General features: G+C 39.0%; 7 protein-coding genes across 11 annotated transcripts; 4 read left to right on the top strand and 3 right to left on the bottom strand.

Annotated features, from left to right (window-relative positions):
* The first annotated feature begins 14,421 nt into the window (after positions 1-14,421).
* On the top strand, positions 14,422-26,246 carry gtf2e2 (general transcription factor IIE, polypeptide 2, beta). The gene is made up of 8 exons (XM_085356005.1): positions 14,422-14,584; positions 15,195-15,355; positions 22,710-22,789; positions 23,262-23,369; positions 23,776-23,958; positions 24,079-24,172; positions 25,245-25,360; positions 25,547-26,246. The coding sequence occupies exons 2-8, from the start codon at positions 15,196-15,198 to the stop codon at positions 25,664-25,666; spliced, it is 861 nt and encodes a 286-aa protein (XP_085212131.1). The 5' UTR covers positions 14,422-14,584; position 15,195; the 3' UTR covers positions 25,667-26,246.
* On the bottom strand, positions 19,119-19,442 carry smim18 (small integral membrane protein 18). The gene has a single exon (XM_085356004.1). It carries the CDS (start codon positions 19,440-19,442, stop codon positions 19,119-19,121), a length of 324 nt encoding a protein of 107 aa, XP_085212130.1.
* Positions 26,247-26,484: 238 nt separating the features above from the next.
* Positions 26,485-30,076, bottom strand: LOC146630646 (dynactin subunit 6-like). Of its 2 annotated transcripts, none has more exons than XM_085357020.1 (8): positions 30,029-30,076; positions 28,468-28,556; positions 28,204-28,268; positions 27,970-28,075; positions 27,774-27,859; positions 27,618-27,665; positions 27,372-27,514; positions 26,485-26,780 (listed from the first exon to the last, which is right to left on the bottom strand). In XM_085357020.1, the coding sequence occupies exons 2-8, from the start codon at positions 28,542-28,544 to the stop codon at positions 26,688-26,690; spliced, it is 618 nt and encodes a 205-aa protein (XP_085213146.1). In that variant the 5' UTR covers positions 28,545-28,556; positions 30,029-30,076; the 3' UTR covers positions 26,485-26,687. The 2 variants fall into 2 exon arrangements, with proteins under 2 accessions (XP_085213146.1, XP_085213147.1); XM_085357021.1 differs by lacking the exon at positions 30,029-30,076 and adding an exon at positions 28,924-28,962.
* hgsnat (heparan-alpha-glucosaminide N-acetyltransferase) lies at positions 29,453-38,440 on the top strand. 3 transcript variants are annotated; one of them, XM_085357018.1, is made up of 18 exons: positions 29,453-29,654; positions 30,476-30,591; positions 30,695-30,831; positions 30,965-31,083; positions 31,162-31,231; positions 32,102-32,171; positions 32,378-32,478; positions 32,767-32,843; positions 32,984-33,014; positions 33,396-33,556; positions 33,705-33,820; positions 33,963-34,084; positions 34,245-34,371; positions 34,562-34,648; positions 34,784-34,861; positions 35,042-35,112; positions 36,167-36,279; positions 36,513-38,440. In XM_085357018.1, the coding sequence occupies exons 1-18, from the start codon at positions 29,477-29,479 to the stop codon at positions 36,692-36,694; spliced, it is 1,956 nt and encodes a 651-aa protein (XP_085213144.1). In that variant the 5' UTR covers positions 29,453-29,476; the 3' UTR covers positions 36,695-38,440. The 3 variants fall into 3 exon arrangements, with proteins under 3 accessions (XP_085213144.1, XP_085213142.1, XP_085213145.1); XM_085357019.1 differs by lacking the exon at positions 29,453-29,654 and adding an exon at positions 29,903-30,080; XM_085357016.1 differs by having other exon boundaries at positions 34,562-34,861.
* Positions 38,441-41,662: 3,222 nt separating this feature from the next.
* LOC146630644 (recombining binding protein suppressor of hairless-like) lies at positions 41,663-49,341 on the top strand. The gene is made up of 11 exons (XM_085357015.1): positions 41,663-41,700; positions 42,311-42,349; positions 42,473-42,568; positions 42,643-42,808; positions 43,471-43,645; positions 43,771-43,908; positions 43,998-44,110; positions 45,736-45,876; positions 48,073-48,228; positions 48,381-48,484; positions 48,573-49,341. The coding sequence occupies exons 1-11, from the start codon at positions 41,681-41,683 to the stop codon at positions 48,913-48,915; spliced, it is 1,491 nt and encodes a 496-aa protein (XP_085213141.1). The 5' UTR covers positions 41,663-41,680; the 3' UTR covers positions 48,916-49,341.
* Positions 49,342-52,259: 2,918 nt separating this feature from the next.
* Positions 52,260-64,743, top strand: LOC146630643 (stromal interaction molecule 2-like). 2 transcript variants are annotated; one of them, XM_085357014.1, is made up of 12 exons: positions 52,260-52,904; positions 55,634-55,764; positions 56,603-56,714; positions 56,797-56,908; positions 57,222-57,337; positions 58,196-58,373; positions 58,484-58,661; positions 58,796-58,957; positions 59,047-59,147; positions 59,241-59,494; positions 60,279-60,468; positions 60,625-64,743. In XM_085357014.1, the coding sequence occupies exons 1-12, from the start codon at positions 52,811-52,813 to the stop codon at positions 62,087-62,089; spliced, it is 3,093 nt and encodes a 1,030-aa protein (XP_085213140.1). In that variant the 5' UTR covers positions 52,260-52,810; the 3' UTR covers positions 62,090-64,743. The 2 variants fall into 2 exon arrangements, with proteins under 2 accessions (XP_085213140.1, XP_085213139.1); XM_085357013.1 differs by having other exon boundaries at positions 52,260-52,931.
* A 3,090-nt stretch (positions 64,744-67,833) lies between these two features.
* LOC146630642 (uncharacterized) lies at positions 67,834-69,253 on the bottom strand. Its single transcript, XM_085356591.1, has 5 exons — positions 69,217-69,253; positions 68,750-69,121; positions 68,310-68,450; positions 68,077-68,138; positions 67,834-67,923 (listed from the first exon to the last, which is right to left on the bottom strand). Exons 1-5 carry the CDS (start codon positions 69,251-69,253, stop codon positions 67,834-67,836), a joined length of 702 nt encoding a protein of 233 aa, XP_085212717.1.
* Positions 69,254-69,799: the final 546 nt, after the last annotated feature.

The following is a 69,799-nucleotide window of genomic DNA, read 5'->3' as shown; positions in this document are numbered from 1 at the left end:
CAGTGTTTCACCTGCTCCTTTCACTGCTTCTTTTTTTAGCCTCCTTAAGCTAATTGTTTAGCCCACCAATGCTTATCAACCTTGTTTCAAGCAGCAGCAAGCACTTGTCTTCGCACACACACAAAAACACACACAGGCACACGCAAAGGTTTGATAAAGCCATGGATACTACTTGCAAGGAGACAAGATGTTAGCAACCACTTAGGAGAGCATCGAGGGTAATGACACGTATAGTATTTATTTTTTCTCACTTGTGGGTGGAAACAGATAAAAGGAGAATGACTGTTGGACCCACATTTACCAGGTGGATGGAAAATATCTCCAAATGACTTTAAATTGTACATTCAGTATATGTTATAGTCATTTTATGCTCTTAGCAAAAATTATTAACGAGCACACAGAAAGCTATTTTTGTCTGCTTTCTTATTCACAAGGGGTCACCACAGCCTCATGTTTTGATATGGCAGTTTTTACACTGACACAACCCCAAAGGGACTGTGTCAGGAAGGGATCTAATGCTTGTAAAGCGAATGTGCAAACCACTAAACTAAGGAGCCACTCTTAAGCATAAAGCAAATAGCAAGGTATTGTTTAGAAAATGAATGTGCCTATTCTACTGTTTTTATACTGTTTTCTTTAACCTTAATATCACAACTAAACAGTGTGTTAAGATGCTCTGTTTGCCTCATTTGCAAAGGGAAAATATGTGATGTATTGTATGAGATTATACTTCATTATTCAATTGGTTTTCCATTTTGGTCTGGGAAACACTTATAAAAAGGGAAGAGGATTATGAGAGAGGCTGGGAAAGTAATGTGTGCCAGCTGATATCCAGGGAATTCCTGAATAAATTAAGCACACAATCTCTCTTTCTCTCACAGACATACGGGCACAGAAACACATGCGAGCACGCACACAATCACAAATACACAAATGACTGACCCTTAGTGTTGCCACGACATCTGTTACAACAGAGTTCAGCTAGTTGTTGTAGAAAAGCCAAAGTGACCCACCCCAGAACATAAGAGGACTTCACAAAAATATTGTAGTGGTTTGGCACACAACAGAAATAGATGAGTGGATATGAGAGGCTTTAGTGGGACTGGGCCATTTTTGTCGTTTTATTAGCAAGTGATTAGCAGTACTTTTAGTATATTTATACCATGGATGACTCAGGCACTCTTAGCTTATAAAATACCAATTTCTCTCATTTAAAATATAAAAACAGGGTGGGTCTTCTCTATTCGCATGAGTTCATCATAACATTAAAACAGCCTTTCCAATATTGTGGAGGTCACCTTCCACTAATACCTCTGGCCTGTCAGGGCATGAACATTGGACCTCTGACACAGGGAAATTGGCAACAGATCTTTGAGGTCTTGTGGATGTTTGACCTGTGATCTGGGGTGTTTTGGAGGCTGGGTCACCTTAATCTCATTGTCATGTTCTTCAAGCTGTTCCCGAGATGCACGTGGTTCTAATGGGGGAAGCCCTGATGTCTGAGCGTGCTGTTGCCACGGGAAGCATAAATGTGTACGTGTGTGGTCTCTAGCAATGTTTACATGGATGGTCCGTGTCAAAGTAACATCCAGATGAGTGCCAGGTCTCGATCTTTCCCAGCAGAGCATTGCGGTGTAACACGACGATCAATGTCATTCACTTTAACTGTCGGTGGTTTTAATATTGCAGCTGCTTCGTGTCCTTTACTCTATAATCAATAAATCCAATAAAAACCAAAAGCCAACTTCACTACCCAGTTTTTGGCACTCAGCACCAAGCACATTAGTTGTTGTAATGAAGATGTACAGTACATCTTTAAAACTGCACATCACAGATAGCAGCCAGCTTTTGTCAGGAAGCTTTTTGGGGGGGGGGGGTATTTTTTACTTTTTTTTTTTTTTGCGTAAGTTGAATATTAGGTGAACAAGCACATTTTAGGTGCAGGTGAGGTTAAAAGTGACAACTGAATGACAACGTCTGGACCGAGCCAGACACGCAGACACAAGTTGTCAATTAGGAAACGTTTTTATTGTAATTACACTCAAGCTAGATCAGAGGAAGATTAGATGGCTCTTTGGAGCGTGAATAAGCACAGCAGTAGGCTCAGCTGGCAGAGCTTGCAGGTGGACTGATTTGGTAGCTGATGGCAAGCAGGTAAATAGAGCTGTACACAAATGAAGAAGTTAAGACTAGGAAGCAGGCAGACAGATGAAGAGAAGTTGCAGCTTGGCTGGACTGGGAGTCGAGGAGGTGGAGTAGTCCAAGTACAAGAAAATAAAATTACTTCTAAGCAGAAAACACAAAACAGACACACCTGAATAAGAGTGACTGGAGGCCTAGCAATAGATATGCTGCTGGTTTGATTGGCAACAGTTGTGCATGTTAATTGGAGCAGAGCTGTGGGAAGACGAAGGGTTTGCTACACCTATGACATTCAAACAGACAAGTAAAGAAAACAAGAGTCACAATGAAAAGGGAAAGCAAATGGTGAGAGGAGAAGGTATGCAACCACGGCTGTGACACATGAATGGACCACCTATCCAGTGTATCTGTGTAATGTTATCTCATAAAATGTGACACACCACCCAACCATAAACAAACCCCAATGATCATCATTGCTAACGGGTTATATATATCATCGTGATAATTACTGTTCTATTTATCACTTGTAAAATGTAGTCCAACTTACGTTTGACAAGCTTTAGTTGCTATAATAAAAGCACATGTCAAACTGGATCATCTCGTCAGCGGGAAGAGAAAATAGAGAAACTATGCTTGTCCACTTTGTATAAATTACACAAAACGACACAGTAAGAACACGCAGGGCAAACCGCTAAGATGTGATTTTTTGTAGTCCATCTTTGAAACATTATTTTTCCACAGCAGCCCCACGTAAACAACATCTGCTGTTGCATAATTAAGTAGTCTAGTGCAAGTGCAGTTGGATTTCTCTGTGCACCACAGGCTTTTTTTTTTCATCAGTCCATCTGAATTCTCCTTCACATCTTTCTGTGACCTTATGGTGTTTTCCATGGAGGTTAAGAAAAAGTTTTTAGGAAAAGGTAGAAAGGTACTTTTAACTATTTGACCACAACCTCTCATTTCTGTTAGTGCCACAGTGTTGTCTCCCACAACTCTGTGACATTGAAGCAGCCTACAGAGTCTAACAGCTCTGAAACTGAAGCAGCTCAATACAATTAAGAAAGTCTTAGTGGGTGGCTCAGTGGTGCTGTGGTTAGCACTAAGACCACAAAGAAAAAGGTTGTGGGTTTGAGCGACAAATAGTATAACGGTGAACATAACTTCCAGATCAGTAAAATCACACCAACCCAGAAGCTGTTAAACATGAAATAAATCATCATTTTGAACATGTAACAATAAGAGTAATAATGTAGAATCAGGTCAATAAGGTCACACTCCCACAGGCCTAGAGAGCAGTCTGCAACCATCTGGTAGCTGTTGGTTATGAGGGAAAAATGCATATTCCCAAACCAGATGTGAGTAGTTGTTGGAGTCCCAGTCCCACAGGCCAACCACTGGTGGCTAGGAAGAAGCATGCATTTCTCAACTGGTTGGCAAAAACCTCCTTGGGATCACTTTGATCGGTAGCATATTGCTAAAAATGTGTGACAAAGTTGATTGGTGTGTGATTTTGGACCAACTTGCTTATTAGGATGATGGTCAAGCTTAAAAACTGTCTGGAATGTTCCCTGATGGTTTACATTCACTGACTGAATGCCAAAAAGTGAGGCAGAAGCAGTGGGAAAACACCAGGAAAAAGGGGAATCTATCAAAAAAACAAACTAAACACATCAACATTTCTCCTCAGCCTGCATCTGAGATCCAAATGAGCGCTCCTCAAAACATGGATCACGTATAAGTCAATTCATTCAAAAGGGTAGATTCTACTGAGAGACGTTTGCATACAGAAACTACATCGCAGTTTGAATGGAAGTGAAGACCTTGTCAGAGAAAATGTCCAGCTATTCTCTGTAGAGTAGAGAAACAGTGAAAAGTCTAGTGCAGACAGGAAATGGAGACCGTTTGCCTTCAAAGTAAAGTTGCGCCTTGTGAAACTTGCTGGCTGCAGCTCTGAGGCACAACTTTTACTCGGAAGGCTAAACTTCTCTGTTTGCAAATTGTGACATGCCTCTCTGAAGTTGTTCAACTGCTTAGCTAGTATTTGCAGAAAGACAACATGCAAGTGTGGCAATCTGCTACCAACCAAAGTAATCAGGAAGTTTTTTGGTGCTGCATGAGCCAGCAAATTCCAGGAACCTCTGCCAGCCAGTCAGAGAATACACATATTTCCCTAGCAACCAGTGATGGTATCATTTCAAGCAAACACTCTCTAAACATGCAGGGTTTTTTTTAAGCAAGATGGCAGTGACCCCACAACTCAGAATTAGATAAGTGGAAGATGATGGATGGATAGGTTTTTTTTAAACAAAGCTGGCGATGGCCCTACGACCCTGAATTGGATAAGTGGAAGAGGATGGATGGTTGGCTGTGGTGAAAACCAATGGATGATGTCGCAGTAGCAATGGCCATCTTTTACACCATCTATTTTCTGAACCTGCTGGTTGGGTGGAGTCTTTCTGTGTTTTCAGCTTAATCTGACTTCCTCTGACAGTCAAGCATCATGCATGTTAGGTTAATTGGTGATTCTTAACTGGTGATTCCAAACTAGCCATAGATCTGACTGTCTCTCTGTGTTACCCCTGTGATTGAATGACAACCTCTCTAGGGTGTACCCTGCCACTTACATAAAGTCAGCTGGGATAGGTTCAGTCGATAGCTCAGCAACTCTGAACAGGATAAACAGTTAAGAAAATGGATGGAAGAGGGTTTTCTTTAATCACTTACATCTATTTACAGCTTTTTTGACTGTGACATGTAAAAATGTCTCTGGTACAAAGGAAGAAGATATGGCACAAAAAAAGGTTTCAACTTTATATGTTTGCAAATGTTGCCGGGATCAGTTTGTTATAGTTTATTTTAAATGTGTTAATTTACTACAAATATAGAACATCACCAGCCTTATCCTTTAACAGTTCCACCATTGGAATATTTCAAGTGAAACATAGTCCATTTTCTTTCCACCTGCACTTATAAACCATTAGTACCACATTAGGTTATGTAACATTATAACTCTGAAGGCATTTTACTCCCTTGGTAAAGCCTAAAAGTTTTAGCCTCTTTTATACTAATGTAGCAATTGCCTGAGGTGGAACTTTTGTTGCTGTAATAATTACAGTATTGTGTCATTGTGGGAATTCAAAGGGTAAGGCAGCCCGCCGTGTTGTGATTGTCATGGAAACAGTTTTATAAACTGCACTTTGGCTTTATTTGTGCAGCCCCCTACCATCAATGCCACTGCCAGTCACAGTCTCACACAGAGTTTGGCTCTAAAAGCTGTAAATATGAACCTTTTATCAGGATGTCCCATACACGGCATGTGCCGTAGAAGCATTAGAGACATTTAAATTGTTTTCTTTTTTATCTAATGTTTTCCAAATTGTACAAATTGTTTTGTTTTGCAAAAACCCACCTCAGGTCCTGCTCAGTTTGAGACGCTGACAATTTTGTGAAAGCTGTATTTTAGTGTGGTAGCTAATGGAAAAATCAATCTTGTATTATACCTGTAATTCTGGACAGCTTAATGATTGTAACGACTCTTACTCTTTCTCTCTCTCGCACAGGCAAAAATAAAGGGAAGGAACAAAAATGAGAAAAAGCAACGAAGAGCAAAGAAGGAATGTGTCAACCAGTGTTTGCTTGCAGTTTTTCATTGTTTGTGTCTCAACACTCCCAGATGGCGAAATTGGTATGCTGCTGAGAAGTCCAAGCCAAACGTTAGTATTGTAAAGCAAAGTTTGACACATACATTTTCTGTTTCTTATTGGCAGTGATGGTCAGCAATTCTCAAGAAAGCTCTGCAGCTCTGTTAATTATTATTTTTTTCTTTCTTTGCTTTTTTTTAATGCAGCAAGAAATAAATGAGGACCAACTGGTGACAGACTGTAGGCGGACAATGCTAGCCCGGATCCACCAACATGAAGCGTTCATTTTTGTTTTTCACCCACATTAGTCACATGGGGAAGGCATACATCTTAATCAAAACATTAATGGGAATTCATGATCCTTTGCCAGGCTTGTGGATTTCTGAGTACCTGACGGTGTTTAATACTCCACATGTATAAACTGAATTTTTCATAACAGCCTCACTTCTGCATCATAAAACACTGAAAAAAAAATCAGTTAGGGTTACACAGCACTGTAAGAAAAAGTCAATTCACTTGATAAAGTAAGTACTTGAAAGCCAGACAGAATATATTTTGACTTTTTTTTTTTCTAACTTTAGGAGTGGCTCATGAATATAAATCAATGGTTAACTCTAAACCACTGGGGAAAGATATATGAAAATCTATTTGAAATGTTGTGGTAAGCAGATGTTGTTTTGAAGACTTTGTTTGTGAATTGCACTGTGCTGTGGACGATGGGTATTAAAGATGCAATAAGAGAATAGAGAATGGGCTGCAGAAGAAAGAGTTACACACAAGCGGAAAGCAAACATGTTCGCGGGCCTTTTTAGTCTGCAGATATACGCAAACTTCAGTGGCAGTGATACGTTTGAAGGGCTTAATAGTGGAGATTATCATGACACACACACAAACCCATAAGGTGTGGGTACACATTATGGGTCCGCTCCTCAGGAGTTGGCCCTTCTGTGACATTTGGAAAGGGCAGGAGGAGCATTACTCACGCACACACACACACACACACACACTGCTTTGACCTCCACGCCATCAGGTGTCAGCATGGCCCCCCCGTACAGAAGCTCAATACTCAGATTAACATCAGGAATCAGGATTAGCTTGCCCCTGCAGGGTTTGGACAGCACACACTCGTTTCACCTGGCTGTCCTATTGCTCTCAGGTGCCACCCACATAACCCCCCACACACAAACACACACACACACGCATGGTAGTCAGACACACAGATATATAGCATGTGCACATACACGGACAGATTAAGAGTTATTGTTTGACATTTGCCGATAAAGGTTAATATAAAAAACTGCTTTGGCAACATGGGAATAAATATAGTAATTTAGGGTCCTCACATTTATAGCAGTGGGCATGAGTTTCAACCTTTGATTCATATTCATCAAAATGTAGCTTTTCCAGTTAATAAAAGCAGAAATAAATAATGCAAAAATTCTGTTTATTTTCTGACATTCATAAGCCTATAAGACCCTTTGTGGAACATTATTTCTGCTACAGTGAACAGGCAGTTGAAAAACTGCCTCTAAAACATAACTCTGTCCCATCCTTGAATGTGCAGTCTTATATAACTATACCTCACCAGCCACCTCACAGTAAGCGAGCTTGTTCAAAATCGTTAAGGGGGCATCTCTTCCGCTTTTAAAATTGTCAGCTATAGCAAAGGATTGCCTGGCTTGACCAGTGCACTTCTCACAAGTCAGTCAAAATCAGATCATTGATTTCTTTGATGCAAGGTTTGAAGCAAGGGCAAGCTAAAAAGTGTCTGAACAAAGATATAGACCGCTGGCCTGGTTTAGAGCATGACAGCATGTCAGACCTCTACGTCTCCTCTATTAGAGATGCTTCGTCCCATGATCTCTTCTATTTATATTTAACAAGTAAATCTGGATGCCTCTGCAGCCACTGTGTGCTTTCCATTCTGAAAGGTTAGCAGATAAGATATTGCTCTGAGACTGGGGTCAATACAGCAGGTTTGGTTGTTTTTATCCCCTCTGTCTGCCGGAGAGGCTGCAGCTTCTCTCCTTCGATGAGTCACTCGCTCGACTGCAGAAGAAATGAATGCTGTTCTACTGCCACCTTGTGGTCACTCCAATCCCCCCCTCCACACACACACACACACACACACACACACGCACGCACACACACACACACACACACACACACACACACACACACAGAAATGTACTTTTACTGTTGTAATACAGTGTATGCTGTGTGGCTTTTTTGCTTTTTTTTGTTGTCCCGTGCTGTTTTAAATGGTTTAAGCTTTAGGTCCTGTTGAGCTAAATCTTATGCCACAGCATACAGTACTAAAACACAATCTGCTGCTTCAGCCAATTTTAACAGGATATGCGTGTACAGCCTGGTCCATAAAGAAATCATGTTCAGAGTTCAGAATGGAACTTGCCCTTATCAGTTAAGGTAAGTAAGACCTTACTTAAGGGAAGCAAATCCCTTAAGTACATTTTACTACAGGTGGTAGCGAAGACGCTGACACTGAATAATTTTTGAAAGAGATTAGAAAAAGTTACTGTGGGTGGGGGTGGGGTTTGTACACATATTTATTCAGGTGTCAGAGTACTCTTGCCATTGTCAGTCAGGTCAGTATATAGTGCCTGTTCAGGTAGCAGCACACTTACTGAACCAGGACTGGAAATTAACTTCAGCTAGATGACACTGAGTATATTGACTGTGCCTATTGAATTTCTTTTCTTATTCCCAAAGTAATATTTCTTTTTTCAATAGAGTCATTGTTGGATAAACAAATAACTAAATCTGATATCATCCCTTGCTGTCACTGCTTCCTGAGTAAAGGCTGCAGGGTTCTATCTTGTTACATGCTGTATGTGTAGTTATAGGCACAGATGTTATACACCTACTTTACACATGTTTTGCAGTAGTGCATGCCAGTTTGCACCTGCCTTTTCTTCTTTTGGTTTTTTAAGTGTCCAACAACAGTTCGACCCAGACACCTGAGAATTCAGTGCAGACAAATGTGAGAAGTGCACAGATAGATAGAAAAAGAAGATGAGAGAGAAACACAGTGTGTGTGTTTGTGTATGTGTGTGGGGTTTCTTTGTGTACAAGAGCTACTTTCAATTCAGAAGCTGTGACATGGAACTGTCAGTGAAGCCTAGAAGTGCTGACAGGTAACACACACACACACATACACACACACGCACACACGTGCACACGCACACACATACACACGTGCGCACACACACACACACATACACACGTGCGCGCACACACGCACACACAAACTTTGTTCACACTGTTGTAATTGAAAGCTGTCACTTTGAGATTTTCTCCTCCACAGGGATTTGCACTTGGCTGCGGCTCTGGGACTTCACTCATCTCCTCTTTTTGCTATTACTCCTCACCTTTAGACCCACTCTCTCCCTCTTTCTGCCACTGTAGTACATAATACACAACCCCCTTTGCTGTTTCCTTCCCATATACGCTCACTCAACCAAAATCTGCCAAAAACAAAAAACAAAGAAGAAGCAAAAACAACCAACTACTGATCCTCTATAAAGAGAGAATATTGACTGACTGACTGACTGCACATATTTGCCCGGGTTGTAGGCTGGAGAGCAACTGCAGTTGTTTGGTAATGGTGTGATTGAGTCATCTGAAGCAGAATAGTTTACGCGTGTGACTTCACCATCCTTAATATTCCCAGACGTCTAAATCGTATCCCTCGCATTTCCATTCTCTCTCTGCTACGACTATATGGCGTAATTAATTATGGATTAGGGCCTAAATTAGGTTAGCGCATCTTTAATCATTTATGTGGACTCACTTCTTTGACTGGCCCACTAAATCATTAAGTAGGAGTTTTGGAGATGCTAATTTGTTCTATGATCGGCATTGGACAACTGAAAGTTTTGATGAGCTGATGTACGTGCAGATATTGTTTGTAAGGACTGAGAGGGGGGGTAATGACACACCAAACCGAGGACTATGTTGAGATTTTGATATCAACAACTCAGGTTTTCAATATTATGCAGGAACAGATGGAGGATAAGATTTTTTTTACCCATAAATGTCCACCAACACAAAGTTCACAGGCACATACACACATACAGTACACCTATTCATATTTCCCTATCTCCATGTAGCTGCTGGTAATACACTTTTTATAGCTTGTATTTTTTTTCCCAGCATATTAAAGCATCTTTTCTGTTAAAAGACATCAATCTGACAGAGCTGTTGATCCCTGCTTACTTTACATGCATTCTAATAACAAACACATGAGATAACAATACAGCATGCAGTTTGCCAAGAGGAAGGCAAACCGAGTCTCAGTATTGTGCATTTTCTCTCACTCAGGGGTTAGAATACCAACAGTCAATAAGCTGTACAGTATGTCAGTGCAATACACAAATGAATAGGAATGGGTTCTTATTTTTTTCACCTTTTTAGTTGATTTTTATTTTTATTTTTTTCATATAGAAAATTCAGCATGACTTACAGGAAGACTTATGTATTAAACCGGCCTAAAGTCAGCGATTTATTGTAGATTGTAAATGTTGAAAAAAGGCTCAACAAGTATGGCTTGAAGTTGCAATGACCCAGCCAAAGTCCAGATATTAACCTTACTGAAATGCTGATGCAGGACCTTAAGGGAGCTTTGCATAAAAGTGCAAATGTTAATGAACTGAAACAATGATCCAAAGAAGAGTGGGCCAAAATCCTCCACAAGGATGTGAGAGTTGTAAAAGAAACAATTACTTTAAGTTAGTGCTGATTCTACAAGCTACTGAATCATGGAGTGCACTTCCTTTTCCACAGGACTGCACAGAGTCTTGTGAAAACGATACTTTCCCCCACAAGATCTCCTGCAATTGTAATCATCAGCTTTTAATCTAAGTGACTATATTTACTTTAGAATTGGTTAATTCACATGCGAGTTCACTGCATTTCTTTCTTCTGGCTGTGTTTGTCTTTTAAAAGCATGTTTTAGTCGGTTTAAACCAAACAACCCACACAGTCCCAATGCAGAGGATAAGCTGTGTTTTTTAACTTGATAAAATGTTGTAAGATCTGAAACCAGATCTTTATAGAGGCTTCAAGCTGACAGACAGTGTGAAACACAAGTGACACAGTAATGCTGTGGAACAAAGATCCCGATGCACTGTGCTGCACAAAGCAGCTGAACTTACAAAGAAAGCTCTCTGACACTATTTTCAAGCCAATCAAACTAAAAAAGAAAACTATGAAGTGCTTGATTTTAACATCCAAAGAACTTTTGGATTTAGGCAAGCTCCTGCTTAACTCTTGAATAAAACAAGGAGGCACCCTTCCTTTGACATTGTGTCTATGTATAAAGCTAATGCATGTGAAGCAAATGAGCACAAACTCAGAAATACCATCTTTTATATGACTGCTTCAGTTTGAGCTGAACACTGTGGCCCAGCTCTGTTTTATGGCTTCCACATTCTTCTGCTCCTGGGTGCTTAGCTCTCTCATTTTCTTTGGTGACTTGGTTGTACAGCATACTGCAGCCTTATCTCACCTCTTCTCACAACTGATTACCCACTAGTGGAGTCCCCTTCCTTCCTCAGTCAGCAGTCTGGCTTCAGTCATATGAACCGATATACTGAGTTTTATTTAATAACAAAACCAACAAAAAAAGCAGGGGGGGACATGTGGCCTTTTTAAGTTTGAACCGATTCAAATTTCCTCTCTAAATACAATGAGTGGCGACAACTAAGGCCAAATCATGTTTTATTCATCAGGGTGCAAGACAAATTGTGGCCACAGGCATAAAAAATAGTCAGCTTTGTTGCAATAACAATGGAGGTATAGTGCTGCAAACAGTCGTTTGTTTTTAACTCCTGGATTGTTTTTCTCTTTAAATGAATCCTTGGAAAACTAAAAAATCATTCAATCTTTTATTGCATTCCAGTTTTTATGCACTCGGACATTTTGTCACGTGTCTTATGTTTTGGGTAACATTTTTTCCATACTGAATTAAAGAATTGTGATCAGAATATTTTATTTACACCAGGTGGAAATGGTTTTGTTACAGACATTCACTTAAAGTGTTGTATTAAATTAAAGTTAAATACTCCGAAGTTAAAACAATGAATCATATACAAGATATTGCAAGTGTAAATAATACAGGTGTCATAAGGAGGTGCCCAAAAGTTTGATGGTCACACATAGGAATGACTTCCCGTGGTTTTCTGTGGTGCATTATGGTTGAACCTGTTCCTGTGATTCCCCAGCACAACAGAAGATGGTACAAAGTGCAGTCTAATATTCACCATAACTCAGAAAGCATCCTTCTTTCTAAAACGTCTGTCACAGAGTCAGTTCTGGACCCACAATATCACTGGCCTTTTAAATCGGTTTATCGAGTCTGTTGTTATCTGTACCCCATCACACCACAGCACAGAGGATGGCCATGACGGGATCATGAAACATCCTCTGTAGCTTGTTTGTTTTAACATATAGATAATGCCATTAAAAGGTAGGCAGCATTTTTCTTTCGATTTGATACTATTTTTCTTACTAATTATTACTTGAGTCATTCACACTGAATAACGTATAAAGGCAGTATCTTAAGTATGAGAAGCAGGGGTTTAAAACAACCTCTAAGTGGCGATGCTGAGCCAATAATCTCTTCCCAAAAAAACAAGAAGTCCAATGATTAAAAATAAATAAATAAATTACACAAAACACACTCAAAAATAAATTAAAGTAATAATATCCTGTTTTGTTGCTTTTTATTTTTTACTCAGAACTGAAGAACAGAAGAAGTAAAATGAAAGAAGACTTTAATTTGTCCATGTAAAACAAAAAAATTATTTGTGACACATAAATTTAGATTTGGTGCATATTAGGCGATAGCGTATTGCTTATATGAACCCAATTCACGAATAGACTAGCAGCTTTATATGAAAGTTTATTTAACTCCCATTTTTATTCAACTATCATGCAGTGGAATCTGTGAGCTAGAAACACTTTATGTTGATATATATTTTGAATGAATGTGCCTGATCCCATCTGCCGGTGGATCACTGACTTCCTGACGGACAGGAAGCAGCATGTGAGGCTGGGAAAGAATGTCTCGGACTCCCGGACCATCAGCACCGGCTCCCCTCAGGGCTGTGTTCTTTCTCCTCTGCTCTTCTCCCTGTACACCAACTGCTGCACCTCCACCCACCAGTCTGTCAAGCTAATCAAGTTTGCAGATGACACCACCGTTATTGGACTCATCTCGGACGGGGACGAGTCTGCCTACAGGAGGGAGGTTGAACGTCTGGTGTCCTGGTGCAGCCACAACAACCTGGTGCTGAATGCCCAGAAGACAGTGGAGATTATTGTGGACTTCAGGAAGCACACAGCCCCACTCCCCCCCATCATCCTGACTGACACCCCCATCACCTCTGTGGACTCATTCCGCTTCCTGGGTACCACCATCACCCAGGACCTGAAGTGGGAGCCCACCATCACCTCCGTCATCAAGAAAGCCCAGCAGAGGATGTACTTCCTGAGGCAGCTGAAGAAATTCAACCTGCCAACACGGACGATGATGCAATTCTACACTGCAATCATTGAGTCCATCCTCACCTCCTCCATCACCGTGTGGTATACGCTGGAGCCACTATCAGGGACAAACAGAGACTGCAGCGTGTTGTGCGCTCTGCTGAGAAGGTGATTGGCTGCAGACTCCCATCTTTGCAGGACCTGTACACCTCCAGGACATTGCGGCGTGCAGCTCGGATCTCAGCTGACCCTTCTCACCCTGGACACAGTCTGTTTGACCTGCTCCCCTCAGGCAGGAGGCTCCGGTCCATCCGCACCAGAACCTCTCGCCATAAGAACAGTTTCTTCCCCTCTGCTGTTGGACACATGAACAATAACCATATGACTGTCCCTGCCACTAACACATGACCCTACGCTGTGTTCACTGTATCATTCCATGTTTGGCACTGATCACCACCTGCACTCATGTATATATCTTTCAACGTAGCACTCTTAATTCTTACTCTCATGTATATATCTCATGTATATCTCATGCACATATCTTTCCACGTAGCACTTTTAATTCTTATCCCTACTTTTATTTTTTCCATGTCTATTTAAGTGTTATTTATGACACCATGTTTGCACTGAAGCACCGCAGCAATTTCCTAATGTTGTAAACCTGCTCAACATTTGGCAATAAACCCCATTCTGATTCTGATTCTGATTCTGATTCTGATTTTTATGGCTTGTCCTGTTTAGCGTTTCAGTAGTTAATAAGAATATGGATGTGACAATTAGTATAAATCCCGAGTAATACTATAGCAAAATAGCATAAAGGAGAGACCAAACTTTTGCACAAACAAAAATTACTGCGTGATCTTTTTTTCTTTTATATTTTGTCTTTTATAGTTTGTTAAAAAACGTGTAAATTGATGTGATTTTGTGGTGGATTAAAAAACAAAACATTTAATCTGTCGAGAGGGACCCAAACAAATAGAAGATATATTTCGAAAATTGTTGTCATCAATATTTTCTAAACGTGCAGTTTTTTATTCATCGTAAATCATCGTTTTGTCGTACGTACGTAATGACGCCATACAGGCTTCGCTGTCGATACCGGAAAAATCGAACTAGAAACGGAAGTGCAGCATGAGTAAAATTGTGTATGAAGTTTACTTGTGTTGTCTCCGAAGGAACGACAAAAAACAGTGATTCGGTGGAGGACGCATTCTGTTTTACATCTACAGCATATAGTTAGTGCTCTTGGACTAACCCTCTTCTTTCTCTGAGTGAGAACAGGAACAAAGTGTCAGGTAATGTTGAATTAATCGTGATGCTAACGCTAGGTTAACTACTAAGCTTCTGGTACAGTGTTTCACCACGTTTGTTTATTTATCCTGGTTTCCCCATAATACTCAGTAACGTTCGCTTATTAACATAATGTTAGTTGTAGTTATTATGGGATTTACATGATCACAAAGTCAACTGAAAGCCGTTTGTAATCGGAATTGAAAATAAACTAGCTATTGTTAGCTAGTTTAACTAGCTTTATATTTGTGGCTCTGGGGTAATGACTGTTTTCCCTCTAACGCCATTTAATTCTAAAAAATTTAATAACTATGGTTCGTCTCCGAACAGTATTTGGCTGTATGACTTTTCAGCTTAGTTTTTGGTTTTTTTAATATATCAGTTGTTTTGTTGGTATCGGGAAAAAAACCGTTTCTTGATGGCTTTATTACAAAAAGATCAACCAGGTGACAGCTCATAAGTCCCTGAAGCTAAAGGCCACCAAAGGTTCTTGCTACTTACACGTATACTTACATATATTAAGAATGTGATTCCCTGAATCCATCAAAATGAGCTTTGTTGCTTTGCCTTTTGTTAAATGAATCTTCTTCTTTTTTTTTTTAATCTTTCAAACAGGATGGATCCTGCTCTACTGAGAGAAAGGGAGCTTTTTAAGAAAAGGGCACTTTCCACCCCAACTGTAGAGAAGAGACAGGCTGCCTCAGACTCTGGATCACACAAAAAGAAGAAACCCAAAGTTGACAAGGAGAGCTCCTCTAGTTCCAAACTCAGTAGTGGTAGGTGAAAAATATTTTCTTGAAAAGGGTGATGTTTGTTGCTGTAAACCACTTATTCTTGTTTGTTAGTGTTTTAATGTCTCTATTGGTTCACATCACCACTGGCTAGCATCTGTAGATATATGTTGGCAAGTAGGAGATGCATCGACTGACTGGCCAGGGACTGGATTCTGCAGATTTCCAGTGCTTAGCTCCGCCCAGTGACTGGCCATTCAGTCTCCCATATAACTGATTGTATAGCGGTGTAGGAAAATATTCACATGCACTCTCACAGCCTGACATGGTGTTAGTGTGGAAGCTTCTCACTGTGAGTGAAGAGACAAAGTTCACCAAAGTACACTGTAGGGGTACCAGCGAGAAAACATTGATAAACAAGAAATCTAATTAGACATTTAAATATGAAAAGGGAATGTGGCTAACGCTAAAGTTTCACAAAGCTCAGAGCCAGACACAAATGAGCACCCTCAGTATGGCTCAAAGTAACTATGAGGGGAAAATTATGGACACGAGTGAATAAAAAAAACAAAAAAAAACCAACAACTAAAAACATTTTCTATTGATTATTTGAAGATCACCTTATTTTCTGTTGATTCAGAAAATCCTGTAACTTAATACGATTTGGGAAAATAAATATTAATAATTTCTTTAATGGAAAACATATTTTTAAATGAAGAAAAGTAGATTTTTGTTTATCTGTGCCATTAATTATAGTTCTTTGAAAATCAAAATCTATTCGCAACATAACAGGCTTATTCTGTACAATCGGATTGCTCATATTTGGACACCAAAACAATTTTCACACATCCAGCTGGTTAATATCTAATCGAAGGCCTAAATATGCACCAATGCTAGTTGCTTTAGCTTTGAATAAAATAATCTCATCTCATCAGTATATAGCTTTTTATATTATGAAAGTCTAACAAGTGAACCAAAAGACATTTTAGAGTGGATGAAGGAACTTTCAACTGGGTCGATACTCAAAATTAATCTGCCCTAAAGACTTGACAGTAAATTGAGGATCCATGTAATTAAAGTTGTGCGTGTCAGTTTACTGTGATTCAACAAGACAACCAAGACACTGGAATAATACACTCTCCTGGTTGTTATTTCTAATAAGAAAGAACCTTACTTCACAGGTTAAATTAATCAGGTGACGATCTTTTCTCATTCTAAATCCTTAGCTTAACCCAAAAAACTAGAATTCTTACTGCTCAGTCAAATTTAGATAAAAGAAAATTGGATTACAAGTGATACTTATGACACTTTTGCATTTAAAATGTTCTTTCAGATGAATTAAAGCAACATGCATAAATATATATACAACATAAGAATTGTGAGCAGTGGCCTCTTGGCATCCGTTCGAAATTGCAATGTCACGCCATATACTCTTAAAGAAAAAGCTACTTCTGTTAACAGAAAAGTGAGTCAGCTTTTATTAGGCGTTTTGTGGTAAGGCATGAAATTACACATAGTGCTCAATATAACATTTTACCGTACATCACTGTGCAGCATGCGAACTTGTCATGAAATAATGTTGCAGTGCTAAACATGTTGACAACACTGGCTTACAATTTACTGAAGAACACCAGCTTTATCCTAAGCAATGATTTCATCTGACTAGGCTTGATCAACAGATATTGTTGTAATAAGATTTGGACGGCAATTTCAGAAACAGCATGTCTTGAAGAAGCTCACTGCATCCAGTAGGTCACAAAAAAAGCACTCACACAGTAGTTGTTTTTTCTGAACAGGTTTTTTTTTTAACACCCATATAGCAGGGTAAGAAAATGCTTTTTTCCCCAACGTTTTTTTTCCCATGCAACTTAATAATCAGTTTCCAAAATAATCAAACTAAGAAAATGCCCATTTAATGCAACACATTCTGCCACAGCCTATATTAAAGTCCCCATGTCATGCCCCTTAACAAGCCCATGAATGTATTTTAGTGGTGTACCAGGATAAGATTATTTACAGGGTTTCGTCCAGGAAAACTGTTCGACCCAAAGGCAGAGTGTTCAAAACAATTAAGCATTACACTTTATTGATGTAGCACTAGCCACCCACTATATGACATGGATAAAAGAGCTGAGCTGCTTGTGTAGCATCGTACACTGGCAGGCAGAAGAGGCAGATTTGTAGACACGAGGAGTTTATTTCACGTGTATATCAGCAGAAAATAACTGAATAACAATTTGCCTCATTTATATATGATGAAGAGTAACCTTAAGAGATGCATCAGCTAACTATTGTCTTGGTGCTTAGGACTAGCTGAGTCATCAGCTTAGACTTGTAAAACACACGGACATGCATGCATTAGTTTTGTTATACTGTACACTGCTGCAGCACGTCTTTTACCCTTTGTTTTGCTCATGTCTCTTTCAATATAATGTAAAGTAGAGCCGTAGTCTTTAGCTTGTTTTTGTCAGCCAGTGTTGCTTTTGTGAGGACCTAAGCTATGCAGAGGAGTGGGTGGAAAATAGCTTAAAAATAGTATATGGTTTATGGTAACAGGCTGTTTATGACTAGTTTATCGAGATTATTTGCTTACACCTGAAAAAGAATATTATGTAAATGAGAAGTGCTTTATTGGAAATTCTGCAGTATTAGAATACAATTTCTGTGAGCAAGAGATGAGTACAGAAGCTCTAGCTGTATTAGCACTAAACATAGGGGATTTTCTGTTGTCCTGGCAACATTCCCATAAAAATAAAGGCAAAGTTTTCTCACTAATAAGTTATTTGAAATGTATGGAAGCCCGTTTCCGCCACTAAAAAAAAAAAAAAGGATCCATAACTCAAAATTTCGAGTTATTTTCTCGAAATTTCGAGTTATTTTCTCGAAATTTCGAGTTATTTTCTCGAAATTTCGAGTTATTTTCTCGAAATTTCGACATATTAACTCAAAATTTTGAGAAAAGCAACTCGAAATTTCGAGTTAGCGCTGCCAATCAGTAATCTACGTGAATGACGTCATTTCCATGTTACCCGGAAGCTGAAGCCCTCAGCTACAAATGCTACAGCTAAGCTACCGGTATTACATCCAGTCGTGAATGCACAGATTGCTGAGTGTTTTCAGCCTGGCTTCACAAATGATGAAATCCCTGTGTTATTAGCTGAATCACATGGTGTTACTATCAGCAAACATACTTTAATTTGTTGGGATCCGTTTTTGAGTGCGCGGTCCTGCGCCATATGCTTCCAGGTAACAAGAAAGCGACCTCATTCACGTATATTTTTGATTGGCAGAGCTAACTCGAAATTTTGAGAAAAATAACTCGAAATTTTGAGAAAAATAACTCGAAATTTTGAGAAAAATAACTCGAAATTTCGAGAAAATAACTCGAAATTTCGAGTTATGGATACTAGCTTTTTTTTTTTTTTTAGTGGCGGAAACGGGCTTCCATAGAAATGGGCTTCGAATAAAGTTGTAGGGAATAATTCAAAGGGCATAATATGGGTACTTTAAGTAGTGTAAATTTGTGTTTTTAAGCCATGTTATAAATACTCAGGTGATCTTCTTTTCTTCTGGGAGTATTTCAGAAGTGAAATATGGCTTTCGGGGTCTGCGGTAGATGTGGGAAGATACATTTATATCGTTCAGTCACCAGCTTTCACCTCTAATTGTGAACAACTGAATTACTTTGAGTGTTTTGGGGGGTTTTTGGGAGTTCATTTTTGCAAACATCTTAGTCAGTAGTGTGGTCCTGTCCAAATGAGCAACAATATCCAAATTCCTATTATTCTTTACTTCGTCCTTGTTGCCACTATACCACCTCAGTGTGGGATTCTGGCTCCTTGCACATGCTACTCATAAGCTTGCTGCAGCTTCCCGGCCCTTCCTCCTGTAGCTGGTGGTGTGTTTTCCCTTTGGCGCAGCACCCACAGTCCAGCAGCTCATAGAGCACAGCCAACGCTGCCAAGGACAGGACGGTGAGAATAAAAAGAAGAAGGATGACAAAACAGGCCACATTCCAGCCATCATGAAATGGGTAGACTTCCTGGACCTGAAAGGAGACGAGGGACAGAGGGACTCCCTCTTCTCGCAGTGGGAGATTGTTTGGATGAACAGTAGCTGTGATGTTGGTCATGATTTCTGGTTGGAAACAATAAGACACAAGGAAAAAAAGATTGTTAATGCTTATGACAGTGTTTGGGTCTTGGTTTTACTGCAGATCAAATTTCAAAATGAAAGCAGCGGTTGTTAAATTCGTGTTTTCATGGTGTGAGGCTGATTAAAAAATGACAGTAATGGGAGAATTTGTCTTCAGGGCATAACACATTGTGATGCAGTGCTTTTAACCAGATGTGCCTGGCTCTATTCCAGGATTTTTTGAAGCATTTGCTCCTGATTATTGTGATAATTAAAAACAAAACTAAAACTAATGATCTTTGTGATACTGATATTGAAAAAGGAATTTGTTCCACTCGAGACAGCAGGCAGACATGGAAACTCATTTACTCTCATAAAACTATCAAATACTCTTATAGGTAATTTGTTGTAATGAATGTAACGCTTCATTATCAGTCACGAAGGGGATCATGTTGTAAAAAGATAAACTGCTTTGTATGTATGTAAACAAAACCTAGTCTACATCTGTCATTACAGACATATTTTTTGTGTGAAATGAGAAGATGGTGTATTATTATAGCACAGGTTATATTGCAAAACACCAGAAACCCTACTGAGGCCATCTGCTCAGAACAAAAATAGCCTTAAAAGGCTGGTAATAAAGGATGGGTGTGTAGAGAACTGTGCCATCTATGCTTGGTGTGCAGCTCTTTGGCCACAATGCCTTATACAAATGTAGTAACGGAACTGTAATAAAATAATGAACTTAAGAGATCCTTCAAGTGCACATTTGCCTCACTTCAGCTGTTCTTTCCCATTTTTAGCCAACACCTACCATTTTAAAATCCTCGGGGCACACTGTGGAGTGTCTCTGCCCACACAGCCATGCACAAAAGTGCACATACATGCTCTTAACACACACTTGTATGCAGACAATCACAGACATTTGTGCATGAAATATTGAGGCGAAGGCAGATGACCCAGTTGTAGGAGTGGGGCGTGAGTGCATCTCTTTCCACCATCTCTTCCTTTAGAGATTTAATAAGGCTAAATGTGTGCAAACACATGCCATCGTGCATAGACTTGTGTTGTTTTAATATGACTTGTTTGTGTGTTTATTTTAGTGGGTTTGTAACTTGAGTTTCAGGTGACCTGGGAACTTAAATGTGAAAAAGCTTAGTGGCTTGTCCTGGTGAGACATTTTCATTGGTTGCTTCATCTTAGTCTGAAATTCTCTTGACACCTGATGGAAGTGCATGTAAGAATAGAAAAAGTCCATGCAGTGTGTATCAGTGTGCAATTGAGAGTAGTCAAGGTAATTGTCATTTGAGATCACAGGTAGCACGTGACTGCTGGACAGGCTGTCTCCTTTATTATGCTCTACATGTGAGGAAGGACAGCTTTGAACATTGCCCTCACCAGATTCTCCCCACTTTGTCTGGAAGTTGTGTGTACAGTATGGGTTTTGTGTTGTTGTCTTTTGCGTTGAATCAACTGTTTTGATCCTGTTGTTACAAACCCAGCTCCTAATATCAGTTTCACCTCAAGTCATGGCTTTACAACAACCTCTGTTACTAATTTATACCCCCCCCCCTCCTTTCTTTTGTCAGAGCAATTATACAGACAGGGACAGATTGACTCCTGCATCTGTTATCACTCACCAAAACAGCCCCACCCCAGCCAGGCTCTGAAGGTGTAGAGCTGGAGGTTCCTCTCTACACAGTGGCTGTCTCTCACACACACACACACACACACACACACACACACACACACACACACACACACACACACTCCTAATGCCCCTGGCTGGCTCCTCACAGCACTCAGTCCTTCATTGATTTGTCTTGAGTCATGCATTTAATCAAACACATACATGATATCCATAAGTACACACAGACAGGTTCTGATGCTTGGTATTCAAGTGGGTAGAAAGCAGACAGATCCATGTATATTTAATCCACTGTTCACTTATACAGTCTAAATGTTGTAATTACTACGCAAAAGGACCTGGCTTTGTAAATACATCCACTGCATTTAAAGATGCATGACTTCATCCTGCAAATATTAGAACGCTCTAAAAAAAAATCCTCATATTCATATCTTCATAGTGAAAACCCAGTGCAGCCTGTAGCCTGTAGCTTAAATTTATATTGTGGATTATTATGATCTGTTGATGTCACGCACATTATTCAGAGGATGGTGTTCAGAAAAACATGCAGACTCACCTGTGTGTCTGGCTCAGTTTTTAGAAGATGTAAGCCGACAAATGTCTCTCCTCTTTTTGGTGCTCCACCTATCTTCTTCGTTTACACTCTTTCCCTCCTCCACATTCACTCTTCAACCTGCTTTCCTCCTCAGTGCTCTCGTGCACTTTCAGTCGCTCTCCTCCACCGCCACTCCTTGCAGCTCTTCATGTCTCAGCTGAACAGCACAGGATTGTCTACATCATTGGCTCCTTTCTATTAGCCCTGCCTCTGCACCATTCGTTAGCTGGTCTGTCACAGTTTCACCGTCCTGCCTACTGTGCAGCTCAAAGCAACAGAAGCTCCCGCCTACACAATGAATCATTCATGAATCAGTGTCTGTTTTCAGCTTTGATTGGTGAATGCCGAGTCCAGACCTCAGTCAGTCTCTGAGGGGAGCAGCATTATTGGACTCCAGCAGAGAATAAGACCAGCTGGCCGGACTTCAAGTCAAACTAAATCAGATTGGCTTGATATATGACTTGTGTAGTATTTTAATGTTGCAAACATTTAAATCTGCCACATTTTTGCACTGCGTGACGTGTTTCTGTGTTACCCAAAATACATACCCTGCAGCTGTAAATACTCACTAGCTTCCTGGAGTGTTACTTTGTATCTGGAAGTAGTCCCCAGCATTAACTCTCATATGAGTCAGGTTTGCTTAAAACCTGAATTAGCCTCAATGTCATTGTGTTCCTTTGACCTGTTTCAGATGATAGCGTCTTCAATAGGAACAAATGAAGGCTGACAGGCAAAATAGAGAGTGGCAAACAAATGCATTGTTTGCTTCTGTCTTTTCACTGAATATTGACAATAAGAAAATGTCAAATAATGAATGCAGTTAGGATTTTAATGACCTCATTAAACACTCGCTGCTCATTTGACAGGAGCTGACATGACAGTAGTCAATTATCTGAAATACATTTTCAGCAAAGTGTTCTTGCACAAATATGTCAGTCCATGTAGTTCTCAAATCTCACTGTACATTCAGTCTTGCGATAATAAATTGGTTAAACTTAAATGTTGTTGTTTTTTTTCCACAGAATCTAATGGCAGCTTCAACATTAAGACGAGCTCTGGGTACAAGTTTGGTTGCCTGGCCAAGATAGTAAATTACATGAAGGTAATGAGGATTTTGAGGGGGACATTAAAACCTTTTTTTTTCAGCAGGACCAACACAAATAATAAGATTTTATCTTTTCACCAAACTGTTTAATAATAAAGCTTGACATTTGTCTGTTGTAAAACATGAGTGAGTCATTTGTGCCCGCTGGGTTAACATTTGGTCCCCAGTCTTTCTTTTGGTATGTTAACAGCTTGTTTATCATGCTGTGGCTCTGCAAACAGGCAGCCAGGCCTTGTCACACTAGCTGTTTGACTCATTCCTCGGTGAAGAACTCACACTCAGATTGACAGATTTTCCTGTTAAATGTGTGCATTTGTGCCACCTGTTGAATGCACAGTTCTGAATCCTATAAAATTACTGTAGATATTTGCCTAAAATCTTCTCCATGGTGCAGAAAATAAGAGAGCTGTGAATATTGTTTTGTGTGTGTGTTTACCTAATGTCTGCTTTTCTGTCCTTAATCTCTCAGACGAGGCATCAGAATGGGGACACGCACTTCCTGACCTTAGATGAGATTCTTGATGAGACCAAACTTCTTGACATAAGCATGAAGCAGAAACAGTGGCTCATGAATGAGGTGCTTTTGTGCTATTTTTAATGCCATACCTCTATCTTTTATTGTCAGTAGTACTAAGGTCAATTGCGTTTTCTCTGAGCAATTTCTTTTACGAGTCTCACCTTAAATCTACACAATACTTGTTTTTTCCCCTCAAGCTAATTTGTAAGTTATTCTCATCCAAACATATTCGGTATGTTGCAAAAGAAAAAAGCCATTGAAAGTAAGTGATGAGAAATTAAGCTGATAATACATCGTATGACATTAAGCCATCTTTTTACATTGGAAGGCTACACTTACCGAAGAAGAAAAAGCTACTGTACTATTTGTTTAGTCTTTTCAAGGTGTCAGTTTTTATTATATTTTGTTTTTTATTGGAGGGGGGTTATATATAATCTTGTGCTTTACTTTCACCTACCAATCTCAGGCCTTGGTCAGCAATCCAAAAATTGAAGTCCGGGATGGAACCTATGGCTTCAAGCCTAAATACAACCTGAAGGACAAGAAAGCCTTACTGAGGCTGCTGGATAAGCACGACCAACTGGGCCTGGGAGGAGTCTTACTAGAAGATGTAGAGGAAGGGCTGCCCAATTCAGCCAAGGCCATCAAGGTATTAAACATTATTCAGTTTTTAGGGAAACACCACTAAGATGCCACTCGGTGATGTGCGAACACTGTGGCAACTAAACAATTAAAGCATGGTAAAGACTTCTTGTGTGATCGTTCACAGGCTTTGGGGGATCAGATCATCTTTGTTACAAGACCAGACAAGAAAAAGATCTTGTTCTACAATGACAAGCATTGCCAGTTTGCGGTAGATGAAGGTGAGTATTGGTATATCGGTATTGGTCTATCCGTAAATTGTACGGTGACATGTCTTCCTCTTTCTCTGTGTATCCGTCTTTGACCTAAACTGACTATTATGCATACTATGCATACCCAGTTGGCCCTCACTCTGCATTCATTTCATGTAAGAATTTTCCAAGTGTGAAATTATCACCATAGAGATTAAAAAAAAAAATGGATGTAGCTTATAAGTAATAAGCTAGTGAATTGTCTGAAAACCTGCATTCTAACTGAATGCCACCAGATGGCGATAGCTGTGGTTGCAAAAAGACTATCAGTTCTATAGAAGTCGAACTGAAATCAGCTCTGTGAACATTTTCTTGTTGTTTATGGATTCAGTTATACTATGACTAAATTTTAATCATATTAAATCAAAAAAGTATATTTTGTAAATCCTGGTCAAACTGTATTTCAAAACGGAGTAAGTAAGTAAAATTTATTTATATAGCACATTTCACAGATAAAAATCACAAAGTGCTTTACAGTAAGATCAGACAAACGGAGGATTATCCTTGGTACACAACTCATTGGCTAACCACTTGAGTGACCAACAACCAAGGTCCAGAAATTCTCAAGGCTACATGCTTCAAACCGGTGGGCAATCTCACAATAGCTACGTTTATGCTATCAATTTTGACTTGGGTAAGTTGTTAGAATTAACATCAAGGAAGTCTTCGTCATACATTTTCGCGAGTTAGAACTGGAACATTCATAATGATCTGAATTTCTGTCCTCCGATGTTACTTGTGATCCATGTTGGGGGTACAGCATGCTTTATATTGCCTTTGTCTGCAACTTAAGCTATAATGTTTTTGCCAAATTTCAGTGCTATTTGGAGAGGTGGAGCATGTGCAAAGTGAAAACCAATTTGGCTTTGACGAAGATTCAGGCAACTTTACTTCAACTGTGAAATGAAATGTTTGTTGTATTAGATCTATATCAGAAGTGTTTTGTAAAACTCATATTATGCATTTCATTCAGGTCTGTGACTTGTTTGGTTAGTTAAGATTATGTGTCCGGCTCTTCAAGTGTAGCTGCTTTCAATGTCAGAATTTCAGAAGCTGTGGAGGAGTGTTCCAGTTGACTCTATAGATGAGGACAAGATTGAAGAGTACCTGAAGAAACAAGGCATTTCCTCCATGCAAGAAACGGGACCAAAGAAAGTGGTCAGTGTTTTTTTTGTTTTTTTAATTCACACACACATATGTATGTGTGTGTGTGTGTGTGTGTGTGTGTGTGTGTGTGTGTGAGAGATTTGTTAGAAAGAAATAAGAAAGTCTTTAATATGCAGTTCTTATGGTTACACCTGTTCAAGGAAATGAATGAGAGCTGATTATCTTTGCTCTTCACAGTTACCAATTCAAAAGAGAAAGAAGCCAGCCGGACCGAGGAAGAGAAACTTCAAGACGCACAACAACCATTTGGCTGGATTACTGGAGGATTACTCAGATGGCGTGCCTATAAAGAAGTGAAATATATTCATTCAGTCCCATATGTAACACAGAAATGCATGGAGATGGTTATTCTAGACTCACTATAACATAAAAACTGCTGATGAATGTTATTTCAAAACATTAGCTGTTTTTCTCCCCCCTTTCTTTGCATTCCTCTCAACAATCTCTGGTTTTATGTTACATGGAGTCAGTAGTTGCTGTGTTGTGGAAACCTTTTGAGTATAAGTCAGTGAAGGACATGAATACTTGGATCATTAGGATAGCTGGCGCCCTCACCAATTAAAGGGGAAACCACAACTTTACTGTTAAAGTAAATAAGGTTGAATTGTGTAGCTTTCTTTCATATTGTTTGTATATATTTAGTATAGTGTGTGGAAGGTTTTTATTTGAATGGTTAGCAACGGTTATGCTTTTGTAATAACTGCAAAAAACAGCCGTGTGTTGTGCAGTGTATCGCATCACACTGAAAACTCATCCAGCAGGAAATGTCTTCAGCTTTGTGGAACTTAAAATATTTAAATGCGTTTTACTTTGCAACACCGTGATATAGTGGTTTAAGAAATATTAGCATTTTTGAACCAACTCAAATAAATTATACTGCTACACAAAACTGCTTTGATTAGATCAATAAGTTGCCATTTTAAGTGTCAACATTATGCGTTTAAAAAAGTCAACATTTGAATCCATCTAAATATTTAAAATGTTTCATTTATTGTTAGTGTAAATTCTTTATCAGAATGGCAGAAATTACCTTCTACAACTTAATGATAAAAATACTGGTAACTGCCATCATAAGAAATGAGCAAATCTAGTACAGCTTGTGTACCTTATAAGTTAATCGTAAAAAACAAAAGGTACATCGGCATAGCAGGAGAAAGATGAGAAGCTTAATCTTCTGTTGCAGATCAGAGTAGAAAATATCAGTAATTGAAGAGCAAAAACAGGGTAGGTACATAACTATATACATTCATGCTTTCTTCCAGCAGGATCTAGTTAAACATTGATATTCTCTGCATTTCAAAAGGTATAAAGTGTAATTTTAGCTAGCAGCATGGCCTGCTTTAACAGTTTTCTTCAAATGGTGGTAGTTTGGCAAGATCTTCATCAGAAAATCGAGCTGAAGAGTCTGTGGCTGAAATGAGATAACAGACATGATGATGAGCATAATGCACAAAAGTTTTCTCTGCACACAAACTTTTAAACAAGTGGGCATGTATGAAAATCTTACATAAAAACATTAAATATGAAATATCACTTCAGTGTTTTCTTGGTGAATGTGACGGAAATGAGAGAAACTGAATATTTTACACATTTTCAGACAGTCTGTTGATGCTGAGTTTTTGCCCATGGTGTTACTGTGTTTCTCAGCTCTAATGCTGAATGCTTAAAAACAATTATTTGCATCATAAATGTGACCCAAATCCATATGAAACTCAAGTGTGGCTAATGTAGCATTTGTCTTGCACTTGTACGAAATGCTCAGAGTTGTAAAATATTAAAAACTTTCTATATAGATCCCAGATACAAGTTAGAGGGAGAATTAGTTTTAAAAATCTGAATCTAATAAAACATCAGATTTTTTGTTTCATCAGGAAAACATACATGTGATTAGCCCACTTGGAAGCTCAAAATATAATGCTTTGATATTCAATTTGCAATGCTAATGCTACATCTAGGTTATTTGACTACACCAACGATGTTTTCCAGTCACAGATCTCCATACCTGGGGTCTCTCAGTCTGCACCCTCCTCATACATCCAGAGCCGTAGATGACCGTGTTCTCGGGTATGACCTCACAAGTGTTGACCTGACAGAAGGCTCCAATTATACAGCCACTGGTGAGGATTACATTCCTGCCAACATCCGCTAGTCAACAAAAAAGGATATTTGGTAACGTGAGTGACTTAATCGAACTTATACAGACTTGAACACTCACTGAAAGCCAAAGAAACGGAAGGCAATATCCCACCTTTAGATTCAATCACATTGTTGTCTCCAATTTTTAAAGCTTGCGATACTGTTTGTTGTCAGTTGAGGCAAAACATGATTTCTTTTACAAAGATTTAGTGTTACAATTTAAAAATCATATATGGAGCAGTACTGGCTAGATTAGATAAAAGGATACCACAGCCAACTTCAAAGACGTTGTTGATACCGATGGTCATTGTTTTTGGTTCCACCTCAGAATCAGGTGTAATATTTTCTGGGTAACTGTGGGGAAGATCACACAAGCTCGCATGTAAGAACAGTGACAGATCACCAGAGATGGTCAACGATGGTTAACCTAGTGGAAAACATGGTACACCGAGGCCTTAGATAACCTGTTAATGATCAGAGCTTGCTCTTCAATCAAGTTGCCTTCTCCGATGACAATGGGTCCTGCCTCAGCAATGATGCGAGCTTTTGGGTGGACCACGGTCCTGGCGCCTGGAGAAACAGAGGTGCAGCAAGTAATCAAGAACAGTGATGACAGCCATTCAACTCCTGCCTTGGGACTGATCTGCTGTGAGAGAAAAGCAAGTTTTCTGAACTCCGATTACTGGGCATAGTCTTACCTATGGTAACGTCTCCTCGGATTTCGCTTTCAACACAAACCACGGCTCCAGTTGCTATCTTGACACTGCAACAGAAACGAGAAATGTTTTTGTACATGCTAGCTAACGCTGCTAGCTAGCTACTTCATTGAGCTGTCTTAACTGGCCACATCAGCATCTTCAATTCGCTGTAACTAATTCTTCTTTACTTCTATTATTTATTCTAATGGATTTTATGCTTAGCTACGCCGCTAAAAGTCATGTTCGCAATAATGTACACATTACCTCTTCTGAGCATTTTGTTTGTCTGCCATTGTGAACGATGAAGTCCGATGGGAGGCACCGTTGAGCCACTCGATCATCGATTTAGAGTCCTTGACGTTTCAGCGGACGTACAAGCGTAAAGGGAGAAAAAAGAACAACAACACCCAAACTTATTTATGTGTAATTTTTTTATATAGCTTATTTTTTCTCTCTGTTAAAAGTGTTTCCTGGCTTATGGAGTTTTCAGATTGTGGAAATGTGTACAGATCTCCATATATTTAGACAGACAATATCTAATTTTCATATTTAAACATAAAATGTAGGAACAATTTCAATGTTTCTTGTTACAGCTTTACTTTTCTTTTTTCACACAATTAAATGATTTGATCATATTTTATTCACATTTATTACAAAAAAAACCCCACTGAAAACAAATGTTTAAACTGAGACATTGTGATAAGATTAGAAATTATATACTCATTTCTTATCTTGTCCATCTTGGTTATTCCCAACAAAAATCTCAGCATCTTTAGCTCTTTCACCTCCATCTCAGCCTCCTGTGTTTTTGTCAGTGCCACCGTCTCCAAACATGCACCATGCTACCTGCTCACATAGATCACAATATCATCTCCAAACACCATTGTCCACAGACTCCAGCTTGGCCTGATCTATCAGCCCATCACCACTGCAAACAAAAAGGGGTTCAGAGCCGATCCTTCATGTAGTCCCACCCCCACCTGGAAGCCACCTGTCATTCCTACGGCATACCTCACCACTATCTCGCTGTCCTCATACATGTCCTGCACCACCCTCACATATTTCTCTCTGGCACTCCTGAGTTCCTCATCCAGTACCACAGTTTTATGGGGAATACTGTGCGACTTTAGTGCCGATCGCAAACATGAATATGTGCAATAACCATTCCATTACCTAACAATTATTGGGGTAGTAGAACAGGTATAGTACTTTGGCCCTTCTCGCTCCCACTAGAGTGCCAAAACAAGTACACGGATCGAAAGTAACCTTTGCCATGGCAAAAAGGAAGCTTAAGAAAAACAATACATGTCACTCGTATTCAGTAGCATCGGTTAAACCAAAGAGCCAGAAAGAAATGGCACAAACGGAGAAAAGTGCCACTTTTGCCCTTGCTGCTGTTGCTTTGGTCGTGGCTGTTTGCGTGGCACCACTAGCAGCTGAAATATCTTCGTGTAAGTATCCTGAACTGAAAGAAAGTAAAAACAGGAGACTACTGCTACCAGGTTAGCAAGCTAGCGAGCAAGCTAATGTTTAGCAGTGTTTTACACCAACTCCCGTATTTGTTGAAATTATATTACAGCAGCAGTGGTTATGGGTTTTTTGACGATAGCTGAAGGTTTACTCCAACAAACAAGCGGTTTAAATGTTTAATTATTAACCTGCTATCGAGCGGCTAACTGTAAAACGGTATCAACTGAGAACAGCTGATAATGGAAAAGTGAGCTTCAGCGGTTTGAACTTCCCTCTCGGTGGTAAATTAGGGATTAATGCAGCATGTGACCACTGGCTCTATCACATGCTTTCTCCCTCCAGACGCTAGCTTTACCTTTCTGGCTGTAGCTTGCTGTCAAACTGGGCTTCTTCGCTACCGCACACTGGTATGGAGTAGGTTTGTGGTCCTTAGCATCGGCTGTGGTCGATAGATTTGAGACAAATTACAGAAAGATGGCTTCTTGTGTCGCGTATTAAAACGAAAAGCATCACGACCACCCGTTATTAGTTCTCTGACTTGTTTGATAACATTTGTGCAGTCGGGAAAGATGAGATTATTTTGCACGTTTGCGCATTTTGATCGAATAATAACCAGCGTAATGGCATGCACACTGTTATGGTTTTCTGATGATTTTAATTATATGAACAGCGGCTTGGGTGGGGTCACCAATAGAAAACCGTAGACTGTAGCATCGTTGTACCTTCATATGCAGAAAATTGATGTGTTGCTGGGTTTCAACTGATCTGCACAATGCCTGCTGCGCTTTCTTACTCACTCTAGCTGATATACATCATCATAAGCACCTGTCCCTGAAGATGGATGAGGCACAGCTGACGGTCAACAATGAGTTGTCATATGAGGTGCAGGTGTCTTGGATGTCACAGCGCTGCTACCAGGTGGGCTCACACGTGCCAGATATTTCCCCTCATTTGATTCTGTTTCTGTGTGGTTTAAGTTCAATAATGTTCTAAACTTGGCTTCTGCTCTCTCGCCTGTTAGTGTTTGTACCAGCAGCTAGGGGTGGTACCTGCAGGGCTTGAGCCTGGTCAGCCCAGTTCAGTAAACTTTGTTGTAAGCACACAGCATGAAATAACACTGCAGATCAACAGCACACCTATCGAGCTGGAGCTCTGCAAGTACGTTTACGAATACGGTCGTGTTTCCAACTTACAAAAAGAACGACACTCTGGTTATATAAAATTAAGGATCAGAGTTTGGCTTATTTGTTGATGACATAAATCTTTTTCCTTTGTTTTTTTAAATTCACAGAATTCCTTTCCACTTTGGCGAGCATGGTAACTACTCCCTGTGGGTGAAAACCCTGAACACATCTTTTGGAGTCAACTGCTCTGTAGTTACTGATAAGGACCCTGTGAATAGCTACATACGTGAGTGTCTCACACAGAGAAAAAGATTTTATTTTAACTAATAATTAATATACACTTAATTAATATCTCTCCACACAGCGATCTTGGTTGCTTTTCTCATCTATGCTCTCCTGGCCTTGGTGTTTGCCATTGGAAAAAAGGTTTGGGGGTAAGCCTAATTTCTGTTTTGATGTTCATTCAGTAAATTTCAATATAAAGAAGTGGATATTTTTTCAATGATTTGAAAATGTTAAGAGTAAGCACTGCAGATGCATCAGAAAGAGATGCTCTGTGCCTTTGTGGAAGTATCCTCTGGAAAGAGGAGGAAGTCAGTAGAAGCGAGACATAAAATGTGTGTTTTCCATTGTTGAGCCATTACGAGCAGAGATAGTGAAGGTAGATGAGTTTAAATATCTGGAATCAACCATCTAGCAATTAGAAACTGCATAAGAGAGGTGAAGAAGAGAGTACGGACAGGGTGGAGTGGGCGGAGACAAGTGTCAGGAATGATTGCTAACTGAAACATAGCAACAAGAGTGAAAGGGAAGATTTACAAGATGACAGTGAGACCTGCTATGATGTATGGTTTGGAGAGAGTGACACTGACAAAAAGACAGAGTTGAAGATGATCAGATTTTCAGTGGAAGCGACCGTGATGGACACGATGATTAGAAATGATTAAATCAGAGGGAAAGCTCAGGCTGAGTGTTTTAAAAACAAAGTTAGAGAGGCAGGGCTGAGAGTGTTTGTGCAGAGGAGGAATTGTGGATATTTGTGATGCTGAATGATGCTTCCAGGCAGGAAGAGAAGGTTCATGGATATAGTGAAAGAGGAGATGCAGAGGAGGATGCTAGGAAAAGGGTGAGATGGAGGCAGATGATCCACTCTGGCGAACTCTAAAGGGAGCAGCTGAAAGAGGAAGAAGAAGAACGTTTTTCCAGTCTTGTCTCTCTCTGAAGCACACAGTCTCGAGAGTCAACTGAGCTTGTTTGTACTCCAAAAAACCCCTCAATCAAGATCTTGATTGTTTCTTGTCCAGGCTTGATGCAGTAAGAGGTCTGGTCCTCCGACTTGGGAGTTCCATGGAAACAGAGAGACTCATCAATTCTGTGAGTGTTCTGCAATCGTTTGGCCTTGTTTAATTATGAGTGCTTTAGTGACAATGAAATAAGAACCCAGATAGTTTTAATATAGCAGATTTACAGTTACTGATCTGCTTCTATCCTGTGTGTTTTTGTCTTAATAATAAATCAGGTGATAAATCTATACTTCCAGTAGAATTATGTTAATATCCAGCTTTGACTTCATCATCCAGGAACTGGGCCCCACTCGGGTAGTGCCGCCAGTCACTGATAACATCCTCCCTCCCCCGCTAACGAGCAGCAAGAGGCTTCGATCTTTGGATACATTCAGAGGGTAGCTTCCTGACCCCACCCTCACTCTTGTGCCTCCAGCTTAGTGTCCTCATTGTCTTATTTATCATTATACTGTATCATATGCTTGTTTGTTTTTTATTACAGTGTGGTAGGTGACACTGAATTTGTCCCTTATTAATCAACCACCACCGGCAGTATTAAATCTAGATCCAGTGCTTTTGATGTTTTCATATTTTTGCCTATTTTTATTCATCAATTAATATAAATAAACATGTACTCCTTGCTTGATGCTTTTCGGTAAATGTGGCATTTTCTGTGTTTCTGTCAGTATCTCCTTGGTCATTATGGTGTTTGTGAACTATGGAGGGGGGCGATACTGGTTCTTCAGACATGAAAGCTGGAATGGTAAGCCCAGTGTGGTTTCTTTGTTTAGTTTTTTTAGCCATGTTGCAGTTTCCTCATTATTTACAGATCTTTGCAGCTCTCCTTGGTATTTGCAATGTTGTTGATTTTAAACCAGGCCTTCCCCATTTCTCATCTTGCAGGCCTTACTGTTGCTGACCTAGTCTTCCCTTGGTAAGCTTAATTTAAAGATTCTTATAAAAAGTTGTCTTATATGCAGTTGGATTGTCTTTATTTGTACTCACACGTTAATATAAATGTGCAGTATTTGTATTAATGTGTATTTTTATTTTGTAATGGTGACAGAATTCTCTTCAGAAGGATTACAGGGACCATTAACAAATTCTGGTCCAGTTACATAGTTGAATGTGCACAAGAAATAAAGGGTGTTTTCTTTAAAGTGGTCACTGGACTAAAAGGGGCTTAAAAATTGTATAAAAAAGGAAAATCCAACAGAATGAATAAAAAAAAATAGAAATAATAAAGTTCCATTTGTTCCCTCAGCAGATCTTTTAAGTGTAGAACCAACACTCATTTTGTCCCTTCTTCCACCAGGTTTGTGTTCATAATGGGCACATCCATCGCACTCTCCATCAATGCCTTTCTGCGTGCAGGCGCGACCCGTTGCTCATTGCTCAGAAAAGCTGTGTGGCGGAGCTTGCAGCTCTTCATCATTGGTGTCCTAGTCATCAACCCAAACTACTGCCAGGGAGCGTGTAAGTATGAACTCCGTCTTTACAGCAGTATTCCAAGCTCTTTAGGTGGATGATTAAACCATATACTATAATACTGTTTCAAACTTGAACTTATGTGGTTATTTATTTTCATTTGCATTTTTATTGCGTGTTTATATCTTCTCCACAGTGGCTTGGGAAAACTTGCGGATCCCGGGTGTGTTGCAGCGCCTCGCCTGGTCATATCTGGTCGTAGCTTGCTTGGATTTACTGGTGGCCAGAGGACAACTTGACGTCCTCACAGTGGTCAGCCTTTTTTTTATTATTATTATTATTTTTTTCATCTGCATTGTTTAACAGTCTGTGTTGTTTTATGCTAAATAGGTTTATGTTAAATTTGTGTTTGAGGAAAGGAGATGTGTTTAATGGAGTGTGTTTTATTTTCCAGGATGCGTGGTGGTCCCCAGCTATTGATTTCTTGCTGTATTGGCCCGCCTGGCTGTGTGTGATTCTTCTAGAAGTACTCTGGCTCTTCCTCACATTTCAACTTCCTGTGCCAGACTGCCCAGCGTAAGTCAAAGACAGTGAAGTGTAGTGCTTCATTATTTTGCGTACGTTTTTGCAATAATTGAACTTTTAGCATTAAGCGTTAATAAACTGGAATTTCTAACCTTCCTCTTGGTGCAGTGCTACATTAACAACACTGACTGCACTAATTTCTTTGGTACAGAGGTTATCTGGGTCCAGGTGGGATTGGGGACATGGGGCTGTATGTGAACTGCACCGGTGGAGCTGCTGGTTTCATTGACCGCTTGCTTCTGGGAGAAAAGCACATGTACCAGAATCCATCATCAAGGGTTTGTAACCACCAAAACATCCCAAATATAGCTTCATGATAGTCTTTTGTAACTTGAAATGTTAAGGTTATTTTAATGTGTCAGATTTCTCTCCGATGGGCACGTACACACTTGTTAACCCCAATAATGCAAACACTGATAGACTGCATCTGATGTTGATAAAAATCAATCAGTTTACATTTTATTTCAGGTGATTTATGCAACTCGTATACCGTATGATCCAGAAGGTGTTCTTGGCAGCATCAACTCTATCCTCATGGCCTTTCTGGGATTACAGGTTTGTAATTTATATTTGTCTGGTGTTGGCCTCCTTGTGTTTCTTGTTTATTCAAATAAAGATATAAAACCGTTTGAAAGGTTAAAGGAAGTAAATGGTTGGCTTTCATTCTTTTTGTATTTTAATTGTCCTCAGGCAGGGAAAATAATCTTGCACTACAGAGAACGCCCCAAAAGTATTATGTCGAGGTTCCTCATATGGGGTCTTTTACTGGTAAGCACATTGTTTTGACTGATTAATTGAATCTTTATTTTGAACATGTTGAAAAAGTACAACAACATAGAATTAAAAAGAGACAAACAAACAAAGCAAACAGCAAACAGAGAGAGAGAGATCTATATAAAGTCATTTTTGCATCTATGATTGAATAATAAAATGTCTTCTGTCATTCAGGGTGTCGTATCAGCATTTCTAACCAAATGTTCCACAGACCAGGGTTTCATTCCTGTCAACAAAAACCTGTGGTAAGGGCCATGTTTTATTTATATCTACAGTTAGAACTACATTTACTCAAGCAATGGGCACTTTGGGAAATTCTAATTGAATATTTTGGAAACTGCTGCAAAATAAGCAGCACTAGTAATATTTTTAAGTTTGGCAAACGTTAGATTTTATAGTCTTTTCCCACTTAAAATGCGTAAAATATTTTATACAGATATAATAGAATACCTAATGTCACATAATTTGTGTTATGACTAGGTTTTCCACATTTGCTCTCCACTCCAGCATCTTATGTTCTCACAACTTTGTGGCCACAGGATTGTGAAATCAGACAAAAGAGAAGTTGTAGAATATCATAAAAAATGGAAACCAATCAAATATACAGCAATACCCTTGGCAAATATTTAAAGTGGTCTATCACGCCAATATAGAGTTTATTTACATAGCCCAAAATCACCTTAGACATAACGGGCTGTACCAGTAAAACTCATGCATAAATAGTTATAAACATCGAGATTACACACTCTCTGACATGCATAGTTACATTAGAGAGTTAAACATTAAAGGTATTAAAGGTATCCAGGAGTGCATAAACTGAATGAAAAACGGCATGTTTTTAGATGTGATTTTAAGTTTAAAAAAATTGGCAGACCTTCAGCTGGTGCAGTGCTGATAAATATCTTTTTTTCGCCCTTTTTTTAAGTCCTGTCCTTTCTGGCCGATTTTGCAATCAGAATTATGATCTGAATCCACTGTTGCGCGCCAAGAACATTTTGTTTTTCCCAGATCAGCTCTATAAATCATCTACATGATCCTCTTGTTCAGGGTTTATCTGTTTATCTGGGACTAGTGTTATTTCATTTATTACATTATATGTGGTATACAGTATGACAATGACTAAGGCTGGACAGGCAGGTGGGAAACAAATGGGGGGAGACATAATAAAAGGATGGAGTACAAATAGTCTTTGTCATAAAATGAGGCAGACAGAGATGGACATTGACATTGACACAAGCACCCTGATGCTGCACAGCATATAAATGTTTTTTAAAAAATGTCTTAATGTTTCACTTCTAGGTCTCTGTCTTACGTGACAACACTGGCCTGCTTTGCCTTTGTGCTCCTAATGCTGATCTACTACATAGTGGATGTAAATAAGTGGTGGTCAGGGGCACCTTTCTACTATCCTGGTGAGCATTAGAATCACACAAAAGCTTAATAGACAGTTTTTGCCTAAGACAGCTTTTGATTGCACAGTTACAGTTGTACTTTTGGGGTTTGATGTGAATGTGGAAGTCTGCTCTGTCACAGTGTGAATTAGTATGCAATTGGAAATATAATCTGCCAAATATTTATTTTCCTTGTGAATTTCTGTGTAGTCATTGCGTCCTCTACTTCACTTTCTCTTGTGTGTTTCATTAAGGTATGAACTCCATACTTGTGTACGTGGGCCACGAAGTGTTTGTGGACTACTTTCCCTTCCGTTGGCAGATGTCCAACAGCCAATCCCATGCTGAGCATCTCATTCAGAACCTTGTGGCCACTTCCTGTTGGGTCATCATCTCCTATTTGCTTTACAAAAAGAAGATTTTCTGGAAAATTTAAACACAGGACAGCAAAAGCACAGGACATTGTTTACATCATAGATGCTGGAGACACAACAAGAATGCATTTGGTTGGACACAGAATGCAGATTAATTATGTCAAGGTTATATCATAATTATATGAATCTCTGTCTCTGATCATGTATGGGGTTTCTTTCATCACATAGCTATTCTGTTAGGTTATTTACCCTTTCTTTCTTTTTACATTTTTTCCCATAAACTAGGGCTGTTCGATATAACGATATATATCGGATGACGATATAAAAACGCCTATAGTTTCATTTTACGCTATCGTTTGTTTCGTGGTGTCGCAAAATAAACTGTTTATGGCAATATTTTTTCATCGTTTTGATGGTCACTGTAGTGGCTATATTCATTTCTTAAAGTTCTCTCTTTCTCTTATATTTAATATAACCACATTACAGACGGACAAGCGCCTGTTTTTATGTGTTGTTGTTAGCAGCAATGACAGTAAAACCATCGCATGTCCGCTTGTTTATTTTCCACATAAACCTTTCACAATAAAGCTCAAGATCCTGTTGAGACTTTTCAAAATAAACTGAATCACGTGAAAGACTATGCAGAGTGTTTACGGATGAGAAGCAAAAAAAGAGCCGTCCAGTGCTAAAAACTAAACCTTAGACTCAAACGTTAGAACAGGTTTTTCCCCGCAGCACGCCGAATAATAAATACTCACAAAGAAAACGGCGGCCGTTGCAACTTATGTCTAAAAATGTATCGTTTCATGCATCGGTTAAAACACTCGACTCCAGGTACACGACGCCCAGCCGGAAACACTTCACGCAAGTCGAGATTCACAGAATTTACAGAACATGTTAAATTTTTGTGATTTTTTTTTTTTTTCTTTTTTTTGTGATTTATATCGTTATCAGGACGATAGATGTCTTATATCGGGATATGAGATTTTGGTCATATCGCACAGCCCTACCATAAACAGTTTGTTCAGTTATGCACCAGCAAAGTTATCCTTAGTGATTCAGGAAAAAAAGAGTTGAAGAATAGTTTGGATTGTAAATACACCATCTTTAATGTGTAGTAGTTTACACATGCACCTACAAAGCAAAAGATCCCTGGTTGAATCCCGGCAGGAGACACAAGTATAATGGGGTTGCATAAGGAAGGGCATCCAGTGTAAAAATGTGCCAAATCAATTATGCGGAGCTACCGCTATGGTAACCTCTTGTGAATAAGGAAGCAGCCCAAAGTAGCTTTAAATAAACTATTTTTGGTATACCAGTACATCTTAAATGGCAGAGTATTTAAGCAGGGTGTTGCAGTATTTCTTTAACAGGCCCTATTGACTTCTCTGTTGTCATGTGAAGTGCTGTGGTCTTACCCTAAAGGCTGACGTTAGGTTTTTGGATATCATAAGTAGATGCTTCATATATCCCATACCCCCACCCAGCACGTAGTGTCTGTGCTGCTCAGAGCGTAGCACTATAGCTATAGCTCATGTTCATCGCTGGATTCTGTTTTGCGAATATAATGAATAACTGCTGGCTTCACTGTGCTCCTATTTTATGTACATCTCACAATCGATGTAGGTAACTGAGCAACCAACCAACCAAACATAAGAAAGACACGAGAAAAACCTCCAAACTGTTCTGATTTCCATTTCTCTATTACATTTAAGATGACCTGTCAAATTAAATAAGCTGCAAATGTTCTGGGGAGTTAAAAGAGGGCATGTTAGCAATGTTATGTATTTGGTTTCATGTGGAAGCAGCACGGGTTTTTTTTTTTGGGGGGGGGGGGGGGGGGGGGTTTATGGTCTTCAAAAAACAGAAGTCACAGTGCTGCTATTTTTTGTGTGTTAGTGTTACATGTGCATTTTTTTTAATCATCTTTAGTTTAATACTCCCCAAATTTTTTGCTGCTGTTTTGCCAAATGTGCTTTTTTTCCTTACACAGTAATCTGAAAAAGCACCATAAATATATTTGATGGAGTCTTATCATAAGACTGTTCCCATTACTCCCACCGTAATGGGTAAATGCGCTCGCTGTTACCATCTGCAGTTGATAAAACATTTACCACCTGTTTTTGCAGAATCATCTGTTCAGTCTATAGAATATCCAGATGCTGTGGATAATATTTTTCTTTTTGGGGGGGGGGGCTGCTCATGTAGTACTGTCACCATTTCTATTTCATGACATTTACTTCGATAAACTTTTATCTAATTTTTTTATATACACTATTCGAAAATACATTTATATAATAAAATCTATATTTTTAAAAATAGTTCGAGATTGATTTCCTATAATATGGTAATTTCTGTTCTATATGTGAAAGAATTCTAAACAAAAAAATGTCATATGGGGGATTTGTGTAGCAACACAGTGACATGTCACAAAAGAAAAAACAACAGTGGGTATCCACCACATGGCACTAGAGCAGCTTTAATGCTACAGGTCCTAAAACTCTACTTGAGAGCCATTCTTCCAAAAAATATTCCCTCATTTGGTGTTACAGTGGTGATGAGGAGGAGATGAAATTTCTCTCAGATGGTCATTTTTACCCCTCAGCTGTAAAAGGCTGATGTCATTGGGCAAGCAGGCAGGTGACGTGGACACCCAAGTTTCTGAATGCAACAACTCAATAACCAGGTGAACGTAGGACTTTTAAACAGATTAAATCTTGGATAGGTTTGAATCCCAGTGACATTGACCTCAAATTCAGAGGTCATCTTTTTTGAAAATCATATGGGATTTTCAAATTTATACCACATGTGCATCTAATAGGAGGATGAGGGTGCCAGTATTTGTTTTAATACCCGATTCTCTTTATTTCAATAGTGGCAAAAAGTCAAGTAATTGGTACAATGATGTATTTATTTGAAGTGTGCCCTCTTTCTAAGAGAAGAAGTAGACCCAAACAAGGGCAGTAACAGTGTAACGGAGCCAACAGATGTTGTCATTGAATGGGTTCAGCACTGAGGCCTGTGTGGTTGTCTTGATCTATGAAACACATAGATAATAAATTGGACTGGGTTAAAACACCACTGCACTCTACAGAAAGCGCCAGAGTCTTCTCTATTTTCTGAGGCGGCTGAGGTCTTTCAACATCTGTCAGGACAATGCTCGGGATTTTCTGTGAGTCTGTTGTGGCCAGTGCCATCCTCTATGCTGTTGCATACTGGGGCAGCAGGTTGAGGGTCGCAGATACTAACAGACTCAATAAACTGATCCACAAGGCCAGTAATGTTTCCATGATGGAGCTGTATTCCCTTAAGCTGGTGTCAGAGAAGCGGATGTTGTCCAAGATAAGGACAACATCATGAGGACCTCCCACCCAGGCCATGATGTGCTGGGCAGTCACAAGAGCACGTTCAGTGAGAGAATGGGATTACCCCAATGCACCACTGCAGGACAAATCATTCCTCCCTGTACAACCTGCACAGTACACACTGCAATAGTTACAACCTTTTACATATCCTCTACATTGAAAGTAACACGGTTTTACAATTTAGAGTAAAATGTCAGTCATCTATATTTTATCTGTGTAATATTCTGGATATTTATTATTGAGCTCTTTGTATATGTTACAGCTATTTCTTATATTTTGTAACATATTGCATTATTTAATTTAGTTCAGTCTGTTACTGTTCTTGTTGTCTTGGAGCAACACTAACCACATAATTTCCTTAGGGGTTAATACAGTATCCTGATTCTCAAATGCATTTGCTCTCCTTTTTCCACATCCACCACTGATCTCCCACATGTGAACTCCATCCATCCATCCATTCGCTTCCGCTTATCCTTTTCAGGGTCGCGGGGGGCACTGGAGCCTATCCCAGTTGTCATAGGGCGAGAGGCGGGGTACACCCTGGACAGGTCGCCAGTCTGTCGCAGGGCCAACACACAGGGACGGACAACCATTCGCACTCACATTCACTCGCACATTCACACCTAGTGGCAATTTGGATTATCCAATTAACCTATCCCCACAAGTTGCATGTCTTTGGACGGTGGGAGGAAGCCGGAGTACCCGGAGTGAACCCACGCAAACACGGGGAGAACATGCAAACTCCACACAGAAAGACCCCGGCCTGATGGTAGAATTGAACTCAGGACCTTCTTGCTGTGCGGCAACAGTGCTAACCACCGTGCCGCCCCACATGTGAACTCATCTTTTGTAATGATGCGCTGCCAATCTACTAAAATCTATATTATTCTATTAATGATCCTGCATTAAGATGTAACTGAGGAAGAGCTACTCTTCCTCAGTTTTTCCTGACACTTTACACAGTGTGCCTGAGAATCACAATTTAAATGTGGTGATGTATCCCATATATCTAAATCCAGCTGCCTTACTCGCTATTACAACTCAAGCGGGTTAAGCAATCTTTGACCCTCCTTCTAGACTACGTTATTGTAGATATTCCCTCTTGGCCTCTTTTACTTGTAACAGGCTCTGTGGAAGCATCTGCATTCACTGTGATTCTCCACTCTTCCCATTTAAGGTCTGTGCTTTAATCTTCCACTCTCCCATATATTTCCAGTGCTGTAGTTCATATAACACATATCTATCCCGTGGCCGTGTTTCTAGCTCCTCAGCACAGAAAGGTGCAGCCTGCTTCGTTGCTCAATAAGCGTGGGAATCGAGTTACAGCGCGCGCGCCCTGTGGGAAAAAAACAGAGTGAGTTGTGAAGGCGGTAGATCTCGCGATAAAACTACCCTTCCTTCATGCGTGTGTATTGTGAGAGTTTTTCCGTTCTCGCGCGACGCTGCAACTTTCCCACGCCTGTTGTTGTGGCGTCTGCCCTCTGCCCGTCGCCCCTCCCTCGCCCTCTTCTCACCCCCTTTTGCCCCGTCACTCTCCCCTCCCTCCCTCTTTCGTTCCCTTCTTTTCCTTCCAGTCTGCTTCTTCTTCTGTTGTGCCGTTGGCTTTGGTCAGGGAACTGGGGGAGGGATCTCGCGATTGTTGGGACTTTTTTTTTTTCCGGGGGGGGGAGAGTTATTCGGAAGATGGCGCCCGTTGTAACGGGGTAAGTGCAGAAATTTAAAGCTGTATGTTTTCAAAACCTGACTGTTTTTATTTGGGGAAGATATTGGCAGTTGGTACTACTTTTTTGGTGGGGGAGCGATGTTTTTCGGTGTTGTTAGTAGGCATATCACACATAATAGTACTACCTTGTGGCACGGTGCGGGCTCAGTTGTGCAAAACTATTCTTCGAAGTATCGCCTGCTTTCTATACAGTTTATTGAACTGCCCTATCAAGAAAGTTTCAAACAATTTCAGAAACTTTTTTTGCCAGTTTAAGTTTTTTATTTTGGCTTAATATTTTTTAAGAGTTGACTACATCAGCATAACACCCTCAGAGAAAACTGCAACTTTGTCAGATACTGAAGAAAGAAATAAAATTTGGCTTAGCTCATTAAAACAAACGATTCCCATTTTGTTCAAAGGCTTTCTTTCTTCAGCGTTTTTCCTAATTTTCTTCTAATCCAAAAAACGTTTAAAGAAAATCACATCGCCTCTATTAAATCTGTTTTCTTACATACTCTCCCTCAAGCTTATTTTACGTTTCTGCTGCACTAACCCCAGCACTAAAACCACGTGTAAAAGACTTTTCCCCTGATGTTTTTGTTTTGCAGGAAGTTTGGTGAGCGACCTCAGCCACAGCGATTAACAAGGTGGAGTGTGAGAAACACAGCCAGCTGTTCCCCGTGCAATCTTAGACTTTATAATCTAGGGGGAAAATGATCATGTCATTAAAAAGTGCTCTAAAAGGTTTAATGCGTTTCTCCACATTGCAGGGAAGCCATGAGGAACTACTTGAAGGACAAAGATGATCAAACGGTGCTCATTCTACACGCAAAAGTCGCACAAAAGTCATATGGCAATGAAAAAAGGTTTGTGTGGCACTGCTAAGTTTCATTGTGTTTAAAGAAAAATGTCTTACTTTACTTCTTCTTGTGCCACTTAGGTTTTTCTGTCCTCCACCGTGTGTATATCTGATGGGCACCGGATGGCAAAAGAAGTTGGAAAAAATGGAGAAGGAGGGCTGTACTGAGCAGGAGGCCCAGCCTTGTGCCTTCATTGGAATTGGCAACAGTGAGCAGGAGATGCAGCAGCTCAATCTGGAGGGCAAGGTGGGTAGTTATAATGGCACTACAGATTCAGTGATTTAGAGGCTAAACATCTGTGTCAGATAGTTGCCTTGTTGACTGCTATCAGGAGTTTGCTTTTTCTGAGATAAGATGACTTCCATCGATGGCAGTGCCTGATGTTTGTCTGCTGTCTTATTAATTTTCCTGTGTGGGATCCAGTTACAATTTGTATGATTAAATTTGTGTTCAGTTTGTGATAAGAGGTTGACAGATGTTAAAATGGTTCTTTTAAGTGAAGATTTATTGTCTCCCTGACAACACTCTTCACGTTGGATCTTTAAGATAGAGAAGAAAGAGATGTTATCTCTTTAGATCAGCTTTTGATTATTTTCTCAGCCGATGAATAAGCAGGTCGCTTGCTTTTTCTCAGTGCTCCATAAGTGCTATGCTAAGCAAAGTAACAGAAGTAACCACAGGGGTCAGATATACAGATGCTTTGCTGTGCAATTTCCCCTGTTGGCTGCTGCAGAAACCATGAAAACCAGAAACCAACCTTATTAACCATGTTCACGCTGTAGCTGATATTACTGCACATCGGCATGTTTTCGCATTGCACAGATGCTGCTAATGAGCCTGTTCTCCAGTAGGAGATATGAGAGAAGCAAAAATAAAAGTCCCCTAACCTTTGTCTTCTCCCCGGGTAGCACTTCTGCACAGCTAAGACGCTGTATATCAGTGACTCAGATAAAAGGAAGCACTTCATGCTATCTGTAAAGATGTTGTATGGAAACAGTGCCAACATTGGAGTCTTCTTCAGCAAGAGGATCAAGGTCATCTCCAAGCCCTCCAAGAAGAAACAGTCCTTGAAAAATGCTGATTGTGAGTTGCTGGACACACATAAATCGAAGAGTGCTGAATGGTTTCACAACAGCTTGATGTTTAAGTTGGATTTGAAAATGATTTTCTTTTTCCAGTTTCACTTTCTGTTTTTTATTCCCCTCCAGTATGTATAGCATCTGGGACAAAGGTGGCCTTGTTTAACCGCCTGCGTTCCCAGACGGTCAGTACCAGGTATCTCCATGTGGAGGGGGGAAACTTTCATGCCAGCTCTCAACAGTGGGGTGCCTTCTACATTCACCTCTGTGAGCTACACTTTTTTCTTTTATATCGTGTAAGATTTTAAATAAGAGACATTTAATCTTTTTTTAAATTGTTATTTTCTTTTATTTAGTGGACGATGATGAGTCTGAAGGGGAGGAGTTTGCTGTAAGAGATGGCTATATTCACTATGGCCAGACAGTCAAATTGGTTTGTTCTGTGACTGGCATGGCCCTGCCAAGACTGGTATGTGGCACTTTTTTATTTCTGTTGTCTGTTTGTGAGAAAATGAGCTGCTTGTAGTGGCGTCCAGGTGTCACTGTATCATACAAATGAGTGATTTCTATAAAAGAAAACACACAAAAAAGGGTATTCCCTGTAGCCTGGCATAAATTACAAAATTAAATATAGAATCCAAAACTGTAAACAAATTTAATTTTGCTGGACAGCTGGCCAAATTCACATCGGAGTCTGTTGACTCACCTGTAGAGCAAAGCCTCAAGTGGCCAGTCAAGGAACTGCATTTCTATATTGGCAGAATAACAGTGGGGATTTGGGGGGAAAGAGAGCAAGGACCAGAGAGGTGATGATAAAATGAAGAATGATGCAAGTTTGACAGCGTGGGAAAGCAGAAATGACAAAGAGATTAATAATAGCAGTAAAAGCCCACACAGTCTAAATCAAGGTTTCCTAACATAGTCTGACATTCATGTGTGTGCCCAGTAGGGCTGGGTATCGTCACTGATTTCTAGAATCGATTCGATTCCGATTCACAAGGTCCCGAATCAATTCGATTCGAATCAATTTAAATCTTGGAAATTTTGCCTCAGACAGTCAGAAATATTATAATTCAGATCAGTACATTTACATATTTTTGTATCTATAAAAAGGAAGCTGACACTCGCAAAACTTTATCAAAGGTGTAAGCAAAGTAGCTGAAGATAAAACACAGAAAAACATGAAGGTGGTTTTCCTGGCCTGGGATTTTATAAAAATATTCTGCAGTACATCAAAAACGAAAGAAAACCATTAATCAACATATGAACATTACCTCTGAAGTTACAGGGGTTTTATCAGAGACACAGCTAAGTGTTTTGCATTTTGCATAATTTTAAAAAGTTTACATTTGTTCAGAAGCCTATTGAACAGCAGAAATGAGGATTTATTTTCGGTAGTAAGTAAAAGGGAAAAAAACAGCGGCCGACAGCGCTGTAAACAACGGTAGACTTGTGCGTAACAAGCAAGCGAATAATGCAGAAAACAGATTTTTAGACGGGAAACTGTTCTTGAAGTACAGAGAGAAAGTGAGAGAGAGCTGTGCATGAAGTGTGGTTGAAGCAAAACAGCAAAAGTCAGAGGGAATTCATGACGTTTTTTTTTATTTTTTTTATTGAAGCGTAACTCTTTTGCTGCTGGTTCGGTCAATAATGTTTGGAGAGAGATAAAACTAACAGCTTTAGAATCAGCGCAAAAAGGGCGTAAATACAAAGCGCGGACCCGCCGAAACATCGGTATCAGCGAGCTGTCGGCTTTCAGCCCCGACCGTGTCCGTGCCGTCGGGTGAGAAGGCGACATCTCACTGATTCTGGTCCGTCGGCGGGTCCGAGCTTTGTGTTTACATCTTTGTGCAGAATCTGTGTGCCTGCTCTCATTTACTGTTTTAGCTGTTTGGTGGTTCTTGAAATTTTGTGAGGTTTAACCTGAGATTCTGGCATTTCGGGCAAAATAAATTAATATTAAAAAAATCGATTCAAGATTTTAATGAATCGATATCACGTTATCCAAGCCAGAATCGATTTTAATCGATAAATCGATTATCAAAACCCACCCCTAGTGACCAGTACTTACAATAAGTGTGTTATGATCCCCAGATCATTCGAAAAGTGGACAAGCAAGCAGCTTTAATGGATGCTGATGACCCGGTGTCCCAGCTTCACAAGTGTGCCTTTTACCTGAAAGATACAGACAGGATGTATCTCTGTCTATCACAGGAGAGGATCATCCAGTTCCAGGTGTGCAAAGTCTGACACACATAGACATGTATATATTCAATTATTTCAACTTTGTTTTTGTGAAATCAAGTTATATTAGAATTTTTTTGTGATGAGCAGGTATCAAAACAGTAATAAATTGCTGCTGTTGCTAAGGAGAGGAAATCTGCCAGTAGTGCCGTTTGGAGTATTTTCTTGTTGAAGGGTGACTATGGACTGACTCAAAATCCAGACTGATCCAGAATTAAACAGGTTTGAAGTATGTCTAAAGCAGAAGTAAACATATTTTTTGAGTTTGTATCACTAAAGAAAAATGCAATAACCACATGAATTATTCAGCTGGTAAATGCAGCTAGTAAATCTGAATTATTAAAAAAAAGAGAGAAGTGCACAAAATTAGGTCTTGATATTAAAATTAGGATTGGAAATCAAGAAGAAATAATCAGCATTCTGTGCTCTGAAATGTTTAAGGCATATCTGTAGTGCTGACTTGCAAGCTCTCATGTCAGCTCCACTGGAGTGTGGTGTGCTACTTACATTAACATAAAATCGCAATTTATACATAATAATTTTATTGGTGTTCTTAAGGAACAGTTACTATGGGCTGAATTGCCAACTGCAGTCTGTATTCTGTGACTAGTAGTGCTGATGTCAATGGGTCAGGATGATTCATTCCTCAGAGAAAGTTAGTCATGTGTCCTAGCCTATTTCAATAAATATAGTTTTCTGGTGTAAAATGATAACTGCAAAGGTTGATGTTGGTGTTGGTCATCAGGTCTTTGTCAGTGTGGATCTCCTTAAAACAAACCCCTTCTTTAGTTCTTCATTCTTAGGAAGTTTAAAAAAGTAGGCTGAACTATTTTGCAATTTCTGCAATCCAAGGAAGAGCAGCTGCAGTAAAGGTTTTGAAAGCTGAAGGTGTAGCAACTTCATATACAGGAAGACTACTGATACTTATCCCCTGTAGCATTTATAAGTCTTAGGTTTGGGGCAGGATTCATGCTAAGGCTTGGTGAGTATGTTGCTGCGATTCTGACTCTAAAAATTGATTAAATAATAGAAACAAGCGACTTGTTTTTGTTGTTATTATTATTTTTTATTATTTCTAACAGTATAATGACTTAAGAAAACATTTGTGGTTTTGCTTTTCACAGACTTTTTGGAGCATTTCACTACCTGTAAATATTTGGGTTGTGAAATGCAGCCAATAGAATAGTCAGTAAAATGTTTTATGAGCTGAGTAACATCTTTTTAGTACTTAAGAGAAAGTCCTAACTGTTTTACCAACTCCTCTCCAAGCCCTTTGGTTTTTTGGTAATGTCGCTACATAAAGAAGAGTTGTATCATACTGTATGAAGGCATCAGGAAAAGCACAACCTATGACCGCATTTTAGAATGTAATGTTGAACTTACATTACCTTTTTGACCAGGACCGTGAATACCAAATGTTGTCAAACATTTTGACAAATGTTTTAATGACTGTGTGAATAATATTTAACTGCCACGTTTTCCTTCATATATTTTGTATACAGCAGGTAAAATGAGAACTGAACACGTCATCAGTTTTCAAAGTAAATATATTTCTAAAAGTGCTGTTGACATGATATTTTCACCAGATGTTGGTAACAACCCATCCAGTCTGACACATGCGGACAAATCAAACCATAGATGACCTGCTGTGTGTTATATGTGGCTGTTCCTACTTTTTTTTTAATGTATCTATATACTACTGCAAATAATCAGTATATAGTTCAGTTAAAAATATAGGTAATTATTACTGAAGGTTTTTTTTCTTTACAGATAAGAGTTTGACATTTTTATTTTCTTATCCAGAGAAATTGTAATTTAAAAATAAAAACTATGTATGATTTTATTTGGCATGGGGCTACCTAAGAGTTTGTTATTAGAAACATTTTGGTTTTAGTTTTTTTTGGTTTTGTTTTTCTTGCAAAGACAGATTTGGTCGTATAAATATAAACAGTGTTGGTGTGTTTGAAACAAACCAATAATTAGAAGAATCTGTTTGTCACAGATAAATATTAATAGAGCTGTTTTAGAGCAGTACTTACAGCAGCCATTTGTATGATTTGAGCACCAGTTTCTAGAGTTAAACATAACAGTCCGAGCCTCTATCAGCCACCATGATGGTGCCTGGTTGGACATAACTGTACGGAATTAAAATTAATTGTGTTTCTTTTGTTTTGTTTTGTTTTTCAGGCTACACCGTGCTCCAAAGAGACCAACAAGGAGATGATTAATGATGGTGCTTCATGGACTATCATTAGTACTGACAAAGCAGAGTACACCTTTTATGAGGGCATGGGCCCCGTGCCCACACCAGTAACACCTGTCCCTGTGGTTGAAAGCCTGCAGGTACACATACAGCCTTTTCCGGGGAAGATATGCTCTAGTTACCAGCAAACACGAGTGACACTCTTGATACCCAAGTATACGTCTCTTTTGTTTTTATTCAACTACTATGAATCTTCTAAGACTTGATTGATTTTATGTTTGTCTCTGTCCAGTTAAATGGTGGAGGAGATGTTGCTATGTTGGAGCTGACAGGACAGAACTTCACCCCTAACCTCAGAGTTTGGTTTGGAGATGTGGAGGCAGACACCATGTACAGGTAAATATGTCTGCGAGTGTTAACTTTGTTCCCGTGTGTTTTCATTTCATTTTTTTTTAAGCCTTGTCCCATCCGCTTACTTCCTTAGATGTGGGGAGAGCATCCTTTGCGTGGTGCCAGACATCTCTGCCTTTAGGGAGGGTTGGCGCTGGGTGAGACAGCCAGTTCAGGTCCCTGTCACGCTGGTTCGCAGTGATGGAATCATCTACGCCACTGCCTTGACCTTCACGTATACCCCCGAACCAGGGCCAAGACCTCACTGCAGTGCTGCTGGAGCTATTCTGCGGTCACACAGCACCTCTTCATCATCACCCGCATCTTCATCCTCACCTTCATCTTTGATGGGTGTGCTTGGGGATGGCCACGGAGCCTACAGCAGTAGTGACTCTGGCATGTCGTCTGGGACTTCAGCTATGTCGGTGCTGTCATAGTAAAACGTGTTTTGTGATTGTGCTCTCAGTGACTGAGTGAGAAAATGTGAGCATGTTCTCCAAAGAGGCTCATGGACCTGTGAAGAATTGCACAGAAGCTAAGAAGTTCTTTGTTAGAGGAACTGTGAAACTATGAGGAGGAAAAAAAGACAACTTCAGAAGCAAGAGTTGTGATTTCTGATTGTACTGTATCACCCTCTTGTGGATTGATGTGGACATATCATAAGCTCCACTCAGAGTAACGTGATATCTATGCTCTTCATCTAAAAGAAGGTGAACTATCTAACTCCCATAGCAACATCATTTGTAAAATAACCTTTTTGTTTTGTTTTTATATACTTGGCAGGTTTGGAAGCTACTTTAACTGCTTTCTTACTACCAGCATTATGTTTGCAGATGAACACAAACTTGTAATTGCATTGAGCAAGGGAAAATTTGTAAGAATAACATAGTTTTATGGACCAAGGAATATTATTATATTATTTTATTCATATTGTATTTTATAAGTTTTTTCTGAGGTACATTTTTGTATGATACACTGCATAGTAAGATCAGTTTGTTACCAAGAGAGTTTTTCATATTGTTGCCTCCCATTCCTGTTTTCTCTCAGTTGAGTCAAGATGAAAATTGCTTTTCATGTGTGTAATAGTCAGACAACAGCTTCTCACCTTTTTCTTTTTTTTTTTTAAAGCTTACTTGCTGTCGTTAACAGTTGAGTGTGTTGCAATGAAAAAGAGTCAGTCAGTCTTTGGAAGCACTTTAGAAAATGAAGATATCTCTGCCTGCTTGCAGTTATTGGCTTGGCTGTTTTATGTTTTCCAGGCCACTGAACAGTTTTGGTTTCTCTTTTATATCAAAGATGAAATTTTTAATGAATGTAGTGTGTGTGTGTGTGTGTGTGTGTGTGTGTGTGTGTGTGTGTGTGTGTGTGTGTGTGTGTGTGTGTGTGTGTGTGTGTGTGTGTGTGTGTGTGTGTGTGTGTGTGTGTGTGAGTGAGAGAGAGAGAGGCGCCTGTAATACACTGTCAGAGTGTTCTCTCTTTAATGATTTTGCTCTTTTTGTACTCTCTGTACTGGGTCTCAAATCTAAACAAGCAGTTCCTCCTGTTACCATAGCAATGCATACAGCAGCAGTCATTTTTTTCTCCCACATATAAGTGAAGCCTTTTATAAAAAGTGTCTTATCGCTTGCATATTTTCAGAGAAAGTCAAGAAGCAAAGGAGGAATGTCAAAAATGTCTTGCTTTCTTGAAGAGCTGATCTTTAGTTTGAGCTGAGATTTAAAGGGTTTTAAAGTGAGCTCATGTACTGGGGGAAAGAAATACTATCTCTTCCCAGTAAACCAATTTATCATTAGTGTCATACTGATGCTGACCTTTTGTTGAATTTAGTTTTTTCAAACAATGCCTGAACAAAAGTTCAGCAGAGCTAATAGTCATCTTTGGCTGCCCTTTGGGTCATTAAGTGATGAGGTTGATAGGTTTGTAGCTTGAACCTATTCGCTGGAACGTTGAAGACAATATAATTACACAGCAAGCAAGACACGAAGTAGGCAAAGTTCTTGTTACTCATGCATGAGGGAGACCTGCCTGGAGCCAAGTGTCGTTCCACCACTTGACTTCCGTCAGACTCTCAGCCAGGTTCCCCATAGCACTCCTTTTATTGTGATTACATGAATATGCATAGGGTCATTAACATATAACATCTTACATAGGTATACATGTGAACAAAGAATACTGTGTGTGTGTGGGGGGGGTCAGAGTGTGACCCCATAAACGACTTCCCAGAGGTACAGGATAAAAGTTTGATCATACCAAGGTGGTAACATCCTAGTCCTACAGGATCTGACTTGCTTAATTTTGTACAAGCTGACAAGATATTATTGCATTATGCTGTTATGCTGTATAAGTTGTAAATGCGTTTTCATGGCAATAATAACTAGTTTAGTACCAGTTATACCAAGAATAAGAGATAAGAAGAGTGAGACGATGAAGAGAAGGGTACGGGTAGGAGAAGAATTCCCAGTGTGAATTATTTGTTTCAAGCCCTGCATGAACAGTCTTGAGTCAAACCTTCCTGAGACTGTTCTATGTGGGCTTTCCTTGTTCTGTCTGTATATGCATGATTCTTTTTTTACTTGGTGCTCTGTTTCAAAGACATGTTAGCTTAAATTGAATTATTACTTATTTCAAAATAGCTGTTGATGTGACAAAAGGTGCTTCTAGTAAAGGGTTAGACTGTAAAAACAAAGTGTAAATGTCCCTTCTGTGACCATCCTCTAAGCATACAACAACTGGACTCATCCGGTATGTAAAATAGGTGAATCATCTCTTAATTTCTTCCTTTCTTTCTTTCTTTTTCCTTTTCTTTTTTTTAAACACTAATGATGAAATTAGAAGCTCCAACTTTAATTGCCCTAAAAAACTGATGTCTTTGATCCTTCTCTTGGTCTGCAGGAGCAGAGGTATTTAAGATATTTGGAAATATACCTACCTGATGAAATATTTAATTGTGAATTACTGCATCACCAAGTCACAATATCCTGACTCAATTTTCCTCCAGTGTCCATGTCTTGGTGAATTGATAATATCAGTATCTGTGCATAATCTTGATGAATATGTATGCACTCTTTTCCTGTTTCTGTCTATCATGTAACCAAACATGCTGTATACTCACTTCCTGCTGGGGCCTGCTTAGACACTATCCACTGAAGCATGCTACCCGGGATAGAGGTCAAATCTGTCTGACTTATTTTTAAACTGGGAGCCGTATTGCTGGAATGAAACCTGACACTTTGTTGCTGTTAATGTTTGTGTGTTTGGTGTGTATGCCTGTGTATCCGTGTGGTCTGCTTTGGTCCATCTCTCTTTATGCTTCTAGCAATGCTTTTACTTTAACAAGAGTGTGCATCTGAGCATGTAATAAATGGCATAGCTACATATAGACATCATTAATGAACAGCTGTGCAAACATTGGCAAAACCCTTTCAAATAGCTTGAAGAATTCCAATCACAGATACGACTCCCTCGCCCAGACAGTCAGGCGATGATATCAGGACAGCCAATCATTAGCTGATCTCAGGAAATACTTCCAATAGTGAGATCTATGGGATTTAATTGATCCTCATCCAAACATTAAGGGTTACACTCGACAGTGTACAGTGTATTATAGCGGTTGTCCCTACCTTAACGAAAAGGAAACTAACTCTGACCCCCATTTGTATGGCTGGGAAATATGTTAGGAAAACTAATTAAGAGGCCCCCATGCTGCAAATGGAGTGAGGGGGTGGAGTTCTGAGGAAGAACATGACATCTCTGGGAAAGGGCTGCAGGGAGAGAGAGGCCAGGGAACCTTTTGTACGACTAGTTGGATTATAAAAATCAGAAAACAGATCAACCACCATTTAAACTGCTGTGCCTTTAAGTTGTAACTGGATTGTTTAAAAAAAAAAAAAAAATTTGTATCTCACCCAGGACCATTTATTCTGATGATTATATCACACTGAATATGGATTTATTATATCTGAATCAGATGTTTTGATGTTGTTTTTGTCTTTTTCCTGGAATATCATGCGCAAGTTTGAAAAACTTTGATTAATCCTTTTTGTGTTTGAATTACGCTTCGATTACAACTTTTTTATATATCATTTTTACCCACCTAAACTTTACGTTTCAATCTGCACACCAGTGCCACTGCCAGATCTCTCCAGTGAACATCAGCAGCCTATCACATCTCCCTTCTGGATGTACCCATAATAGCAACGCAGATCGCTTAACACTTTTTCGCAGACTGTCGCTGGTGCCTCCGAAACGGGGGTTTGGTTATGTATACGTTCTTTATTCGTTTATTTTGAGAACTTTCTCAGCTTTGGACGACAACATTGCCATCCGTGTGAAATGTTCCCTCCGTCCCCGCTACTGCTCGTTTTCCCCGCTGCGCTCTTCTGGGCCGCACAAGTTGCCGGGGACCTCGAGGGTGTTACCATCCCCGGTGAGAGCGCAAGTTTCGACCCGGCGCGTATGTACTGAATGATGCATGGCGCCAACAAAAGAGAAAACACGAAAGAAATTAAAGCATGCCTAAGTATTTAAACTGGATCTTAAGTCTGCACTATCACTGTTGATGTTGCGTCGATTATAGCGGTAATAGTCGGCTGTTTGACACTTACACTTAAGGAAAGACTCATTTTTTAAAATTTAACCTGGAAATTTAACCTTGATCATTTATTTGTTTGTTTATTTTAAAAGAAAACCATCAGGTTATTAGAGCATCTGTTAGTAGAATTCCGTTTTGGGGTGTTTGTGCAACCTGCACGTGCTGCCAAAAATATATTTAGGAAACAGGAACTTTTTGTTTGTTGTTTTTGTTTATCTGTTAAAAACAAACAAACAAACACGTGTCCATTAATCGGGCACAAACTTGTTGCTGGGGTTAATAATAGCGTTCTGACAATTTAATCTAAATATACACGTGCCACAATGTGCTCCACTCTCTCAGGATTCCAGCAGCTTCCGCTCACCTGTGGAAAGTTTTTATGTGGAGGTCCTACAGGGACATCGTTAAACCCACACAATCCCCTGCGCACAAACTCACAGTTGTGTTTCCCATCGCTACAGAGGACATTTACGTCGACCTACAGCTATTTCCTGGAATCCTTTTCTACTCGTTGCTGCCCCAACCTTAACCCTGGCAGTAATTAATTCATTTTAATTGTTGTCCCTAAATATAAGTGATTCCTAACAGCACCACACATCAATTCTCACACAAAGTGAGCAGTAAAGGCACAAACACTGTTTTAGGTCCCTTTGTTTACACCACCTTGTGAGGCAGAAGAAGCTCCATCATCGAAGCAGCTTCTCCTTATTCTGGAATTCAAGTTTCATCAGCAAACGAGGGATAATATCTTTGCTTTTATAAAATATGTCGTTACTGTAGATTCTCCTGCCTGTGGTGATGATAAGAAGAACAAAAACATATAGCCTGTAACTGTCATAGATTTCTGTTATGACAGCAGCAAGTGAAACATCGGCTTACCAAATGTTCTGCTATAACATTTTAAATGAGTTTTCCCTCCTACTTATCATGAAAAGAGCACATCACTTGTGTTGAGTAGGAGATGCCTACATCATTCAAACAGTTAATAATCTGAAATCATTTTACTCCTACTTTCTGCTGTTCTTCCTTACTTGAGAAACCTTCTGAAAACATACCCTGTGTTTATGTATCTGTGTATGTTTTAAGATAATCTTGCACAGGAAGAAAACATATGGCTCGTGTGGTTGTAACTGTCTAAAAATGCAAAAATTCCCAGAGGATTTGCTTCATATTAAAAAACACAACAAGAACCTTCAGAGATAAATGCCGATATTTTTGTAAGAAGATTAAGGGCAGGATGCAGCGAAATGGGAATCCTCTGTTTGTTTGTTTGTTTTTTCCATAGAAGTCTCTCTCCCTCTTGCTTTCTCCCCTCTCTCTCTCTTTACTCATGGATTATTTCTTCATTACATTTTTGGCACAGAGTGGTTAGCATCACTGGAGGTGGCTCGAGGTGGGCTCAGCTAGCAGACCTTTGACTCTCAGCCTCTTGCCCCTTGAAACACTCAGACTTGAGAGGCACTGAGACGAAAATGGGCTGTGACTCAGCAAACTGACAGATGACGGAAAGCTATGCGTCATCTTCTAATGCATCAGTGTACTTGTACTCAAGCCAGGAACTCACTGTACGATTTAAACCAAATTACAACGGTCGATTTGATCATAATGAGTCGTCATTATGATTCAATGAAATGTATTTCCTGCACATTTTCTCATAGTGTGTTGCTTCATGGAGTGAAGGCTTGATCCTAAAACCTTATTTGTTTGCTAAAATTTGTGAAAGCTGTTTTAAGCCCATTTAACTCTAATAAATTCATTCAGAAAACTGGAACTTTAGACTTTGGGTAGTTTCCTAATGTCATAAAAAAGTACTAAAAGTACCAAAAAAGAATTTGAGTACAGTATTTATGAAATTATTTATATTAGAAACACCACATAACGATTAAATTCAATGCTTCTTGACATTGAATGCAGCCAGTGAAATAACCACCTCCGCAGTCTGTTTAACTAATAAGTAGATTTTAAAGGGAAACTGTTAACTCTCAGCTAATGTATTGTACTGACTGGGCACTTGGTTTAATTTCCATTTTGTCTTCCATTTTATTCTAATTTATCTGGGTTGAAATGGTGTTGCTTTTACTTTGGTTTTATTTTAATAGGTTGATAGGATTGTATTTTAAGTATATTGTTAGGAAAAAAGGGATACATACACAAAACAAAGCAAACATTAAGAGTGAAAAGGATGCAAGTAATGTACCTCCCTAGAATCAGACAGAGGACACTGAGATTTATTGTACTTTACTTCGGGACTCTTAACCATTTTTAAACAGAACAGTGTAATTCCCAGCGGATGAACATGCAATTTAGAATTGCTATTACATGGGATTTTTTTTTTTTTGAGATATAGTGATAACTACCAAATGCACAAAGGAGACAGTAAGATATCCCAGGCTCTCCATGTTGATCTTGTGGACATTATAGATGATGCTATGTGAGCCAAAATAATGAAAAGCTCTTATAGATCATCTTAAATAACGATGTAAAGTTGGCAAATTAAAGTTCTTTTGGAATAAACTGAGCAAAAATAATGAGATGTATTATTATTGCCTTTCCCACCCATGCAGACCCCTGCGCCGTAGTGTCTCCACCATGCATGAGCGAGGCTGATCGCTTCAGCTTGGAGGCCCTTCGGAGCATCCATCAGATGATGGATGATGACCAAGATGGGGGGATTGAGGTGGAAGAGAGTGTGGAGGTAGACACCTTGCTCTTCATGAAATATGTAACCCATTTTCTTATTTTATTTATTTATTGAATTATTTTACTTAATCCCTGTGCTTGTATGTTTTTGCATGATTGATGCACATAGTGTTTAGCAGTGCAACAACAGGTGTCATCACTGCTGCTAGAGTCAAATGCTCCTTCAAGGATAGCAGTATAACTTTGCCTTTGGCTCAGTGACAAAAATTGGTTTGCACAAATAGAAAACCGTTACACTGGTGACCTTTGTAGTCATTCGTAACAGTAAGCAGTGTGTCATGACAATTTTTTCCCCCCTGAGATTTCTTTGAATGGTAAACTTCCTCAACGTTAATATGCTGCTATACTGTTTGTATGTGCGTCAGGTAATCAACCTAGACTTCTCTAATGCCTTTGCCTTCCAGAATGCAGCTCAGGGATACAGTATCCAGGGGCTCAGGTTGCAGTTACCATAGAGATGTCAGAGGAGGGGTCTGGGCTCATCAAAGTCCCAAAATTCCTCTAGCCATCATATGAAGCCTTCGTCTAGAGCCAAACACACATTCCAAGACAGCACCAACACACACACGCAATCCCTGAAGTTTGCAACACACACTTATGGTTCTGCAACCATTCTAAATAAATGCAAACTAAAAACAACCGCTCCTTATTCCTAGATTGAAATCTAAGCACATGACTCACACCAGCACTCACTCTATTTATCCTGGACATAAAGTTCAAACAATATGATGTCCTTGTGACACTTATCTTCGCATTTTAGTGTTGTACCTCATAATAAAATTTTAAAAAGTCCTATTTTCACTCTGTTGTACTGTTTTTCTCCAATGTCGCAGTTCATTATTGAAGACATGAAGCAGCAACAGACTAACAAACACAGCAACCTGCACAGAGAAGACCAGCACATCACAGTTGAGGAGCTCTGGAGAAGCTGGAAGTCATCCGAAGGTATCCGGGTGTAACAGAGTGTGTGTGTGTGTTTGTGTCCAGTATCATGTTTTATCTGAAACTTGATCTTGTTTTGTTTTAGTACATAATTGGACTCAGGATGACGTGCTCCGCTGGCTGAAGGATTTTGTTGAATTGCCACAGTATGAGAGAAATTTTAAAGAGTTTAAGGTCAATGGAAACACACTCCCCAGGTGAGAATAACTGAAGAGGGTGTACAGGCAATTCGCCACATAAACAAGTTGGTCTTCTAGAAACTATATTCTCAGATTAAGTTTTGAAGGAACCACATTCTCTCCCGTTTGTTTGATTCACAGTGATATCTGTAGTCAACATGTGTCGCCATTGTTCTTCTTCTTTTGCTACTGTTAACTCTCTTCTGGCAACCATACATATGTTATACAAGGCAGGGCTCGTCACCCTGGAAACCCTAAAAACACACATGTATGCATATTTTGGTAATCCCAAATAAGCCATTAAAATAAAAACCATAAAATCCATTTGTAGGATTGCAGCTAATGAGCCTTCATTCCTGAGTGGCCAGCTAAGAGTTCAGGACCAGAGAGACAAACAGAAGCTCACCATCAAAGCTCTGGATGTTGTTCTGTTCGGACCACCTACACGTAAGAAGAAATCCTCACTTTATTCCCTCAGACAGTAGCTTTGATGTCTTTGAAGCAGGAAAGATACATTCATGTCCTGTTGCCATTCTTTTCATTGCATAACTACTTTTGTATTACTCTTCCTCTTAACCTTTAATCTAAAATCAGCATTAAATGATGGATTAGGCAGCAAAGTTGCTAAATCGGTTTACATTTAAGGCCTTTCGTTTCAACTTACTTAATGTTCATATCGTTATTTCAAAACACAGCTGCACGTCTCTTAGCTGGTACTAGAAATTATGCCCACATCACATCAGTTTTAGCCAACTTACATTGGCTCCCTGTTGAATATCGCATCAATTTCCAAATTCTCTTGCTTACCTTTTAATTTACCTTAAATTTTAAACAATTTGGCTTCCAGCTATCTATGCGAACTCCTCCATTTGTCTATCCCTAATAAGGCGCTTAGATCTTCCAATCATATGGTCCTGACGCAACCGAGGTCTCGTCTGAAGTCCAGAGGTGATCAGGCCTTTGCTGTCATAGCTGCCAGACTCTGGAATAACCTCCCTCCTTATATTCGTTCCTCAGAGTCCAATCTTTTAAATTGCGTCTTATTATTATCACTTATTATTTTAGTCTAGCTTTTGATTCAAATTAGTATGCTATTTTGTGGCTAGTTATGTGGGGTTTTTTTTTACCCATATTGTTCATATTGTATCCTGCCCTCCTTTTAACTGTTTCTTTTATTCTGTCTTATGCTATTGCCCTGACTGAGTGTGAAGCACTTTGCTCAACTTTGTTGTATTATTATGTGCTATAGAAATACATTTTGATGTGATTATTATTTAAAGCGATCTGATGTCCATTCAATCATAGGGCCCCCTCATAACTACATGAAAGACCTGCTGCTCATTGTGTCAGTTGTGATGGGAGTCGGCGGCTGCTGGTTTGCCCAGGCTCAGAACAAAGCCAGCAAAGTCCACATATCTAAAATGATGAAAGATTTAGAAAGTCTCCAGAGGGCTGAACAGAGCCTCATAGAACTACAAGAACAGTAAGAACTGTGATTTTTTTTTCTTCTCTCTGTCAGTCTCTTAGCTACTGTAAGTTACCGGATTGCCTTTGCTTTGTGTGATTGAACTAAACACGCTTTGATTTACTCAGACTGGAGCGAGCCCAGGAAGAAAAGCGTAATGTGGCAGAAGAAAAACAGAGCCTAGAGGAGAAGATGAGAGATGAGATCATGGGGGCACAGGAAGAGGCTCATCGTCTGCATGAGCTGAGGCAGGGAGCTGTTAGTGAGCTGAGCCGCCTCAGATATGCAGAGGAGGAGCTGGAACAGGTAGAAATGCTGCAGCGAGAGCAAGCAGCTTCACAAATGCAAGACACTCATCATCCTAGTTTGTCAGGCCTGAAGATTTTACCCTAAATTATTTTCTGCATACTGATGATTTTTAACATTTGCCACCTCTTCAGGTCCGTGGAGCGCTGAAGCAGGCCGAGAAGGACATGCAAGCCAGCTGGTCTGTCACAGAGGTGCTTCAGCAGTGGCTGCAGCTGACACATGAGGTAGAGGTGCAGTACTACAATGTTAAAAAGCAGAGTGCAGAACTACAGCTTGCCACTGCCAAGGAGGAGGTAATGCATAGCAACATAAGAGTAATAATGCTTATAGTGACTATCCTTCATATGTAAGTGCCCAGACTCATATGTATGCTTTTTTCTAGGCAGAGAAGATTAAGAAGAAGAGAAACTCTGTGCTGGGGACACTCCACGTGGCCCACAGCTCCTCTCTAGACCAAGTAGACCACAAGATTTTGGAGGCCAAGTGAGTCACAAAGTTACCTCTGTGCAGGTATTTGTGTCTGTCAATATAAAGATTCAACAAATTACATCACAAAGCTTTTTGGATCTCTTAAAGGAATGCCTTGTCTGAAGTAACAGCCTGCCTGCGGGAGCGTCTTCATCGCTGGCAACATATTGAGCTCCTCTGTGGGTTTCCCATCATCAGGAATCCGGGTTTAGCAAAACTCACTGCTCAACTCTACTCCGACTCAATTGCCCTGGGGTTGCCTAGAGTGTGCCAGTCATCTTGTTCGTGCCACAGCTCCATTCATGGCTCCATAGAGGATCTTTTAGATGAGCCTACCTCTCCTATTTTACCTCAGATACCAGGTAAGAAACAGGAAGTAGGAGCTTTTAAGGCTTTAGTTGAGTCCTTGTTATTGTCAGTGTCACACAGCGTTAGATTTGATTGGAATCTGGAACGTGATATGTGATTTGCACACTTCCAATCAATGCATTCAGAAGTATGCAAATAGGCGTTGAATTTAATATTTCGCATTAAGTTATTTGGTTTGTATTGCCTGCAAATATGAGTTTAATAACAACCTGATATATGACAAAACTATCCTCTGTCTCAAAAAATATTCCAATATTAAATGGATCCCAGTTACAGCACATTTAAAACTTTTTAGAATGAAAGATAAATAACTCTAGTAACTGAATTTGTGATCAGAATCAAAGTACAATAGTGTATGCAGTGTTCAACCTCAAAACTCTGAAATATTTCCAAAGTGAAGGATTTGTTAAGTAGCTGATAAGTTTGTGTTTTGCTAAGAATACACAAACTCATTGACTGAAAAAGAAAAACAAGCACTCATAACAGAGCTCAGATTCCTTCCTTAATAACGCTTCACAAATAACAGAAATACTAAAGAGGTAAAAGAAATTGTTAACTATATTGTTAATGGGTGTTATTAGTATACGTACACATATATGTATATACCATCCTTGTTCCTACATCACCAAACTTCTCTAACCGTACGTTTACTGCAGCTTCACAGACAAAGTTTAATTAGTAGTGTTCTGGAATGAAAATTAGGGTACATATTAATTTCTGCTCTTACAGGATCTGCTCTGCATAAATTCTTCATTTTTAATAATTGTTTCTCACCAGTTGCAGTTGCACCACTTAAACGGTCTCCTCGAGCACGGGTATCCATACGTCGGTCACGTCGCTCAGGGATCATTCCTCAACCATCAGCCACCATGATCTCCCCAGACCCTGACCTTCTTATCCCCATCCGAACTCCCTACTCTTCCTATGACGAGGAAGAGGAACATTTTCGAAAAACACTAAAAAAACAGTATGTCTGCCTTTTCCCAACTTTTAAAAATGCACTTGCTGTGCATTTTTAAACCACTTTCTTATCCTACCTTTATACCAGCCTTAGCTGTCCTTTGATTTTTTTTCCTTTCCTGTTTTCTTTGCTTATGCTTCCTTTCCTTTCTCTCACTAATAGAGATTCCCAAGAAAGGTTCTCAGATTCAGAGTATATGACTTCTCCTCCTCTCAGCAAACTGTTCCCTAGTTCTGCTGTTGACATCTCCTCTCGAAAGCTCTATCACGATGACACTGAGCTGCTTGCTGAGAGCCCTGTTACAAAAACTTTAACTAAAGAAGTAGAGGCTCTTGTTGAATCGCCACCTCACAAAATGTCAGTGGAAGACCTTGAAACTTCTGTTGATATTGCCTGTAGCAAGATGGTTAGAGACAAAACCTTGGATACTTCATTGGAAACATCTTCTTTAAAAATGTCTGCAGAAGAGTCATGTATAGATTCAACATCAAGGAAGATGTCACGCAACAGGACTGGACTTTCCACTGATGTTGCGCTTAAAAAGGGAATTTCAAATGAGACAGATGCAGAGTTTTCACCCAGGAAAGTAGAGAAGGACACAGTGGGGGATTTGACAGAAGTTCCCTCAAAGAATACATTCAGAGAAAGAAGTGATTTGGGAATAGATGTGAGGAAGATGATATGGGATGAAGTAGAAGCATCAGCGGATCTAGCAAAAAGGAAGATATCAAAAGATATGATGGGCTCTTCAACTGACACTTCCTCAGGAAAGATGACAAGGGATGATCCTGAGCATCTATTTGACTCCAGAAGGATTACTAGAGATTCAATGGGAGTTTCCCAAGACACAGGTTCCAGGAAACATGCGTTCCATAAAGGGGAAAATCAATTTGATTCCTCTGTGAGGGGATCAGCAAAAGACAAAATAGTTGAGACAACCAGAATACCAACAAGAAAAATATCTAGAGATGAGCTGGAGTATTATACAGATGTTGCTTCAATGAAGATACTGCCCAGAGAGAGACTCGAAGCACTTGTGGACACCTCATCCTCTACAGAGATGCAAGAGTTTTGTTTAGAGCCATCAACAAGTAAAGGTTTACTGAGAAATGAACTTGAAATGTCTGCTGGTTCTCTCAGAAGGAGAATGCCAAGAATGCCGAGAGAGGATGCTGAAAGCACCATAGACACTCCTACTGGAAAAATCTCTTGGGATAGAGTTGATATCCCAAGGGAAATGCCTAAACAATTCATCTTGAGGGAAGAGTTATCAGAATCAAGTTCATTGGCAGCTCACAATGTGCAGCCTGATCTCATGTTAACTTCCCAGGTGCCATGGAAGTCTTCATCAGACTTTTTTACTGTTGGGCCACTGAGCCAGCTCGTTTATGATGGAATCCTTGAAAAATCATGCAGCTCCGTGTCTTCAGCAACAAACCTCTCTGCTGGCAGGCTGCGAGCAGAGATGGAGCCACCTCTGCCAAAACCAAGGGTTGTCCTTCCTGCTCCCTCATTGCCTTCGGAGGCCGCAGATGACAAGAACAAGGAAAAGGAAAAGAGCAAGAAACCTTTAAAGCTCAAAAATCTCTTTAAAAAGAAAAATGAGTCGAGTCCAGAGAAGCTTTAAGGTGCTCTTCGGAAACTCTGGCAATCAGCTGATTTTTTTCTTTCTTTCTTTTGAACATTTTATAGAAACTGAGTTTCGAATTGTCTTTGATGACATTCAGTAGTCAAGGTTTTACAAACCTTTTAGCTCAAGGGGTTCAACTATAGTGTTGCATTAGTTGTTAAGGAACTGGAGTCATTATATTATTATACACGCTATCCCAATTTTAGGGGTAATCAAAAATAGTTAAGGTTAAAGTTAAGATTAAGTTAAGGGCTGTTTTTAATCCTTGGATGAAAGTCCTTTTTAGTTAATGAAATGTAAAACACATGGATTTCACCAAATTTTACATTTAATCTTTTGAGATGCCCTGCCAAGCATTTACTGCAACCACCTTAGGTTTCTTTATATGTTTTCTGAAGCTGTATATCGGACATGTATCCAGTTAATCTTGACCATCTTGTTTATAGAATAGCGGTTATATCTTAAAAGAAGATTCAAAGCCAACCCCATCTTCTTTTATCTAAACTCCTACAGAGTCAAAATGACAAAAAGCAAACTAACTAGTAATTGGTTTTACTTTCTATACTAAGTCTTATATACACATGGTTGATATAGTAGTTTAGTTTTTTTTTTATAGTTATGTGTGGTTGAAGGATTAAAAGTTTTAACAGATGCTTCTTTCCAGTATGACAGTGGCAATTCTTAAATTCATTTTAAAGATTAGAAACTCAATCAAAACTGTTTAATACAGTGCTAAAGTTAACACATTCTTGTGCAAAAGAAACTGAGTTAAACTTTGTGATGTCCGAATTAAATTTACCTTCCTAAACTTATCCAAATTGACTAGTTAGAAATTTTTGGGAAATTTTCAGTACAGCTGCATAATGTACATATATATCAACATTAAAGGACAATTTAAAGGAACTGGAATTGAATTTTGTGTAGGGTTTAGGGGGTTAGGGTTAAACTCCATGCTTTTAAATGAACATTAAAATAGAGACAGTTTTTATTTACCTATTTAATTTTTTTTTTTTTAATTTTAATTACCACAGCAATTGTTAGAGTCCTTAAACACGTTTGACGGCTGAATAGCTCTAAAAATATGCAGCACAATAAAGAATCATTTATTATACAACAAATATTTGTAATAGTTTCATACTATATTTTTTCATAGATGGTTCAGTATTATTTTCTTTAGCCCCTTTGCAATTAAATGGCATTTACAGTCGCCATCAGCACTTTTGATGTGTGGTTAAACAACGGCCTTCAGATAGATTTAAACAAAGTAGACAAAATGATTCTCTGATGCACTGTCGCAAATGAAACTGCTGACTGTTTGCACTGCTAATATGGAGGATTTTTGATTACTTCTGTGTTAGGCAGAAAGTAGTCGTAGATAGAAAGTAGAAAGTAGATAAGTGAGTAGCAAGATTTGAAATGGATCAGGATTCACAAAGTAGATAATCATAGTTTTTATTCTTTAAGAATTCTCCCTATTTTTTTTGTTTGTTAGTTTTGCTTTGATAACTTACAAGCATAGAGATTAGTTTATTTTTTGTAAAACAACAAATGTAAAATTTTTTTATTATAGCTGTCTTAGTTTCTGAAATTAATGTATTAAGAATCACATATTTAATTTCTAAATTGTTTATGTTATTGAATGATTAAAGCTCATTAATTGTTTTCAGGCATTAAATCATTTTCTTGTTTTAACTTAGTTTTTTTATTTAAGCGCTTCAAATATGAAGATTTTTCTTCAATAATTAAGTATTTTTATACCAGTTGTAATCAGAGGTGCAGTGCTGCTGAGTGCAAAGGAACAACACTGCTACACTATTTTTCCAACTGAGGAAATAAAATATTCGCAGTTGGATTAATTAGTTGAAATTCGGTCTAATTCTTGCAAGAAAGCCATTAATAGCAAAATGAGTGGTCACAGCTGTCATCATAATATTTAGAGCCAGATTTGGCAATGGTGTGCAACAGTACAAAACCCTCTTTTTGCATCAGAAAGCTACCTGATGATGCATTCACAAAAATGCAAACAGTACACTAATTAACATATGCCATGAGCAGTCCAAAGTACTGGCTCAAAGTGAGCAGATCTGATGAAGGGGGTCAGTGATGTCATAAGAAAAATAATAATCTATAAGTTGAGGTTTTACACATGTGTTTCTCTCTGAAAACTGTGAAATGAAAATAAATAACAGGAGGCTGAATGAGAAACAATATGTTTATGATATAAGAGATAACTCTTCTGAAATTTCTAGGGACTGTGTTAGGTCCTGATGACTAAGATTCAGGTAGAATGTATCAAGAGGGGTGCATTATTATTATCATGTGAGCAACAGCTGACCTGTTCATGTATAGAAGAACAACAAAAATGTATTTACCACCAGAACCCGAGGGACAAATAACTCAGATTGATGCTACAACAAAGAGAACTGCACTTTTGCTTGTAAGTTGTTTCAGTGTCAAGTACCATGAGTGTAAAATGTTTTCCCCTGTGTTAGAAAAGAAAAACTGATTAACTGTGTCATGAATAAATGGGCTGTTATTTACTGATTTATATGAAATTGATGATAACTCAGGTTACAAAATTGGTAAAATTTAAAAATGCTGTCCATTGTGTTAAAATAAAATCCTGAAAATAACTACAGCATCTTAAATGTGTCATTTGTGAAAAAAAAAGACTTCCAAATTGCAGAATATTGGTTATCCCCACTTGCATAATAAGCAGACCTGCCTGTGAACTGCACTTCCTTGATGTCAAGAAGAAAATCACAGATATGAACTTTTTGGAAGCAGACAATGACCTCCTAATTTTTATTTTTAGTGTTTAGTTTTTTGAAAACTAAGTGTTTCGGAATAGCCAACAAGACTTCTGTCTCCTGAATATTTTATTTAATTAAAATTCAACAGAATAATGTAAAGATCCTCAAGTTCCGTTTTGTGGTATCAAAGTATATCATGGTCAGGACACATCATGATTATAAAATGTTTAAACCTCTTAAAACCATTATTAAAAAGCTGTAATCTCTGGTTCCATGGAGAGCACTACATAAAAACAGTCAATTCTGTAACTGAAGTAACTGCAATGGCTCAAAAACACTACACTAAAATCACAGTTAGTGTAAAGATTGTCACTGCAGCAGCCATACTCCTCTTGCATTTGAGAGGAACCTACATACACAGTTACACGGAAACTCATTAATGATTTCCCTACAGTGCATTACAGATTCATTAAAATGAAGAATATATATCACGCAGTCATGATGCAAACTTCCAGCAATCATTTGAGGACAAGAAAACAATATAATTTAGCTTTGACTGTTGAGAGAAGTGTTTGTTAAGAAGTTTTTAGTTCATTACCTGTCATCTCCAATAGATGTCAGGATTGTCTAGGTCAGCATGTGATGCTTCTGCATGATGTTGAGGGATCAGAAACCCTCCCTCTCCCACTCCCCTCTTCCTTTTACTCAGTAAAACCTTCCAAACTTACTGCTCTTAATATTGTCTAATTCTAGCTTGTTTCATTAGATTAAGATTAATTTGACATGCTGCATTGTTCTTTCTGTCCACAAACTCTTACTCAAAGAGTAAACAGGTCAGATACTAAACTCACAAAAACAAAGTCATAAAAAACAGCAACTAAAAGAAGATACAAATGAAATATTAATAGTAGCAGACTGTATGGCATTTAGTTTTTACCTTTGTTAGGTGTAAGAGAGTGCATCTGTTAATATTTAATGACTGTTTTATTTTTTGGCATAGATGAGATCAGTGTCAAAGGAGAATATAGACCACACATGCATTATTTAGTTAGTAATTGACTATCATATATTGCATTAAAATAGCACAGACTTTCCTGAAGCTATTGTGCTAATTTTCCATGACTTTTAGTGTTAGTGTTATGTTCTGCAGGGTCAGGACCTACCTGCTCGCTCACCATAAAATATACACACTACTCACAGAAAAAGCTTAAGCTTTCCAGGTGGTGCAAAGCAGGAACCTTGTGCTGTGATATGATTATCATATTTCCTGTCCACCTGTAAAACTTTGTTGTTTTTTTTTAAAATATTGTTTTCAGAAATCTTTGTAAAGTATATTGCTTATTCAATATGCAAAAATTTATATATACACCACGTTCCAAATTATTATACAAATTGTGTTGAAGTGTCATAAAGATTAAATAAGTTGTTTTTCAATTAAGCCCATGGATGGAATAGTGTCTCAGGACTCTTTGCATCACTGAAATCAATCTCGGACACCTATGATCATTAGTTTGCCAGGTGAGCCCAATTAAAGGAAAAACTACTAAAGAAGGATGTTCCACATTATTAAGCAGACCACCATTTTCAAGCAATATAGGAAAGAAACATGATCTCTCTGCTGCTGAAAAGCGCGAAATAGTTGAATGCCTTGGACACGTAATGAAAAGCTTAGATATTTCACGAAAATTTAAGCGTGATCACCATAATGTTAAGAGATTTGTGGCTGAGTCAGAGCACAGATGGGCTTGTGCAGATAAAGGCACAATGATGAAGGTTTCTGCCAGACAAATACATCAGATTAAGAGAGCAGCTGCTAAAAGGCCATTACAAAGCAGCAAACACATATTTGAAGCTGCTGGTGCCTCTGGAGGTGTACAATCCTCCAGAGACTTGCAGTTGTGCATAAACCTTCTATTCGGCCACCCCTAACCAATGCTCACAAGCAGAAATGGCTGCAGTGGGCCCAGAACTCCATGAAGACTAATTTTCAAACAGTCTTGTTCACTGATGAGTGCAGTGCAAGCCTGGATGGTCCAGATGGACATGTTTTGAACTGGAATCACAGGGAGAGAGCTGGTCGGCCCCTTTAGGGTCCCTGAAGGTGTGAAAATGACCTCTGCAAAGTATGTGGAGTTTCTGACTGACCACTTTCTTCCATGGTAGAAACAGAAGAACTGTGCCTCTGCAACAAAACCATCTTCGTGCAAGTCAATGCACCATCTCATGCTATAAGGAATACCTCTGCATCATTGGCTGGTAAAAGGAGAGGAACTTATGGTGTGGTCCCCATTCTTCCCTGACTTCAATCCTATTGGGAACCTTTGGAACATCCTCAAGCAAAGAAATATGAGGGTGGGAAGCAGTTCACATCCAAACAGCAGCTCTGGGAGGCTATTCTGACATCCTGCAAAGACATTCAAGTAGACATTTTCCCAAAACGTACAAGTTCCATGGATGCAAGAATTGTAAAACTGCTATCAAATAAGGGGTCCTATGTTAATATGTAACTTGACCTGTTACGATGTTTTTGATTAAATAGCTTTTGATTTCAGTGAAATTGATCTACTAATGCTGCAAATTCAACAAATGACCATTTTCAATTCTCTACAACCTATTAAATCTTTTGAAACTCTGTGTTCGTAATTATTTGGAACAGTGGATTTTAAGTTTTTTATTTTTGAAAAACATACTGTTTTCATTGGGAGTTTTGTTCAGTAACATTTGAAATATACTCTATTGGTCGATGACTCGAAAATTATGCCAACTGTCATTTGAATTGACTATTTAGGAAAAACAGAGAAAAATATAATTTGCATAATAATTTGGAACGCGGTGTATATATATTTTTAATTAAGAAGTAGCCAAGAACATATATGACTGCAGGAATGATGACAAAAACACAGTGACAGAGTTACCAAAAATGAGAGATTGAAAAAAACAACGTGTACTTTTGATTGTAAACCTTACAAATATAACTTAAAGACAAAGCTAGTTATTTATTTCTTCTTTGTCATCTGAATGATGTGTTTGTGCGTCCTGAGACAGGAACACAACTGTTGTTAAACACAGATCTTCATCCTGAAAAACAATATAACATTTGTAATTAGTTAGTTAGTTTAGTTTTGCAATGCTAGTTTTCCATTTAACAAGCGTGTTAATATTAACGACCTGTGAATGTGACGCATAAGGTACAAAAGCACAAATCAAAATTATGAAGGGAACCTTGGTTACCATATTTTGCCTTGATTGTCGTTTGATACTCAATCTTTTCTGATGATGATGCGATTTTTTTTCTGCACAAATGAACACAACAGCAGTGTAATATTAAACAGATTAAAAGCATCTATCTATTGGGTTTGTGGAAAAAAATAACAAGTATGACTCTGCAAAATGACTGAATAAAACATTTCAAAAAAAAAAAAAAGCTATTATGCACAAAAATAGGAAAGATAGTAAGTATGTACCTGCTTTCTGACAAGTGTGATATACCAGAATAAAGGAGAATGAGGTGAGAATGGTAAAGGCTGGAGTGAACATCATCATCCATGACAGACGGGTTACACCAACATCCATGACACGCTGTTCTTGCACGATTAATGGTTTTCCTATAGTGACTAAAACATACATATTGTCACCTTAGGCCCAACAAACAAACAAAAAAGTAATATTGCATAATAACATTGAAACATGGTAATTTTGTAATAGTTTAAATCTTGCATATTTTCGATAAATGACAGACTTTGCTTTCTTTTCAACAGCAAATATTTTCCTATTTAATCTTAATACATACAAATGCAACCCACAGCATTTATTAAAAGAAAAAACTTACCTAAGCACCATAAGGAAACTTTTGTTGTGATTAGGTGCTATATAAATAAAACTGAATTGCATTGAATTCAATTACCTAATTTGAGTCTTCTTGTGGAATTTCCATATGTGTAAACAAATCTGCAGTCTTTATTTTCCCCATGCTGTTCTTCTGTTCCACAGTAGTAGAGACCTTCATCAGAATCAGTGATATTTAAAATCACAAGGTCTCGGGAATTAGAGGACTCATTCTTCACAAAGTGCAAATGAGACAAAGGTTCCAAAGGAAACCAAGACGCAGATTTGTACCGTAAAACAACAGTGTTATCATGAGAACACTTCCTGTACCATATTATATGTACTCCAATGGTCATTTTGCAGTCGCAATACAGAGTGATGTTGTCTCTAGGTTGGGCTGTCACTTCCAGTACTGATACAGAAATTCCATTTTGACTGCAGGAAACAACTCCTACAAAAAAATAGAATTATATGTAAATGTGACAAATAACATAAAACACTGAAAGTCTGTTGATTAAAAGATTGTGACTTCAATGCCAAAATTACCTAAAAGAACAAGAAGAATAACATGCAATTCATCCATTAGTGAAGACCATGGGGAGTTGAAAGACAGCCTCTGAAGCACACAGATATGATGTATGTACAGTTTTCCAGGAAATGTAGTTGATTGGCTAGTTACCAAGTGGTTTATATTGAGGCTGCTGTGCACAATGACTGTGGAGACTAGAGATGGACCGATCCGATATTACGTATCGGTATCGGTCCGATACTGACCTAAATTACTGGATCGGATATCGGAGAAAAATAAAAAATGTAATCCGATCCATTAAATATCACGAAAGCACCTCACAAAACTTGCAACACGCCGTAACTCACCTCAGAACGTTAGCACGTCGGAGCAGTATGCATCACGTGATAGAGCGGCTGTGGCATGCGGGACCTGTCGGTGGTCTGGATAGCATGTGGAGCTTCGCTAGCAACCCGGCATTTCATCTCCGACAAAGTTATCCCCGAGAGAAGTAAAGCAAGTGTGTAAGTCCATCTCTGAATGTTTGTAAAGCATTCCTGCGTTAAGCTTAACAAACGACTGCCTCTTCTTGCTGCTACTTCAATCATGAAACTGCTTAAC

Source organism: Diplotaxodon limnothrissa, linkage group LG6 (genome assembly GCF_057381915.1).
Source record: "Diplotaxodon limnothrissa isolate DT_005_m linkage group LG6, D_limnothrissa_male_GT1.1, whole genome shotgun sequence".
Classification (NCBI taxonomy): domain Eukaryota; kingdom Metazoa; phylum Chordata; class Actinopteri; order Cichliformes; family Cichlidae; genus Diplotaxodon; species Diplotaxodon limnothrissa.
The sequence above is the reverse complement of the archived record's forward strand: the minus strand, read 5'-3'. Positions and strand labels throughout refer to the sequence as shown.

Bases quoted from the DNA above. Each gene is read 5' to 3' on its own strand.
- gtf2e2 (XM_085356005.1), top strand. From the start codon at position 15,196: ATGGATCCTGCTCTACTGAGAGAAAGGGAGCTTTTTAAGAAAAGGGCA. The intron at 15,356-22,709 runs GTAGGTGAAAAA...TTTTTTCCACAG, and splicing joins TAGTTCCAAACTCAGTAGTG to AATCTAATGGCAGCTTCAAC. The intron at 24,173-25,244 runs GTGAGTATTGGT...TTTCAATGTCAG, and splicing joins CCAGTTTGCGGTAGATGAAG to AATTTCAGAAGCTGTGGAGG.
- LOC146630644 (XM_085357015.1), top strand. From the start codon at position 41,681: ATGGCGCCCGTTGTAACGGG. The intron at 41,701-42,310 runs GTAAGTGCAGAA...TTTGTTTTGCAG, and splicing joins ATGGCGCCCGTTGTAACGGG to GAAGTTTGGTGAGCGACCTC. The intron at 48,485-48,572 runs GTAAATATGTCT...TTACTTCCTTAG, and splicing joins GAGGCAGACACCATGTACAG to ATGTGGGGAGAGCATCCTTT.
- hgsnat (XM_085357016.1), top strand. From the start codon at position 29,477: ATGGCAAAAAGGAAGCTTAAGAAAAACAATACATGTCACTCGTATTCA. The intron at 30,592-30,694 runs GTGGGCTCACAC...CTCGCCTGTTAG, and splicing joins TGTCACAGCGCTGCTACCAG to TGTTTGTACCAGCAGCTAGG. The intron at 32,844-32,983 runs GTAAGCCCAGTG...CTCATCTTGCAG, and splicing joins CAGACATGAAAGCTGGAATG to GCCTTACTGTTGCTGACCTA.
- LOC146630642 (XM_085356591.1), bottom strand. From the start codon at position 69,253: ATGGATGAATTGCATGTTATTCTTCTTGTTCTTTTAG. The intron at 69,122-69,216 runs GTAATTTTGGCA...ATTTTTTTGTAG, and splicing joins TATTCTTCTTGTTCTTTTAG to GAGTTGTTTCCTGCAGTCAA. The intron at 68,139-68,309 runs GTACATACTTAC...TCATTTGTGCAG, and splicing joins TCACACTTGTCAGAAAGCAG to AAAAAAAATCGCATCATCAT.
- LOC146630643 (XM_085357013.1), top strand. From the start codon at position 52,811: ATGTTCCCTCCGTCCCCGCTACTGCTCGTTTTCCCCGCTGCGCTCTTC. The intron at 57,338-58,195 runs GTAAGAAGAAAT...ATTCAATCATAG, and splicing joins TCTGTTCGGACCACCTACAC to GGCCCCCTCATAACTACATG. The intron at 58,374-58,483 runs GTAAGAACTGTG...TGATTTACTCAG, and splicing joins CTCATAGAACTACAAGAACA to ACTGGAGCGAGCCCAGGAAG.
- smim18 (XM_085356004.1), bottom strand. From the start codon at position 19,442: ATGACCAACATCACAGCTACTGTTCATCCAAACAATCTCCCACTGCGA.
- LOC146630646 (XM_085357020.1), bottom strand. From the start codon at position 28,544: ATGATCGAGTGGCTCAACGGTGCCTCCCATCGGACTTCATCGTTCACA. The intron at 28,269-28,467 runs GTAATGTGTACA...TTTCTGTTGCAG, and splicing joins AAACAAAATGCTCAGAAGAG to TGTCAAGATAGCAACTGGAG. The intron at 27,515-27,617 runs GTGGGATATTGC...TTTGTTGACTAG, and splicing joins CAATGTGATTGAATCTAAAG to CGGATGTTGGCAGGAATGTA.